General features: G+C 43.2%; 6 protein-coding genes and 1 non-coding gene across 11 annotated transcripts in view; 1 reads left to right on the top strand and 6 right to left on the bottom strand.

The window, feature by feature from the left end:
- Positions 1-5223, bottom strand: part of LOC4340752 (uncharacterized) — a 7506-nt gene extending 2283 nt beyond the window's left edge. The window contains exons 1-10 of the mRNA XM_015788932.3: positions 4538-5223; positions 4282-4367; positions 3420-3499; positions 3035-3090; positions 2830-2878; positions 2075-2224; positions 1828-1923; positions 1361-1474; positions 1131-1261; positions 513-745 (exon numbers count right to left, since the gene is read on the bottom strand). Coding sequence (XP_015644418.1) covers positions 513-745; positions 1131-1261; positions 1361-1474; positions 1828-1923; positions 2075-2224; positions 2830-2878; positions 3035-3090; positions 3420-3499; positions 4282-4367; positions 4538-5019 — 1477 coding nt within the window. The 5' untranslated portion in view covers positions 5020-5223. The remainder of the gene's footprint in view (positions 1-512; positions 746-1130; positions 1262-1360; positions 1475-1827; positions 1924-2074; positions 2225-2829; positions 2879-3034; positions 3091-3419; positions 3500-4281; positions 4368-4537) is intronic.
- Positions 5224-7016: 1793 nt separating this feature from the next.
- Positions 7017-9984, bottom strand: LOC4340751 (amino acid transporter AVT6A). Its single transcript, XM_015788927.3, has 5 exons — positions 9253-9984; positions 8689-8841; positions 8377-8580; positions 7742-8207; positions 7017-7482 (listed from the first exon to the last, which is right to left on the bottom strand). The coding sequence occupies exons 1-5, from the start codon at positions 9632-9634 to the stop codon at positions 7341-7343; spliced, it is 1347 nt and encodes a 448-aa protein (XP_015644413.1). The 5' UTR covers positions 9635-9984; the 3' UTR covers positions 7017-7340.
- A 23091-nt stretch (positions 9985-33075) lies between these two features.
- LOC4340750 (putative U-box domain-containing protein 42) lies at positions 33076-37858 on the top strand. 2 transcript variants are annotated; one of them, XM_066311546.1, is made up of 4 exons: positions 33076-33300; positions 34007-35105; positions 35251-35560; positions 35898-37858. In XM_066311546.1, the coding sequence occupies exons 2-4, from the start codon at positions 34068-34070 to the stop codon at positions 37553-37555; spliced, it is 3006 nt and encodes a 1001-aa protein (XP_066167643.1). In that variant the 5' UTR covers positions 33076-33300; positions 34007-34067; the 3' UTR covers positions 37556-37858. The 2 variants fall into 2 exon arrangements, with proteins under 2 accessions (XP_066167643.1, XP_015643529.1); XM_015788043.3 differs by having other exon boundaries at positions 34002-35105.
- A 235-nt stretch (positions 37859-38093) lies between these two features.
- LOC4340749 (transcription factor bHLH49) lies at positions 38094-41991 on the bottom strand. Of its 4 annotated transcripts, none has more exons than XM_015788047.3 (8): positions 41590-41991; positions 40580-41210; positions 40266-40490; positions 40112-40177; positions 39961-40029; positions 39791-39862; positions 39518-39709; positions 38094-38802 (listed from the first exon to the last, which is right to left on the bottom strand). In XM_015788047.3, the coding sequence occupies exons 2-8, from the start codon at positions 41180-41182 to the stop codon at positions 38716-38718; spliced, it is 1314 nt and encodes a 437-aa protein (XP_015643533.1). In that variant the 5' UTR covers positions 41183-41210; positions 41590-41991; the 3' UTR covers positions 38094-38715. The 4 variants fall into 4 exon arrangements, with proteins under 4 accessions (XP_015643533.1, XP_015643534.1, XP_015643530.1 ...); XM_015788048.3 differs by having other exon boundaries at positions 40580-41196; XM_015788044.3 differs by lacking the exon at positions 38094-38802 and having other exon boundaries at positions 39283-39709.
- Positions 41992-44062: 2071 nt separating this feature from the next.
- LOC4340748 (histone-lysine N-methyltransferase CLF-like) lies at positions 44063-52386 on the bottom strand. The gene is made up of 16 exons (XM_015788748.3): positions 52070-52386; positions 51868-51969; positions 51440-51759; positions 50488-50649; positions 49681-49765; positions 49415-49564; positions 49281-49328; positions 49143-49211; positions 48316-49019; positions 47355-47490; positions 47060-47280; positions 46430-46561; positions 45510-45600; positions 44991-45038; positions 44784-44912; positions 44063-44559 (listed from the first exon to the last, which is right to left on the bottom strand). Exons 1-16 carry the CDS (start codon positions 52091-52093, stop codon positions 44290-44292), a joined length of 2691 nt encoding a protein of 896 aa, XP_015644234.1. The 5' UTR covers positions 52094-52386; the 3' UTR covers positions 44063-44289.
- A 9921-nt stretch (positions 52387-62307) lies between these two features.
- Positions 62308-62379, bottom strand: TRNAM-CAU (transfer RNA methionine (anticodon CAU)). Its single transcript has one exon. It is a non-coding gene; the product is annotated as a tRNA-Met (tRNA).
- Positions 62380-67466: 5087 nt separating this feature from the next.
- LOC4340746 (zinc finger protein HD1-like) lies at positions 67467-69741 on the bottom strand. Its single transcript, NM_001421538.1, has 2 exons — positions 68739-69741; positions 67467-68101 (listed from the first exon to the last, which is right to left on the bottom strand). The coding sequence occupies exons 1-2, from the start codon at positions 69564-69566 to the stop codon at positions 67742-67744; spliced, it is 1188 nt and encodes a 395-aa protein (NP_001408467.1). The 5' UTR covers positions 69567-69741; the 3' UTR covers positions 67467-67741.
- Between the last annotated feature and the right edge of the window lie 41 nt (positions 69742-69782).

The following is a 69782-nucleotide window of genomic DNA, read 5'->3' as shown; positions in this document are numbered from 1 at the left end:
AGGCAAACAACCACCATCAACTCCTCTTTTTAGTAGTAGAGAAAATGACAAGACATATTGCTGAAGGGTAATTGCAACTGTACTCAGATGAACTTGATTGTCCCAAAATAGAGTTGATGATTATCAAATCGTACAGAGAGGTCGAGTCATTTCAGTTGCAAATGTTGCTTTGAGGCCAGTGTCGTTACCAAATAGCAAGTCAAGTTTCCAAAAGAGATCACGGGAACTTTCAAACCAGAACTATATGAAGCTCATTTACCTTATTTTCATTCACCACTACTTCCCCAGATGCAATTACAGACCATGGAAAGAACTACATACAAAACTACCACTCAACAAATTTCAATGACTCAACAATAAACACCGAGGTGAACAGGCAGCAACAGATTCTTAGTGACATGATACCATAGACTACACTCTTAAGGAAAATTTTTTGACCGGAACTCTTAAGGAAAATTGAAGCATGTCAAAATTCTGAGATGATAAACCTTGTAGGCACTACAGCACCATACCTAATTGAGATGATAATCCACTCATGTAAGCATCAAGGTCGTCCCCAACATCCGCATTCTCACTTTTTGCCAACTTATTCTTCTCTTCTTCAACCAATTTCTTTTTACTTTCAATATCGCTGGTTATGGTATCTTTTTTATCAAGAAGACTATCAGCAGTCTCCACTTGCTGCTCACTGGATTTATGACTAGAAGATTTCTTCTTCGTCCGATCATAGAAGTCATCTTCGTCACTAAATTATTTGAGAATCCATTAATCAGTACACGACAATGAGCATATATAAAGATAAATTTCTTAAATCATACTTATGAACAATGTACAGCTATATAAGCGTCTACCAGCAGACAGGACAAAACTTATGCAATTGGATAAAATATAAATAATTTGATAATAGGTTGCAAGGTAGAAGTTCCTAGTACATTTATCCGTGTTCTAGTTTGCAGTAACTATCTAAAGGAAATTTAGTAGCCAAGCTTGATCAACCAAATTCAGCAGTGCAGTTCATATCTAACTAGATTTAAATTAAAAGAAAAGGAATATCATTTCAAATAACAACCAACAAATATCGTAAACAAAAAATGCATAACAGGCTAGGCAAAATTTATTAGAAGACAAACCTAAGAATGTCATCTTCTTCCTCAAGACTTGCTTTATGACTACCACGATTTGAGTTTCCAGTGCGAGCACCAAGACTTTCCCGTATACTGTCATTCAAAGTTTCTTCTAAATTTTCCAGCTCCTCCATAAGCTGAGGAAAAAAGGTTTGTTATGATACCCGTTGGTGGTGGACTGGTAATATGATATGAAAAGGTAGTGCAAGAAGGTATGAAGCATTTGATCCACTAACCTGAGATGTCCTTTGCTCATTCCGTGCAATCTGTGTTTGTTGACCTTGGGTTAACCCACCTTGAGAAATGTCCTTAGCTCTTATTGCATCAATTTCTTTCTTCATGTTGGTAATCTGAAACAAAGACAGAAAGATAAACTTGTAAGACAAGCAGAGGTGCAAACCATATGCATCCATGGGAAGGAAAAAGTCTAGACCACCCCCCAAATTTCAACAACATATCCCCGATTTCCAGCATCCAGATATTATTAATCAATGGTCTTCAGTACTTGTTGAAGTTACTTTTTAAAGAACAATAGAAATCAGAATTGACAGTCCATGTAACAAGAAGCACACATTTCAGATTCACAAATAATAGTTTTCCAGATAAAATGAAGTTATAAATCCACAAGAAAGTTGGTTAAGCTAAGTCACAAAGAACATTGCATAGAGATCAAATCTCAGTAGTCAGCACAAGTAATGTTTACCTTTTCCAATCGCTTTATTATTTTGCTTCGTGTTTTCTCCTGTCTATCAGTGAGTTGACCTTTGTAGGTTTGCCATGTGATCTCATCAGCTTCATCCTAATATAAATGCAACAAATGATGTAATGCTGAAATATAAATATGAACTTTGGAAATTTCAATAAAACACAGTTTACGTGATTACACGCATCACAAATATTTATGTAAATTTATCAATATACAAAATATAATTCTTGCAAAAACAACTAACCTCTGCAGAATCTTCGACTGCATCCTCAGACATACCCCATGAGATACCCTCTGCTAAAGCTGCTTGATTTTTTGCACGTAAAAGGGAAGCTTCACGATCAAGCATATCTTGCTGAACTCTAGCATCCCGAAGCTTCTGCATATCTTTTTCCTGCCAAATACGTAAATTCAAGCAACTTTAAACAACAGGATAGGTTAATTTGATTCACTGGACTATTCACTGGATGTGAAAATGTCCCTCGTAATAACAAAGAACATGATCAAATTATGAGGTTTTTAACAGTTAAAATTATCAAAGTGAAGTTAGAATGAAGAATAACTAGTTCAACTTCATGTATGTTTGCTTGTTACATGATAATATATCTTCGTATTGAAATGAATTTCTCTGAGAACTATTTCTGGAAAAAAATAAGTATTTTAGAAGCTTTTATAGGTGTGACCCATTGCATAAAGGAACCTCTCAAAAAGAAACAGAGCTCCAAAGAAATCCAACATAAGCACAGATCTGATATAGCATGCTATGATTTTACTAGCCACACTCAATTGGCACTACTTCAGAAAGTATTACAAGATCACTGCCAAGAAATCGAACATGCCTAACTGGTAGAAAAAAATCTTCATTTCAATATGACATCCAAAAGCAGAATTTGATAAGAATAAACAGCATACTACATCATCAATAACACTGACAAAATTGTGGATGGTTGAACGATCCAAATAAGGTAACGAAAATATGAAAGAACAGATGAATCTTACAGGGGGCATCAGCTCAGATGGTCCTTGGAATATGTACAAACGTGATGATCTGGCAAATACGACGAGAAGATTAGTCCAATTGTACTAAGTAACAACAGCACCAACTCAATAAAAAAAATAGAAACATTTAAGGAAAGAAGGGCCAGTAAGTTCCATAGAATTAGGCAACAAAAAAATTAAACAATTAATTAACAAGATCACTTACTGCCCAAATCGAATTACATCTCCAACATGAATTTCCACATATATCTTCTTCTTGACCTAGTATTTTCACAAATAACATCAGAGAATATAATATGAACAACAAATTGTAAATATTACTGCAATGTTCCATATAAATAATTAATGTGGCAGGTGACTTCTTAAAATTTACAATGCGATACAATAAGGTTGAGATAAATGATGGAACTAAAACGCAACAGGATAAGAAACTACTGACATAAATCACTGCTTTTTAAATAAAAGAGCACGAGCAACGACAGAATGCACTCATGACAAAAGCTTATAAAGCTTTAAGGTATAAAGATATGTTGAGCTTTGATAAGGGGGAAGCTTTCTCTGAAGTAAGATATATGACAGAAGACTATTACCTGAGTTTTATTGATGAAGGACCCATGTGTGCTTCCAAGATCATAAAGGAAAACCTCCCCATCATTTCTAAACTGCAAAACTAAAATAGCATAAAAGCAGTTCATGAATGTCTTGCTTTAAGCACTAAACAAGAAAATATTCTATATTACAAACTAATAGTACCAATTTTACCTAATCCATTCATTTCCTTCTCTAGCTAGCAAATAATGTCCACTATGATAGTGACACTGGAGTTGAGAGATTATTCGAATATTAAAGACGGATACCTCCCAAGAAAGGCAACAAGTGCTCATACATAAACACTTGAAATAAAATGTTTTTGTAAGTTAAAAATAATAGAGCTCTGCACAAGAAAATCTCATAACCTGGTCTCTCAAATTCTTGAATTTTGTTGTGTTTTTTTTCTGCTATTTAGGGCTGAAGGTATTCACAAGTTGTAGAGTTTGAAGTGAAAGTTTAACCTTTCAAGCCAAATTTACTGGGTAAGTTTCATCGGTTCCTCATGCAATGCTATTTCATATATGTTCACGGAAATCACAGCATCATGAATAGCAATTATGCTTTGTTCTCCTCAATGTGAAAAGAACAAGGACAGGCTGGTTACCAGTTTGTCAACATTTCATATATGATCAATTGGTAAAAAGATGATGCAAAAAGCTATTCCTGAGACTGAATGCCATTTTCCTTTTCTAACATCAGCAACAAAACCCCTCAAGGACAAGACAATTTTTAAGAATGCAAAACCATTCGGAACATGCAAGCTAGCCACTAAGTTAAACACCAGGATTTTGAATCTTGATTCTTCTACAGTTTTACCTATGTCATAATTGAAAAGACAATGATGAAAGCATAGTAACATACCAGCATGAAAGCGAGAAATAGTGGGATGCTCCAATACAAAATCGCAAAGATCAATTCGACCAAACATGTAAGCTCCTTTCCTGGACCTGTCACATGTAACACCAAACATGAATATAAAAGCAGACACATTCATGCCATTTTCAATCCATAACCCCGAGCGCTAACCAAAATATGAGGCTACGAGCAAAGAGGTAGTGGCAATTGTTCTATAGACAATAGACAATCATGCTAAGGGTGAAGAGAGACAGCAACTGACACGTCAAGCTTGTCAACGATGGTGCCGTCCTTGAGAACCTCGAGGAAGAAGGGGTGGCCCGGTGCGGCGCTCCACTCGGGTATGGCGTACGGGGCACGCGGCCTCGGCTGCTGCTGCTGTGATGGCGGCGGCGCCGCCGCCTCCGCCATCTCAATATCCCTGGAGCCCCTACCTAAGTTCCCCGCCGCCTCATCCGCCTCGGAATCGCTAGCGCTAGTGCCCCCTTCGGCCGACGCGTCCGCCCCCTCCACCTCCGGCTGCGGCGGCGCCGCGGGCCGTGGCGGCGGAGGCGGAGGCATAGAGGAGCTAGTGCTCGCACCCTCCACCGGGAGTGGAGGCGGAGGCGGCGGCATGGAGGAGTTAGGGTTAGTGGATTCGGGCTTGGACGCCGGCTCCAACTTGGGCGGTGGCGGGGGGGGCGGCATGGAGGCGGAGGAGGGGTTAGGGTTTCGAGGTGGAGGCGGAGGCATGGAGGGGTCCATGGGAGTGTGAGTGCGAGGTGGAAGCGAAGCGGGGAGACGAGAGAGAGAGAGAGGATTCGACGGCGAGGTTGGGAGAGGTGGTGGTCGGCACGGTGAGGCGGAGGCGGCTCGGCGACGGCGACAAGGGGGAAGAAGGCGGCGAGAGCGCGGCCAAGTCGGCGGGGCGTTGGCTAAGCGGTGCGGGTTGGGCAATCTACGCCGTCCATCTCCCAACCAGCGGTCCGGAATCAAGATTAACGGCTCATCTTTTCGCTTAAAGCTTATGAGTCAAATTTTGTATTTTCAATTTTAAATTCGGAGTTGATTTTGGGATTTTTTTTTATTGTAGTATATTTTTGGTCTTTGCTCTTATATCGTTAAGAATACGTATATAAAAGTTTTATTCGCAAACTATTTTTCATTTGCAAATACGTTATCGAGGGGTGACCCTCTCTAGCGGGTGATCGAGAGATCCCCTTTTATGAGTTCGACCGGGGGAAAGGGCGCGCTGATCAAGATCATGTATCAGCCTAGAGTTTTCTGAGACCACGCGCGAGAGCCGGGATTATACAGGTTCGGGCCGCTATGGAGCGTAATACCCTACTCCTGTGTGTGGGATTTATGGCTGAGTGTTACAAAGGTTCCTACACTCCAGAGAGTACTCTCGCTCTTCTTCCCCTGAGGTTTAGGCTCACCGAGAGTCGTCCCTTTCCTCGGTGGGCAAGGTCCTCCTTTTATAATTCAAGGGGATACCACATACACCACCTCTACCTACTCCTTCACGAAAGGGGGACCCACTCCGCTTAGACCGGACCACGATTCGTGCCTTCGCCCGGAAGCTAAGCAGCCGTCCGTCCTCGAGTGGGGCCCAACGCCGCCCCCCGCCTGACACGGGGGACACCCTTGTCATTCCCTCTTAAATGAATGGAGACTTGTGGCGGTCCATCTCATGTGGAGAGGGCTCTAGATGATGCTTCGATGGGACGGGGCATACCTGCCCCCACTCCACCGGGTACAGGGCGGAACGTGGGGGCACTACCGCCCGTCCGATCAGACGTGACCGGCGACAGGCCGGTCACAGTCTGGTCACGCCCGATTGACGTGGGTCAATCGGGCAGCGCCGCACGTCCGCCCTTACTGCATTAAATGCGGTGAGGGACGGTTGGCGCGCCGCGCATTGATGATGGTTCAGCCTGGGTCTCCGCCCCACTCGCTCCCCTCACCACGTGGCGGTTGGGCGAGGGCCTCGAGGCGAGGCAACGCGAGGGCTCGAGGGGCGTGACGTGGCACCCCGAGGCCCCCTGGCTGCCTCTGCGTTGCCCGAGGTGTTGGGGGAGGGCCAGGCTGTAGGGCCGCGTGGATGGACGGGAAGGTGACTCCCCCATACTTCGCATACCGCCAGGCCCATATCACCGACATACGTCGTTTCGCTTTTTCCTCAAATCAACCAAACGATGGGGCTGCAAAAAAAAATGCAGCTACTATCTTTAGTTTTACTTCATCATCTGTTGCTAACATTTTTCGTTTCCATCATATAATAGTAAGATTTTGTTGAGAAATGAAATTACACTATCCACTTCTGTATCTATTAGGATGCACACGGTCAGTAAAGAAAAGTAATCAAAATAACCGAAACAAATCTAAGGAAAAAAGGTCCACAACTACTCCAAAACAATGTCTCAAGAAGCATACGACGAATGTGTGCAGTTGTCGTATAAAGTCAGCTAGTGTTTCATCTCCATCTCCAAAACAATGTCTCAAGAAAGGAGAAGATTCAAAAGATATCAAATGAGCTATTAGTGTATAATTAATTGAGTACTGATTATTTTAAATACAAAAATAGATAAATATGATTTTTTTTAATCTGCTGCAACGAAACGCAGCATTAGCGGATAAGGCTGTTCTGCTAAGCCAACGGCTACAGCTGGAATGACACCTTCAACAAGAAACAACAAAAAGCACCAATTTTATTGTATCCAAGAAACCAGATTAGTAGCATGTTTATACAGAAGTGCAAATGCATGAACAGAGTTGCCATTTCAGTGATTTACATTCGAAAAAATAATTGTTTATCTTTTGTTACAATAATAACTCCATAATTCACATTTGATTCAAATTGATCTTGAATTGTACATTGGACTAAAACACTTCGGACCAAAGTTTACACACCCATCCTATAGATACATCCAACTCAACATAATTGAGTCAAGGGTTGTTTGCCAAATAAACCGTAAAATAAATCCCGTAAATACTTGCCTAAATAATGATTTTATTTGCTAGCTAATGTACAAGCCATCTTTCAGATAAAGAATCCACTGACTCGCCAATAGGATTTTGGAATATCAGGCTATGGAAGGGGAACTTTTCCTGTGGAACATTGAATATGCATCGCTATACACAGCTACTACGTTTGATACAATTGCAAGAACAATCATGAAGATGGACAGGATTTTGTCCCACTTCTTTGCTATACTGTGTGGATCCCTGCAAAATTAGAAGCAAAATAAATTAGACAGCCATAACATCACAACATTGAAAAGGTGATATCAAAACAAGCAATTACTACAGTGTGGAAATCTGCAAATGTAGAATTCTTCACTTCTCTTCGTGCATGTTAGCAGAAGTACTATAACACTTTTTTTTTTTGAGATAACGGAATAAATATCCCAGCCATTTTTTCATAATATATGTAGAGGTGGAACAAAATAAAAGCATCACAATGAACATTAATCCATTAACTTACCTTAGAGTGATCGCGGCTGGAAAAATGAAGGCGATACACACAGCAGCAGTTGCACCAGTAAATTGGAAGGCATCCCAGATGCTCGGAATGAAATTCGCTGATAGGAAAATAACTAGGAGAAGTACCGCTGTCATTACAGAAAATCTTCGGTTGTCGGAAGACAGAGGACTTGATGAGGAAAAGAGAAGCCCATCCAAATTAAGCCGTAGTGCATGGAATATCATGGGGAACACAAGCATAAGGTGAACAGCATAGCTCACTCTAACAGCATCATTTAGCATCTGACTGTATGGAATACCAAGATTGGAGTCGAAGTTGGCGAGCACATCAGACAGCGTAGATTCACCAAAGAGGAGATATCCAAAGAAACTTGTTGTGATATAGACAGTTGAGCATAGAACCAATGATGTGTGTACTATTGGCTTAATCTGAGAAGGGTCCTTCAGCTCGTTATGAATTGGGTGGACTGCAAAATATCAATCAAATCTCTTTAGAAAACTTAGAAGTAAGCAACCCTATTCGGGCTTTTATAAGACATCAGGACATTATCTAAAAGAAAATTGAAAGAAAGTCTTCCCTACTAAAATAAAATTTTATAATGCACCAACAAGTCAAAACTTCAATTTGTCTCATACCATTATAATGGCAAACATAAGCAGTGACAAGAACTGGCACTGCTGTGAAAAGTTCCCAAATAGATGCCAAGTCGGGAACATCAGGAAACAACTTAGGCATTGGAATTTGTCCCTTTATCAACTTGACAATAGCAATTCCTGCAGTAATAATAACAAAAACAACTGCCAGAGCAACGGATATGGCAGATGTGTAACTCAGTGAATCTGCAAGAAACAAACAAAAACATAGCGATGTCATGAATTGGCAGTACGACAAAATGGTACAAAATAAAATCTCACGAAAGTATAAGGCTAAGTGAAGAGACTACTTACCGACACGCTTCAAACATGCCAGTGGAGTAAATACAACAAGAGTTGTAACCAGGAGGACAAAGAAACGCCCGTTCCACCATTGTGGCCCAAACCATCCTTCTAAAACACCATAATGGTGCTCACCACCAGAGGAGGTTCCAGATAGCACATCACCTAGAGTGAAGTACCCCAATGTGTATGTCAGATACACTGCCATGCCTCAGCACGAAATTATGGCCTCAAATAAACAGTTACGATTATCTACAGCACAATGCAGAACGCAACTTAAATCTCACATGTAAGCAAAACTGCCGAGTTTATTCAGAAGGCATCATATCCTACAGTTCACAATTAGAAGGCCAAACTTCCTCAATCGATTACTCAATTGCATTTGAGTTAGTTCAGAATTTGCAATCTACTCTACATTCCACACGAACCGATACTGATGATATAACTTCTAGAGAAATGGTTATAAGTAAAAAAGAAAATGAAATATTCAGCAATTCTAGAGTCACATGAACAACTAAATAGTGAAGGCAATATTGAAGTCAAAATTCAGGTTGTTGTATCGAATTTTTTTTTTACCGATGATGATCATGTAGACGATCATGACGCCGATGTTGTTGACGACGACGCAGACCTGGAGCAGCCGCCTCCCCCACCACCCGAACGCGTCCCCCATGACGGCGCCGTACGACGGCGCGCCGGCGGCGCGGCTGGACCGGACGAGCAGCTCGATGGAGGCGTCGGTGAGGAGCGCGGCGAGCAAGATCGCGACGAGCCCCGGGGCGAGCCCCAGCACCTTCATCGTGGCCGGCAGCGCCATGATTCCGGCCCCGACGATGGTCGTCGACAGGTTGAACACCGCGCCGGCGAACTCGCCGCCGCCGCCGCCGCCCTCCCGCTTCGTCGGGAGCAGCGGCTCGCTGCTGCCCTCCGGGAGCCGCTCCGTGACGCCTCCACCCATCGCAGAAAAAAAAAACAATACAATACAATCTTTGCACCAACGCTAACAAAAAGGCTTCAATCTTTGTATCAAAACCCCATTCCTAGAACTCCAAGAAAGAGATTCCGAAGCCGAACACTTCAAACAGCTCGTGGTTTCGCTCCAAAAAATCTGACAAAATTGGGGGTAAAACACCAAACAGGGATTGGCTTCCGGTGGCGTCCAACCGACGGAAGTTGAAGGGATTAAGAGCTGACCCAGAGTAGGAGGAGGATTACACACAACTCTTTGCTCCTCGTGTATTGCAGGACAATGACATGAGAGGAGGGGAGGAGGAAGCAGATCAATTAATTTGTGGGGAGGGTTTCTGCGATATTTTAGCTAGAGTAGTTAGGAATTTGTTTAGGTCCTGTTTAGGCTGTGTTTAGATGGATTCAAACTTTAGTCCTTTTCTATCACATCAACCTGTCATACACACATAACTTTTCGGTCACATCATCTCCAATTTTAACCAAAATCCAAACTTTGCGCTGAACTAAACATAGCCTTAGTTCCAAAGTTTTTTTCCAAACTTCCAATTTTCCATCACATCAAACATTTCATACACACACAACTTTTCTATCACATCGTACCAATTTCAACCAAAATTTCAGTGTGATCTAAAGACAGCCTTACTCTGCCAGTCTTTCTTTGATTTGCGAGTGGATATCTTTTTTGTTATTTTTTCTCCGTGTTTTTGTGCACTTATTATTTGTTAAGGACTTAAGGTTATTTGTTATTATTTGGTAGGTGTATGATGTAGTGCTAATAATATATTGATGTGACTGTCATGATGGCCATTTGTTCCAAGTCATGGGACGATTATCATCTCGTTAACCCAGTCCAAGTGTATTCAGGGTTTCACCATGTTTTCACTCTAACTTGATGGCAAAAATTGATTAACTGAACATGGTTTGCTGAGCTCAGAGAAATTAACCTCTGTGAGCACATGATCAGGAGGAGGATCACAGGTTAACTTCGGGTTGGTTTGGTTTGAGGCCTATATTGGCCTTACCAATATTTGGCAATTTCAATAGTGTTTATTGTCTATTTGGTTTGGAGCCAAATTTTGACATACCTAAAAAAATATGCCATTTTAACAGTTAATTTAGGCTATTTTGGCTTCAATCCAAACATAATTTTACTTTTGCCAAAATTAGCCATGCTAAAAGTTACCAAAATTTGACATTGACGAATTGGTAAGACCAATTTAGGCCACAAACCAAATCAACCCTTCATTTCATTTGAGAACAAAATTTATAGATTTTCCTTTAATTTTCATCCCAAGCAATAGCCAACAGATTCCCAATCCCAACACCAACAACTTCTCGTGGGGGCCAGCTCATGGCTCCTGCCTGTTGATGGCCACTCTCCTTGATTTTCGCACATTAACCAGGACGCCAATGACCGGTGGGCCAAGGTGAAGCGTGGGCCCACATGTCAGTAATGACGAGATGACAGAGGAGGGTAGCAAAACCTCATCAGGTCACATCTGGCGTAGTACGTTCCAGGGCCCCACTGGTGACGTGGACGCTGCCACGCGCTCTCTCCAACTGCAGGTGGGGCCGGGCCGGATTGATGGATAGAGATTGAGATGCCCTCGAGGGATGGCCCCACAGGGCAGCGACGTGGCGCGCGGATCTCCTGGCGTTGAAGCGGTCCACGTGGCTGGCTCCTCCTTCGTGGTCACCACGATGTGTGTACCGATCGCTTTTCTCGCTTGGCAAGTTTGGCATGATGCCAGAGGGGTGCCACGGGGATCAGGCTCCACTACCTTCAAAATGTGTTTGTCATTGGCATGTGAAACCGATAAACTATATGGGATCACGTGTCAGTAATAAAAGGCATGATGTATTTAAAGGCAGAGGATCTCAATTCGTGCCACAGAGGCTCATACTCTCTCATATTACATATAACGTAGATTAGGATTATCCCTAATAAAAACCACATTTAATTGAACAGCGTAACTTTACCCTACCAATCTTTATGACCCTATAAGTATGTTGTCATAATTGTATCGTTCATCGCTCTCTACTGGAAAAATAATTAATCGACAAATACGACCACACATGTCAAGTTTAGAACTTAAACTTTGGTGGGCAAGTTTTATTGAAAGAGAACTGTTTGACCTGCCCTACTTTGTAAATTTTGAGTTTTACTTCCATTCGATTTTAAAGATAATGTCGCATTAGCCTGCCTCCCCTCACGCGTGATGGTAAAGAAAATACTCCCTCTGTATTTTAATGTATGACGTCGTTGATTTTTTGACCAATGACTTTTTGACCAATGTTTGATTATTCGTTTTATTAAAAATATGTTATTATCGTTTATTTTATTGTGACTTGATTTATCATCAAATATTCATTAAGTATGTCATAAATATTATTATATTTGCAAAAAAATAAATAATACAGATAGTCAAACATTATTAAAAAGTCAATGGAGTCATATGTTAAAACACGGAGGGAGTAATCATATTTGTGCACCTATTCACAATGATATAGTCATATGAATCCGTTGCAGTCGAGTATATACCTAATAGAATTTAAATTTTAGGTCTTCTAAAGAAATTCAAATTTTACGGTTGTTTTTTTACTACGAGCACGCCTTATAACTGATAACCCCTAGTAGAGAAAATTGGATGGAGTAGCAGCATTTATTTATTTATTCTATATCAGATTCTACGTTCTAAATGAGCACGATATTAAGAGGTCAGTTTTTTAGTACATATCCACCTCCTCTCCAAGATTCCAACACACAGCACCGCTTCAGAAAGCAACAGCCTAATTTGCCAGTGATACCACGTGCTGCATAAGAATATGTTTAATTTTGCGTAAAAAAAGAATATGTTTAATTTTGACGCTGACAGACAGTTGCGTGTCAGTATGCAGAAACGTGCCGAGTCAATTTCTGCCCTCTTAATCCTGCGTTAATTTGATCTATATCATTATAAAATATTATAACTTTTGAGGTTTTAAAATCTATTACTATTTATATAACTGAAACCATACCATCATAAGAAGCACAAAATTTGATCCATACCACACTGTACGCCTGAAACAAGTTTCAAATAATTTTTAGGCAATATTTTTGTATGTACTAAAATGTCCCTGCCCTCATGCCGTAGCTGTCCTTGCCATCACCAATGTCCAAGCAAATCATGTGAGTTGTCAGCCTTGGGACGAGGACATCACGAGGATGACGGCAGCCAAATGCGATGCGAGAATGAAGACTGAGGCTGTGTTCTTTCCTGGGTGATCTGGGTGATTGTGAGTGAGTTTTGCTTCGTTTTCCGCGCGCACGCTTTCCGAACTACTAAACGGTGCGTTTTTTTGTAAAAAAATTATATAGGAAAGTTGCTTTAAAAAATCATATTAATCCATTTTTAAAGTTTAAAATACTTAATAGTCAATTAATCATGTGTTAATGGCTCACCTCGTTTTGCGTATCTTCCCAATCTCCTATATCTCCTCCCCTCAAACACAGCCTGATTCTAGCGGCGCAGGGAGAATGAGCAGAGGATGTCGGTACGCGGGGGCAAGTGGAGGATGGTAAGACGCTAATGATGCAAGGACGACGGCCAAACAACGGCAATGCCGCTAGGGCTCGAATCTTGTTCTGGCGCTAGGGTTCGGCCCTAGCAAATCCGGCGGCCCCCTCTCTCGCTCTCTCCAAATCTGGGCGAAGCCACTTGTGGCGGTGCTCGAGCCAAGAGGCACCACCACTCCAGTAGAAACGGCCCTGGTGTATCCCTGGCGGGCAGGTTTAGGCATAGTTGTGTACAACCGGTGGTAGAGCTCTATTACGGTTGCCTCGACACAGTTCTACGCTGATGGTTGAGGCAACAACTAGTCTTCGTTTGTTACGGCGCCGAAACTAGCGAAGCAGGAGGATCCGTGGGTGGTGATCGATGCAGCTATCCTGAAGGTGGTAGCGGTGACCGAGAAGGAAAGGGCCACCATCCCTGCCAATTCTACGTTCTACCTTACCTTCGTCAATCCTTGGTGTGACTCCCTCCTCACCATGTGCATGTCTTGGTCCCCAGTCGCTGTCATCTTTCCACCATCGCCGCTGGTCAGTGTTTCCACTAGCGCTATCCATGTCGGTCATCCATTAAAGCAAAGAGATAGGGGCATTAGATTTGTTGTGATGGCATGATTTTAATTACATGAATAATAATAGTAGAATTTAAAATTGTAAAATTTATAGTGACATGAATTCAATTAACCCTTAATTCTTCCCATAGCAGCAACATTTGTTGTAGCCGTCAAAGGAATAAGTTCACTTTAGGTCCCTCGTCTTGGTGGCGAGTTTGAATTACATCCTCGAACAACAATACTAGATATAACGCATCTCTCAACTTATAAAACCGATGTACTCGAGGTCCCAGTCAATATAGTGCCTGATTTTGAAATCCCCGCCCTGCCCCGCAATTTGAGCATCTCCTTCCCATCCCCCAACATCCTCTTATCGGCGGTGAGGAAAGCCAAATCAAGATAGGGAGAACTATCACACCCTAAAAATCTCCAAATTATAAATTGTTGTTAAATTGGAATTATTAGAATTTATTTTAAAAAGCCTAGAAGAGAAGATCTAATTTTAATAAATAAATTCCAATATAAAATGGGGCCAGATAAAATTTTATTAAATACTTTGCTTAATTCTATAATTCCTAGATTTTTCTGGGATTTATTTGAGCTAAAGAAGTATTTTTAATAAATGGAATTGCAGTTAATGAATAATTTAAATTGAAAAAAGTTCTTAAAATCCTCTTTAGGCTTTGGGCCGAAAGTCGGCCCAAACCGTTCTCTCTCTCCCTCGGCCCAATCGGCCCAGTCAGCCGCCCGCGCGCGCGCGTTCGCCCGCTGACAGGTGGGGCCGGCCCGTCGTCTTCCTCCCGGCGAAACCCTAGCCGCGCCCCGCCGCCGCCATTCCAATCCGGCCGATCCTTTCCGTTTCCGATGAAATCAATAGAGGGGAAATGATCTTCTCGATCTCCTCTATCTTTTCTCTTTTGGAATCATCGGCTAAAATCGTTTGGAAATTCGTGGATTCAAGGTTGAATCGGATCGGTCTCTCTCCTCCGAACCCTAGACTTTCCTTCTCGTCGCCGGTCGCCGTGGGCCTCCGTCGCCGCCTCCTAGCCGCTATAAATTGACCCCCAAGCCCGCCGCTACCCGCCGCCACCCTCGCCTTCGTCCCTCGCCGCCCGTAGCGCCCTAGCCCCGTGCAGTCTAGCGCCGCCGTCGCCGCCGCCGCTCCAGCCGTGCGCCGCCGTCGCTCCAGTCGTCACCGTCGCTCGGGGAGGTCGCCGTCGTGGTCGCCGTCTCGTCGCCGTTCTCGTTCGCCCCTTCGTCGTCGCTGTCGACCGCCGGAGCACCGTCGCCGTCGTCAAGCCGAAGGTTGCCGCCGCTTCTTCCTTGTCGCCGACGTCGTCCGGTCATCGTCCGCCGTCGCTTTGGTCGCCGGTGAGTTCGCCGTGCCGCCCGCAACCCGTAGGTGCTTTCCGTTCGCGCTGTCGTGCTGTCACGCCCAGAAATTTAACCCAAATTTCCAGACTATTTTGCGTATTAAATCCCTGTCCAGGACCAGCCAGGGTACACAAAACGACAAGTAATATACAGTTCCAAACGTAAATAAAGCGTAAAATACTTACGGAAGAGGCACTTAGTCCTCACACTGAAACAGAACGACAGCAGCGGAAAAAGGCGATCCTAGCGGGGCTTCAGCTCCACTCCACAGGCAAAACTCAACTGGGGTCTGAGCCTTGGTCTTCTAACTTCGTCTTCAACTCAGAAGCACTACACTTCTGAAAAGGGGGAATAATAGCAAGGCTGAGTACAACCACCATGCTCAGCAAGCCACACCAACGATGCAGACGTGCAAGGGTAACACAAGGACGGTTTGTGGCTATTTGCATAAAGGCGGTTGTAAAACATTTTATTGAGCAAAACAGTAAAACTGTTGAGTAATTAAAGTAACATTAAATCTCCACTGATCAACGCTACACCACGTTGAACAGGCCCAACCAACCCACCTGGACTACAGTGTATTGGGTCGATTTATTAAGATGGGACTAATCACGGTGAATCTGGTCGACCGCCCATAACCGCGGGCACGGCTATTCGAATAGTTTTACTCTGATCAGAGGTGTACAACTGTACCCACAAGACACAGCCCCACGACACGTTTCCGTGCGCCGACATGCCACCACGACATACCGGAAAGAGGCCGTGACAGGACCCTTCGCATAACCCCCTCTAATCAAGCACACCACACCTCAGGTTTCACCCCCACTCCTCGCAAGGCAGCGGGCAGTCCCCTCTCGTGCCTAGGTGAATCCGGAAGCGACAGAGGCCGTCGCAGGGCCCGCCCCGCTCCATCACGCCCACCCTTGCCTGGATGCGTCGACTAGAGGAAAGCTACACTACAAGCCTAGCCGTTGCCCACGCTGGCTTGTGGTAAGTACGATAAGTTCTTCCAGGGCATCCCGCGAACCGGTCCTTAACTGCCATGGGTGCGACCAGCAAAACCATGCACCCACAGCCCACCATTCAGTTGTATTTTAGTTGGATAATTACGACCATGAAGCATGGCCAGATGTCTCGAGCACGCAGCTCACTCTGATACTAAAAAGGTCTAATACTGTAATTATCCTATCAACTGAGCTAGTGGTAATTAAGCATGGCTAAGCATATAGTTCTAGCTAAGTCACATAAGTAACATGAGCTAGTCGATTTATTACCCAATGTTGACAAAGGATAGATATCAAGTAAACATGGCACAAGCGAGCAGATAGGTAAACCCTGATCCCGTGTAATTAGCAAAACATGCATATTTATTTGCAAACAGTAAAACATTTGTAAATTAGGATCAACATGCTCAAGGGGAATGTGTGACTTGCCTTGCTTCTTCACTTTGATCTTCCGAACTCTTTTCCTCGCGACCGCGGACTTCCGAAACGACGGAAACTACACGCTGGCACGCAAAACGAGGAAAAACTCTAATAAAAACCAAGGAAATAGTACATAAAAAGTAAACAAACATGTAGAGCTCAATTTTAGATGAATTTTGCAAGTTGAACGGCTCAATTCGGAGTTCGAATGAATTAGATATGGATTTTAGAAGTTTTGAGCCATTTAAATGAATTTCTAGAATTAAACTCGATTTATTGCGCAATTATTAATTATTTTTTCAAAGGAAAAGCTTAAGTACTGACGTCATCAAAAAGGCCGGCGCCGATAGGCGGGCCCCACACGTCAGCGGGTCAAGGGAATCGGTCCACCGTGGACCGGGACCACGGGGTGGTCCACCGCCGGTCCACGGGAACCGATGGCCCAGATCAGCTCGAGCCGATCGGGCGGCCACGAGGCAGGGCGCCCAGAGCACGGGCACGGCTCAGAGCCGGCCCGGTCGAGACACGACGCACGGCGGCGCACGGCCACCGGCGGCGAGCGGCGGCGCGAGAGGGCGCGCGAAGGGCGGCGGAAAGAAGAGGAGGAAAGGGGATGCTCACCAAGCGGCACGGCACCGGACGGAGGCGAGGTAGCGGCGGAGCTCCCCGGGCGAGGACGACGGCGGCGCCCCAACGGCGGCCGACGGGCGACGAGTGACGGCCGGGGGCCTCCGGGACCTTGAACGGGGAAAAGCGGGCTCCCGTGGAATTTCGGCGGCGAGGGGCGGCAACCGAGGTGCGGCACGACGCGGCGACGCTGAGGATGGCCACGGGTGCGGCTCGGGACGGCCGGGAGCGGCGGTAAACGGTGGCCGGGGCGGCGAAAGCGGCGGCGGCCTCGGGTTGGCAGTGGAGGTGACAGCTTGGCGGTCGATTGGGGGAGGGGAGCGGCCGACAGGCTTGTCCTCGCGGCGGCGAAGCCGGCTGCGGTGGTGGCAGGGTGCGGGAGCGGCGACGGCGGAGGGAGGTGGTGCACGTGGTGGCGGTGTTTCGGAGTTGGGGAGGGGAAAAGGACTAGGGGTCGGGGTAGAGCTCGGCACCGCGATGCCGACGACACAAACGGCGCGGCGCTGCAGCCCCTAGGGCGGCAGTAGCGGGCGGCTGGGGCGGCGAACGGCGGTGGAAGCTCGGCCTCGCGGTGGGAATGGTGCTGCGGGGGTGGAAGGAGAGAACGGAGTGGATGCCGGGGTGCGCACGGCGGCTGCGGTGCCGGGGAGGGCGACGGCGCAGTGCGGGGTGGACGGGAGTGGCGGCGCGGCGCTGCTGGAGTTCGCCGGAGAGCGGCGGTGCAAGGGCTCGGCGCGGGGAGAGCGAGGGAGGGCGTGGCGGCTTGGGGAAAATGGGGGAAATGGATGAGGGGAGCCCGGGGATCGTTTTTATAGCCTCGAGAGTCGACGGGGAGGCCGGTTGGCGACGGATTTGAAGGGGGAAAGGGGCGCCGGCGACATGGGTGAGTGGGGGCAGTTTGGCGCCGGTTTTGGAGGGGAGAAGTGGGGGAAATGGTGGAGGAAGGGGATGACGTGGGGTGGACCGCGCCCACACGCGCGCGGGAATCGGAAGACGCGCGGGGAGGGGCGGCGACGTGGGCGGCTCGGGCGGCCATGGCAGTTGCCGGCCCGGGCTGGAGGTTGGGGATGACAGGTGGGGCCCACGGGTCCCACCTGTCGGCCTGAGTGAGAGGAGAGGCCGGGAGGGATGAAAAGCAGACTTGCGCCAAAAGGGGAGGCAAGCCGGGCCGCGGGAGGGGAAGGAGAGAGGATTTTGGGCCGAGCCCGAAAGGGAGGAAGGGGAAGTTTATTTTGTTTTCTTTTTATTTAAATTAGTTTAATGAACTTTGTGACTTTAAAATTATTTCTTGAACTCCGAAAATTCACGGAAAAATCCGGAGAGTATTTTAAGGCACAAAGAATATTACAAAATATTCCCGGCCAATGATTTTTAAGGGAAAATTTTAATTCTCCCATTATTTCACTTGATTAAATTGATTTAACTTTTATTTAATTTCTAGAAAATGCATTATTTAATGATTTTTAAACCCGAACGAAAATCGGGGCGTTACACGTGCCGTGGTTCGCCGACAAGCTCGCACGGTTCGGTCGCCGCTGGTGGTGACGTCGTCGCTGACGTCATCGTCGTCGTCCATCCGTGAGCCGCGGTGGATCCAATCGATCTCGGCCGTCCGTTGTAGATAGGATAGATCTCAGCCGTCCAATCTCGTGAACCGTCGCTGTGCACCCGGTCCACCGTGAGCCGAGCCCGCTGACGCAATAAACCCCTTTTTCCTTTTCAAAAATAATTCATTATTGCGTCATAATTCAATTAAAATCCATATAAATGATTTAAATCGATTTAATCTTTGAAAATTCATAACTAATTCATCTTAGCTCGGATTTAGTTGGTTCAAGTCTCTAAATTTTTCTAAAATTGAGATCTACATGTTAAAAATATCCACATGTACTGTTCATGCTTGTTTATGTGCTGTTTTGGTGATTTTGCTCTTTTTTCTTTAGATTCCGACGTTCCCGGAGAGTCCGATTTTGCAGGAGAAGACTTTGAGGATTTTCAAGGCCAGCAAGGCAAGTCACACAGATCCCAAACAACCCTTTGAGCATGTTGATCCTATTTAAAGCTATTGTTTCTATTCAACTATTGCATCTATTTTCGAATGTCATTGGGTGGAAGTAACCTATTCTTTGTTATGGCCCTTTTGTACATATTTACTTTATTCTTTGATACCTTGGGCTATTATAATTTGACTAGTTGAGCTTCATATAATGGTTCAGCTAGATGTTAGGTATAATTGCTTAGCCATGCTTAGAAACATTAGTTCACTAATGGGATAATTTAAGATTCACTATTATTTAATGATGGCTTAATGATAGCTCATGATGGTTAATCATGATTGGTTAATTAATTAATTTGACAATTAAAATATGATAATGGTGGGTTGTGAGCATATGGTTTTGATGGTTGTGCTCATGACAATTAAGGATCGGTTCACGATTTTCGGTTGTGAAACATTTACCGTGCCAACCACAAGCCAGCGTGGGCAACGGCTTTACTTTCTGTATAGTATGGTTCATAGTAGAGCACCAGACTGTGAAGTGGCGGAGATAAGCCCACGGGGGTCACTGGGGAGTCCATACCTTGTTTATAAGGGGGTGATTATGATCCGGGAACGGTGCACTGCTTTGAATTGTATTATATAGAGGGTATTGTCACAATCTCTCTATTCGGGTACTTGTCAAGTATCGCGACGCATGGTTGACATGATGTTGAGGTTGTGTCTTGTGGGTACAGTGGTACACTTCTGATCAGAGTTTAAACTATTCGAATAGCCGTGTCCGCGGTTATGGGCGGGTCTAACAATGTCTTTCGTGATTAGTCTCACCCCCACACTATATTAAATGATGATGTTATTAACTTGTTTAGCTCCTGATTTGGAATGGTTAATTCCTGGTTTGGAGATAGACTTGTGCAGCCGGGATTGGTTGTGCATGATGGTTGGGCCTATACAACAGGGTATGTTGTATAGCGTTGGTTTAATACTGTTTATTTAATACTCTACTGTTTTATGAAATTCTGAAATATTTATTAAATGTTGTTTATGCAAATGAGACTATACTATGCCATCCTTTGTTATCCTGTGCACTTGCATATTTGCTGTGTGGCTTGCTGAGTATGTCATATACTCACCTTGCAATCATTAATCAGAGGAGGAGTTCTACAGTGATGTTGATGGAGTTGATGATTAGGCGTAGCCCTGGTCAAGCTGCCTGTGGAGAGGAGTCGTCTGCGCTGTTTCTTTTATTTTTTCCGCTGCTTAGGACTTTATTGATTGAGAGGAACTATCTACCTCTGTAATGACATTTTGTTCGCTTATTGATTAGAGTAATAATTTGTACTCTATTATCAATTTGTTATTGTGTGCCTCGGCTGATTCCTGGACGAGGATTTATACACATGTAAGCGTTTGGAATTTTGGATAGAAATTTCGGGCGTGAAAGAACCAAGCAAATATTAGGGTTTTTTATCTCGTACGCCCAAATCTCGTACCACAAGAATTGAACCTGCATAGGAGCAAGAAATCAAGAGAGGAAGATGGATCGGGGCAAGTAGGCAGCCCTATATAGCTCAAAGACATAGGGTTTTATTTGTGCTCGCTTAGCGGTGAAGGATGTAGGTGGGAAGCACATGCAAGAAGAGGTGGTGTCAACGACGAGGTAGGGAAGGAGAAGGGTCAGCTCTGCGGTGGGCAGCGCAAGTCATCCGAAACCACAGTCCAAATCATTTTGGAATCTTATTAGCACTGGTTCGAAGAGTTGAGGGACACGCCATATCTGACGCTGCGGTTCAGGGAGCGTATATCAGATTCGGCAACAAATCAAGGGACCTAAAGTGAACTTAATTCATGGCTTAACTCCATCGTGTGCAGTCACGCACGCGTGTGCGGCACCAAGAAAGCCCATGCCGCCGCCTGCCTCTATGAAAACTCTTCAAAAGCGCGGCGTTTTAGGCCCTCCTCCACGACTGCTGCGCTCGGCGAGAAACGAGCACTACCGGTGGTCGGTCGGTCGGTGGCGTTGCCTGCGCCGTTGACCGGTTGCTTCTGCCTGGAGGCTGGCTGGAGCAGCGGCCGCGACCGGACGAGACAAGGCGAAGCACGCCTTTTTTCCCCCGGCGCCGATGTTTATCGAACGCAGAGGGTCTCCACGCACTCAACGGTTGCGAAAGCTGATCTTGTGTTTGTGTGATTGTGCTGTGCGCCTGTGCGGCTGAGAGAGAGAGAAATGAACACCCCGGTTTGGTAGTGTACACAAAACAAAAGGCCACCGCTAGTACTCCCTAATATAACACATTTTAGCTGTACTGTTTAACCATTTATCTTATTTAGAAAAATTTAGAATTATTATTTGTTTATCCAAAGTATTTTAAACATAACTTTTCGTATTTTATATTTGCATAAATTTTTTAATAAGATAAGTAGTCAAACAATACAAATAAAATATAAAAATCTCTTATATTAGGGAACGGAGAGAGAGAGAGAGAGTACGTCTGTAGCCGAAGGAGTTAGTTGTGTGTGGCCCAACGCACACGCGTGGCCTACGCCGAACGGAACGCGGCTGATTAATTTCCTTCATTTCGTCGTCTTCTTGTCTCATGTGCTGCTGTATTGCTGTACGTATGCGCGGTACAGTACGTGCTTGTCTTGTATCGTGTTTGTCTCACTGTTTCTGACGGTGTCATGGTAGGCGCTAGGCAGACAGGACGACACCCAAGATAAGACGCACGAAACCGACTACTCCTTCATTTTCGAAATGTTTGACGGCGTTGACTTTTTATCACATGTTTGACCGTTCGTCTTATTCAAAAAATTTAAGTAATTATTAGTTCTTTTCCTATCATTTGATTCATTGTTAAATATATTTTTATGTAGGCATATAATTTTACATATCTCACAAAAGTTTTTGAATAAGACGAACGATCAAACATGTGCTAAAAAGTCAACGGTGTCAAACATTTTGAAACGGAGGGAGTACTATGTAATACATGCAGGATCCCTCCCTCGTGTTCATGCTACTGAAATCTGTTTGTCACAATTATAGCTTCAGCTTCAGACTCTGGTTTCAGGTGGTGTTTGAATGTAGGGACTTAACTTTAGTCTCTGTATCTAGACACTAATTTAGAGTATTAAATATAGACTATTTACAAAACGAATTACATAAATGAAAACTAATTTGCGAGACAAAATTTTTAAGCCTAATTAATCCATAATTAGATAATGTTTACTGTAGCATCACATAGGCTAATCATGGATTAATTAGGCTCAATAGATTCGTCTCGCGAATTAGTCCAAGATTATGGATGTGTTTTATTAATAGTCTACGTTTAATATTTATAATTAGTGTTCGAACATCTGATGTGATAGGGATTTAAAAGTTTTAGTCCCATCTAAACCGGGTCTCAGAGTCTATCTAAAAATAAAACAGAGGAGAGTAAAGTGCTATTAAAATAAACTGAATCAAAGTGAGTGGGCTTGAGGCTGCTCCGCCACGCCCGTACCAGACATAAATCTTCAAGTTAAATTTAGAGTGTGAAGGGCCGGCCCTAGGGCAGTGCGGGTAGTGCGACCGTACTGGGCCTCCAAAAATTAGAGGCCTCCAAAATATATATACCCTGATAGGCTACTTTGTGCATTGAGAAGATATAGATGAGATTATTATTGACACTATCATAACTAATTTTGCATGTAGAACTGTTAGAAGAAATTATTTTAAATGAGCTAGAGAAATTTCTTTTTGGTATTTTAAACTTATTAGTGTGAAATTCGTTAATGACAATGAGTTTTTAAATATTATCTTGTATTTTTATGGTGAATGGGGGCCTTCATTTTTTGATCCACAATGGGCCACCAAAAAGTCAGGGCCAGCCCTGAGAGTGTGTTTAGTTCACGCTAAAATAGGAAGTTTGGTTGAAATTGAAACGATGTGACGGAAAAATTGGAAGTTTGTGTAGAAAAGTTTTGATGTGATGGAAAAGTTGGAAGTTTGAAGAAAAAGTTTGAAACTAAACTCGGCCTTAGAAGTTAGGTTGTGTTCTGCAGCCTGTATTGGGAAGACATTTTCTGCGCACGGAAAACGGAGCGATTCATTAGCGTGTGATTAATTAAGTATTAGCTATTTTTTTAAAAATAGATCAATATGATTTTTTAAGCAACTTTCGTATAGCAACCTTTAAAAAACACACCGTTTAGCAGATTAAAACGCGTGCGCACGGAACACGAGGAATGTGAGTTGGGAAAGTTGAAGAAATAACTCAGGTCATGTTTGTTCCATAAGTCCTAGAGCTAAAAATTAGTTCCAGGGCTAAAACATAAGTCCTCATTAGTTCTATCCTGTTTGTTTGGAGGGACTAAAAGTGACTAAAACCTCGTTAAATGACCTATCTAGTAGCACTTTATCCAGCACCTACATGCTTCATCCATTTAATGGTAGGTGCGCTATAGGCCTTTAGTCCGAATTAGCACCTCCCGCAGGGACTTATGACCTAGGTAGTTTTAGCCTCTTTTAGTCCCTCTTGTTTGGTATTTTAGGGGCTAAAAGGGACTAGAGTGGAGGGACTTATGGATTAGCCCCTCCAAACAAACAGCCCCTCAGCCTTAGAACTCTACCGAACATACCCTAAGCTATAGTCTAATGTCTATCATAGTGTTTTATCCAGATGTCATGTAGTATTGAATGCCCATGTGGAGGAGAGAGAGTGGGCAACTAAGGCTCCGTTCGTTTCCTCACTTTCCCAACCTCCCTTCCTCGTTTTCCGCGCGCACCCTTTTCAAACTACTAAACGGTACGGTTTTTGTAAAAAAAATTCTATACAAAAGTTGCTTAAAAATTATATTAATTTATTTTTTTAAAAAATAGTAAATACTTAATTAATCACACAATAATAGATGTTTTGTTTTGCGTGCCAAGAGGAAGGGTTCCAACCCCTCCTCCCGAACACAAACACAGCCTAAAACTAGTAGCCAACTACACACGAGCTCTAAGAAAGTGAGATCCAATAGTAACACATATAGTAAGTCATGGGATTGAGTATTGTGTATGGAAAGAGAGATTTTGTTTAAAATGTATTAGTAAAATATGTGTATTGCTTAGGTGGTGTTTGGTTGGAGGGATTAAAGTGGGGCTAAACTTTAATCCCTCTCACATAGGGACTTATGCTTTTGTGAGAGGGACTAAATTTAGTCCCTAGTTCCCAAACACCCCCTTATTGTGTTAATAGTTAACTATTATATGCTCTATTTTTGTGTACATTTTTAAAATGATATGACACACAATTTATTGTCGACAGTTGCTGAATTAAATTTGAAAATATACTGTTTATTCAATTTTTTCTTACAAATATTCGGGATGTAAAATTTCTTGCGTAAATATAGTCGATCTCGCGCAATCGTTGCGCGAGAATGACGTGGAAATGACGTTGTGGGCGGTGTCGCACGGCGAAGGCGCGAGACCGCGCAGTCTCGCGGGACGACGGCGCGGTCTCGTGGAATGGTACAGCCAGACAGAACGGTCTCGCACAAGCACTGAGCGAGACCGGTGCCATGCTGATTCGATTAGCGACTAATTATCTTGATTAACTATTAATTAATAATTAATTAGTCGCTAATTAGGATAATTAGTTACTAATCATTATTAGTTAATTGCTAATTAAGTAATTAAGCACTAATTAAATGGAACCGGTGAACAGTTTCGCTGTTTGATTCCGCGAGACCGAACGGTCTCGCTCTTCCATTGCGCGAAACCGCGTGCTCTCGTGCCTTCGCCGCGCGAGACCGTGCGCTCTCGCACTTTCAACGCGCGATACCGCCCATGACGTCACACCCATCTCGGTTTCGCGCAACGGTTGTGCGAGATCGACGGTATATTTATAAAAAAAATTTGCATCCCGAATATTCATGAGAAAAAATTGAATGAACAATATATTTTTAAATTTAATTCAACAGTTGCTATGCTATTAAACTTTGACGGAGCTGCTCCAAATCTTAAGAGAATCCGGGACGAGTTCCCAAACAAAAAAGGTACGCCGTCGTTCGCTGTGCTCGTCGCCTCGCGCTGGTCCAGTACATTGCGGCGCTGTGCTGGCCGGCGGCGGTAGCTCGTCCTTTGTATTTTTCCCGGTGTCTCCACTCTCCGGCCATCTTCTTCTCCGTCTACTTCCTGTTCTTGTCTCGACTTAATTTGGGTAAGCCTGATAATAAAGTACCCTTCCCTCTGTTTCTAGCTACTCAAATTCGAATGAACGCTTTCAGATAGAGAATTTGCAACGGTCAGCTCCGATCCATGACAAACGAATTTCAGCTTCAATATATATATTTCGCTTCCAATGATCCGATTTATTAGTCAAACTTTTTATAGCTTTAACCATCAATTTTATATTGAAACGAGTTTACAAAATCTACTCCCTTTGTTAAAAATATAACCATTTCTATGATTTTTAGCAAAAAACTAAGATAGAGAAAAAATGTTATCTTTTAATCGACTTAGTGGTCAAATTGAATTGTTTAAATTACCTACCTAAGCATATCATTTTAGCTGAAAATATATAGATTCTCGTGTATTAGAATCTGTGCCTAAAAATACTTATGTACTAATATATTTTTTAATTTATATTTTGAAACGAATGAAACAATAAATTTATGTCATTATGTTAGTATTTTTTTAAGGCAAATCCATACATACATCTTTTTTTATGAATTAAACTAAGCATTTGGGAAATTGTTAATGGGCCAAAGCTTCAAAAGTTTTACCAAATCTTATCGTAATGTCAAATATTTATGAGCGTATAGAGCTTGACACAATGCTGATTTGATTTAACACCAAAACATAAGTTGCTAAAAATATACTCCATCATTTTATATTATAAGATGTTTTTTAATTTTAAGTCAAACTTCTTTGACTAAATTCATAAAAAGTATATATAGCAATATCTATAACACTAAATTAGTTTTATTAAATCCACCATTTAATATATTTTATAGTATATTTGTTTTTGTTTACAAATGCTGCTAAAAGAATTATAAGCCTGATCAAACTTAAAATTTCTGACTTGAGACCAACCCAAAACATCTAGTAATAAAATATGGAACAGTGAACACTTGGTAATTTCAATAGTATCTCTAGTATTGACTTAATATAGTTGAGGAAACTTTAAAAAAATGGCAGTACCAAAATTTATTATAGCATAAATCGACTTGTCAGTAATATTTTAAAATTACTACCATATTGCACATGTGTTACAATAGGTCATTAATCCGTTATTAGTATCATTTTATCATTTTCTGTATATGTATATATCATCTCTTAGTTTCGACATTTATTTGTTACTGATATGTGAGCCATCTAATTTCAGACAATCATTTTTCCTTTCCACAAAAGTAAAGAATTTGTCGTGCAATGACATGTGAGCCCTCTAGCTTCATTTTTCGATGAGAGTGGTGATAGATTCGCCACTCATCACCACGATTATTTACTTTTAAAAGAGTATAGACAACATATGAGATCAATTTTCAACTGGATTGTTGAACTTGCACACACAAATTTTGGAGAAATCGACAAGATTTTACATGGAAATTAAATCTCCTATTCCGCCATAATTAACAAGAGTTCCAGTCCTGCAAAAATCCTTGTATTGGGTTTTGAAATGTTAACAATATATACTCCGGGCCCTTGGACAGAAAATTTGCTCGATGAGTTAATAAACCACCGACCATTAAATTGCATTAGTTTCAGATGAAATGGTACGGTTTGAGTCATTTTTGGCGACAAGGCCATTACTTGTACTACTATTCATTCATTCATATTCATGTGTTCCAAACATGCATGCTTTCCGTGCTCCCCAAACATCATTTTAAGATCACATACAGGCACAGTACTCCATTTCTTCGTGACCCCATTGATTCATTAAATATATGTCTTGCCAGGGTCCAGAGATTAGATGACCACATTGCTAATTTGATTTATTTTAAATTCTGTACCGGCCTGCGGTTGATTAAACCCCTGTTAGCTAGATATCTACACGGTTATATGGATTGCTATCAGATCATCAATTGCATGTGGTGCCCATGTTCCAACAACGAACAATCATGCCAATGATTTTAATTTGCCCCCAATCAGATTAATTAACTCCTCCGTACGTATCTAGGAGTAGCTAGCTATCTCCATCGATATATGATGTTTAAGTTTATATATAGTACGTGTACACTGCATTTCGAGTTGAGAACTTACACATTAATTTGTGCTTACAGAAATCTGAATGATTCTACCATGCAATTATGCTTTAATTTGTTTATTTTATGGACATATTAGAATGATTCTACGGTTTTATTTTGAATATTCTACCAGCGCTGCTAAGAATGATCTGTGCTGAGTTGTATCAATCAGAGCAAGGTTTAGTGCATTCTAGCTAGCATGGTAATGGATGAGCTTGCTAGACAGGGTCAAGATCAAGCTTGCCAATTGTATTTCGGAGGCCGGTTTTGCTCTTGAAACAGCTCTATTAGGCTTGGAGATATACATTAAGATTTGAGAAATCCAATCCCAAGCGAGAAAACACACACACAAACAAAAGGCAATTAGGCTGTGTTTAGTTCCACGCCAAAATTGAAAGTTTGAAGAAATTAGAACGATGTGACGGAAAAGTTAGAAGTTTGTGTACGTAAGAAAGTTCGATGTGACGGAAAAGTTTGAAGTTTGAAGAAAAAAGTTGGAATCTAAGCAAGGCCTTAGCCTAAAACTCGGGGCTGCTGGTTAAACCATATTGGGCTGTGTTTAGTTCCACGCCAAAAATAAAAGTTTAAAAAAATTAAAACGATGTGACAGAAAAATCGAGAGTTTGTGTGTATAGGAAAGTTTGATGTGACGGAAAAATTAAAAATTTGAAGAAAAAAGTTGGAAACTAAACAAACCCTTGGTCAACTGCAGTAGGCAACTGGTCAGATCCCCACAAAAAAAAATCACAAGGCATCCAGTCAGACCGTGGTATGAATTGTTGTCCGACCGACCTTTGCGAAAAGGCTCTGACTCCTTTCTAAGGCAGAGTTTAGTTTTAAAATTTTTCTTCAAACTTTCAATTTTTTTCATCACATTAAAACTTTCCTACACACACAAACTTCACTTTTTCATCCCATCGTTCTAATTTCAACTAAACTTTTAATTTTAGCGTGAACTAAACACACCCTAAATTTGTACCAAATCTAACTGTCAACAGTAGTTATATTTTTAAAGAACATAGTAGTCATTTGTAATGGTAAGGAGCGAATATGTCATTTTTATTTGTAATTTGCTCATATTCTAGTTAAAATAAAAATAGACGCGTTAATCTTTATATATTATACTATCTCTATCTTTTAATATATAACGATGGTTAGTTCAATACAAGAAAAGAACAGAGGAAGTATTCTTTAATTTATAACGTGTTAAAGAATCATGATAGCATGCAAATAATCTATTGTTTTTTTTTTTTGGATTTTTCAAGTACACATCTGGATGTAGAGGCCTGAATGTTTCTATTATACAAAAAGTGTTGATTTATTTTATTGCAAGTCAAAAAATATATATATTGAGACACTATAGATATAATTAACAAGTTGATACTATCATATTTAACGTGCTCTGCGTTAACCGGGAGAGCTAGGGTACATGCTTAGTATTGTACTTCTAACACTACCAAGAAGTACAGCTAATGAAGTACTGTTAGTTAAGAATTAATGGCGTAGAATTCTAACACAATGCAAAAGAAATCTCAGCAACATTTTGTTGCCCTAACAAACTGGTACTACCAAGGTGCCCTTGATCACTGGCTTTCTTAATTAGGAGTAGTAGTACCACCTAACAAAATTCAGACCGAGATCAGAAAACTTATTAATGAGCTTCCACTGGACCAGTTCTTGATGGTGGCCGTGTTTATTTCGTATGCCAATTTTTTTTAAATATACGGACATATATTTGAAGTGTTAAACATAGACTAATAACAAAACAAATTACAGATTCCGTATGTAAACTGCGAGATGAATTTATTAAGCCTAATTAATCCGTTATTAGCAAATGTTTACTGTAGCATCACATTGTCAAATCATGGCGTAATTAGACACAAAAGATTCGTCTCGCAATTTACATATAAACTGTGCAATTGATTTTTTTCATCCATATTTAATGCTCTATGCACGTGTGTCCAAATATTTAATGTAATGGAATTTTTAGAAGTTTGAAGGGAACATACCTGGCTTTTTTTTTTTCCCAAAGTGATTTAGCAGCAGCCTGAGGCCATCAATGCCTAGACGCCTTCATGATGAGGGAAATGGAGCAGAATTAAAAGACCGAGACGTGATATTGAAGAACTCATGAACAATCAGGGTGAGTGACAACTCAAAAAATACTACTGCTATAATTTTGTCTCTACTCGATCTCTAGTAGTAGTAGCTAGCCTTTTCCTTCAACCTCCATCATATTTTGATCAGGTCAAGGGTAGAGCTAATGATGAATAATGTTTTCCTTCAACCTCCATCATATTTTGATCAGGCCAAGGGTAGAGCTAATGATGAATAATGTGCAAACAGTTATCATGCTGTTTTGGTGCATGACATCTTGCATAAATTTCATAGAAAGGGAAGTGTCGGCTCTCAATTTCAAAGAAAACGTGGACCATTTCCTGCATGGAGTTACAAAATTTCAATAAATCGTTTGTTATTCAATCATTTCCCACTTTTTGAGAGACCATGTAGGTACTATGACCATGGCCCCGTTTAGTTCCAACGTTTTTTTTTCCAAACTTCCAACTTTCCATCACATCAAATCTTTCATACACACACAACTTTTCAGTCACATCGTTCCAATTTCATCCAAACTTCCAAACTTCAGTATGAACTAAACACAGCCCATATATGATTCTTAAAATTCTCTCCCAAATATAGGCCCGGTTTAGTTCCAAACTTTGAACCCTAAAATGTCACATCTAACTTTTCTACACATACAAACTTTCAATTTTTCCATCACATCGTTCCAATTTCAATCAAATTTCCAATTTTGACGTGGAACTAAACATACCCATAGTTGCATCAAACCAACTGTCTTATGCAACCACCCCTGCAGCATTACCTTGACCGACTCTAGGCCCAACAGAAGCAAGACCTACGACCGATCAGTAGCCATAACGGTCACAAATAAATAACGATTTAAAATGTATGTAGCAAACACAACTATATAGTTCACGCGTACTCCATCTGTCCTAAAAATAAAACAAATCAATTCAAGAATTGTTTCTTTGACAGAGAAAGTATGTAACTTCTTAAACAGTAAGAAGCTTGACGTTGAAAAGATTTAGTTGCCTTGGGTAGGGGCGGGCAGCATTAGACCGAATTGAAAAGACCAAGACTGAGAAATTTAGTTAGTAGTTCAGTCCCAGCCATCAAAAGACCAAATTTAATCGAGAAAACCGAATTGTGGCCCAATAGATCTAGGAGGACCAATAAGCCCAGTAAAACGCTAAACCCTGTAAATTAGCCACCCTATCTCCCGCATCCTTATCTCATCTTCAGCGCCGCATCCATCCATCGTGCATTCGCGCTCAGCCTCCGTCTCCATCTCGCCGCTTCCAGGCTCCACCGTGTCGGCACCGCCTCCGCCCTCCGCCTCCTCACGATGCAACGGCGCCACTAGCGACGACCTTCATTGCGCCGAGCCGCCCTTTCGCCTGGTGTGGCGGAAGAGATCGTGCTCCTTCCGGCGACCCTGCTGTAACCTGACGCTCATGGCTATCCGCACCACGATGGCGAAAGAGGCTGTGCCGGAGACCTCGATGATGGAGGCCGGTCGGGGATGAAAGCGACAGGATCCAAGTCATGGCAATATCGATTTGCTTTGATATTCTTCCTTTTTTTTTCTGAATCGTGCTCTATTTTCTAGTGGCATCATGTACTTTTTCATGCGAGTTGCTTTGATTCATTGATCTTGTATGGAGTATTTATTTTTTTTTGCTTTTAAAACTTTTGTTATAGTTAGTTCGGTCTATGACCGAGAACGAACCGAACTAACCGAAGACCAAAGTGCTCGTTCTTGAGTTTTCATGAAAACCGATCGGTATTGTGATTCTGAAGACCGAATTTTCCAAAAGATTGAGGAACTGAACCGAATTTCTCGGTTATTCTGAATGCCCACCCCTACCCTTGGACTCGTGGTAAGAACGCATTGACCAGCTCAATGGTGATTGCAACGAAGGGCGATGGAAATGATGAGGGTGACCTTGTGATATTTAGGCTTTCCCCCTCCGGTCACAAATAAGTGACGATTTGGAATGTGTGCGGTAAACATGGTTAAATTTGAATCATTATTCTCTTTAAATATTTCGATCTAACTTTTGAAAGTGATATGGTTAGATTTATCTTAAAAATAGTTTCAAAATATTATAACTTTCCCATAGTAGCTCTTATAAAATACTACTCCGTATATTGGTAACCATATCATGATCCACACTGTCTCATACATTTGTGACTGGAAGGAGTACTTGTTCAGTGCAAATAGACCACACTATCTCACATTATATTTCGAGTGTTGTGGATATATATATTTATATCTATTGGAGGTGTAGGAGTAACCGCACCATTCAAATAAAGAGATAAATAAACTCAAAATTTATATAACCAATTAATCAAACAAAATCTTCTACCAGAAATATCTTGTAAGGCTGAGCTCTTTTCTCCACCTTTTCAACTCATTTATCTAATTTTCTACGCACGCTTTTCAAGCTGCTAAACAGTGTATTTTTTAAAAAAATATACAAAAATTATTTTAAACAATCATATTAGTCCTATTTTTTTACAAAATAAATAATATTTAATTAATTACTCCCTCCATATACTTTTGATAGTCATATTTCCAAATCTGAAAAATTTATTTTTGATAGGCATATTTCAATCCAACAACCTATCCTCTTAATATCTTTCTCGGATTTAATACGTGACTCTCCATTCTTCCACACAAGATTGGCTATATGGGCATCGAGAAATGTAAATATTAATGAATCGCTTGTTTACGAGGAATGACTAGCATGTTTAAATGGATGATAAGTATAATTACTTATCGTTGGTCTGTGTGCCAAGATAAAATATAAGTATCAAAAGTAGATGGAGAAAGTAGTTAATGCATACACTGTTTTGCGTGTGGGAGAGAGGCCTCCCAAACACTCAGCCTAACCTTCGCATGGGAGTCCCCTAACCCTAAACAGTAGCCCAGGCTCAAAATCTAATACAGCAACCAAAAATATATTTTACATCCTCCAGTCTAACCAAACTCAGCCGAATTTTGACCGAATATTGCATACCAGCTAGAAACTGTTTGGAAATAGGGAAGAAACCATCAGTTTATACTTTAAAAAAATTTATGACAGTTGGCACATAGCTAACCACCTTCTTTAAACAAAACATCTGCTTAAGCTTGCCGTAAAAAACAATCTTTGGGCCAAGTTTAAAAAAATTTAAACGCCTAGTCTGTGGTTTGACACATACATTGGTGTGCACTGCAAGTCTTGACTCCTGCAGCTAAGCTAAGCACCATCACTGTAAAAACAAAAAAGAAAAAAAAGAAAAAGAAAAAGTCAACATCTCCCAAGGTAAAACGCCATTAGAAAGGTGGTTGTTAAAAGAAAGGTCGCTTTATCGGTTTATCCATCCAAAAAGAAAACGTCGCTTTATTACCGATCTCTAAAGTCTAAAACAGGAGGTTTACATTTTTCAAGAAAAAAAAAACAAAAAAAGATTAGGGAGAGGTTGCTTATAACGATTAACAAACTGACCTTCACTTGACTGAGTCTCCGTGCTGCGCTGCCACTGCGCGTTCTTCCGTAATTCCTCCGTATTTTTTTTCCCTCTCCCTCTCTCCCTCTTTTGTTCTCGTCTCTTCCTCCCTACGCGAGCGAGGTGGTATTATTCCTCGGCTCGAGCGGTGGTGGGGTGGTGGTGGCGCTGTAAGTTTGAGGAGTGGGGAGGCCATGGCGGGGGCGGTGGTGGAGGAGGGGAGAATGCTACCCCAGTCGTAGCGTCTCCGTCCTCTCAGTCTCGGGAGGAGGAGGAGGAGCTTGGAGCGGAAGGTGAGGAGGAGAAGCAGCGGCGCGGTCAAGTTCTTGGAGTTCTTGGATGCAGGTAAGCGTGGGGGAGTTGAGCTTGCTGTTTGCTGCATCTCTCTTTTGGGGGGACGAAGCTGGCTTGTTCGCTTGCTGCTAATTCGTAGTGCTGCCATAAATTTCGGTAGATTTCATGGATTTTTTTTTTGTAAAGGTGGGTAGTGAGGCTGTGATTCGCAAATTCCTCGGTTCTTGTGCCATTTCTGTTTGTATTTCGTGATTTGGTAAGGCGAGGAATCATGGATTCATGGGGGGTCTTTGCGCTAGAGATGGCGAACCCTGCTTGAAGTGAGCAAATTTATGGTGGTGGTAGTACGTTTTGCCACTTTGGTTAGATGGAACGGAGAAACGATGTTGATTTCCAGGTAGAATGTGCATCAAGCTGTTCTTGATGTACTCCCCCCCCCCCCCTTGTGTTATTTGTGTCCTCTATTCAATTTTCCTGGTGATTTTTTCACTGTACAGTAGATAAGATGCTAGTAGTTCTTGGAACAAACTGTTAAAAATTTGGAATTGGGGGAAGTCAATTTGCTTGTGTAGAACTCAACCCCTTGGGTCAACCTCAGATTGATTGCAGCCAAGGGAGCCTGTATTATTGCTTTATAATTGGACTGTATGAATTTTGGACTGTAGTTGTCATCACAACAGAACAGTCTGTGTGTTATCTGTGTTTTTGGATGCTTTTGCTTGGGTGCCTGATTGACATGTACTCTTGTTCAGCGAAGCGGAGCGCAGGCGAGGAAGGCGTCACTCGTTGAGTCCATAGAGGCCGCGATCTCTGAGCTCATGCCGCCAGAGGCGGCAGCCGATGCCGAGCATGAGAACTTCATGGATGTAGGCAGCCACCTCTACCATGCACCCCTGGTCACGATGGAGCTGCAGAGAGTGCAGAATTCGACGGTTAATGTGATGCACGTCATGGAGTATCTGGCTGCCAATGTCGACCTCGCCAAGGACCTCGTCATGAGGTGCAGCGCCGTTGCGCGGGAGCTCAAGAACGATGACCTCCTGGGCATGACCGAGGACCTTGACAGTGTCATAAAGAACATTGGGCATGAGCTCAGCAGGATACCTGCTTCAACATTTGGTAGCAGCAGGTTTCCAGATGGCAGAGCAGATGCAAACCTTCAGATTGCAGGACATCGGCCGCGTTATTGTGACCAGAATTCCTGCGATGGTTACTCTGAGGCCGATATGTCGATAATCCCGGCAAACAGCAGGCCCCGGAGAAGAACATTGCACAATAGTGACATGCCAAGGCTGGTGGACTTCCTGCAGGGAATGTACCATGAATCACATGATATCGGTGCACATTCATTCAATTCGCTCCCTGAAGTTGCAGAATATGTCGAGCCATTATATGATTCGTTCTTCTGTCCATTGACAAACAAGGTCATGGTTGATCCAGTGACAACAGAAAGTGGTGTGACATATGATAGGAAAGCCATTGAGGAGTACTTTGAGAAATTTGCTGATGGTTCTGAACCTGTGGTATGCCCTGTGACAAAGATGTCGATGCAAAGCAAGGCACTGAGGAGCAATGTTCCACTGAAGAGCACAATTGCAGAATGGATTATGAGAAATGAAGCCACAAGGGTCAGGATTGCACGAACCGCGCTCTCCATGGCTTCCACAGAGGCAATGTTGCTTGAGGCCATACAAGAGCTGAAGCTGCTGGCCAAGATAAGGAGAAAGAACAGGGAACAGATGCACAAAATCGGGATAACTAAGTTCCTCCCTCGTTTGTTGGAGCACAAGGATGGTCTGATACGCTGTGATTCGCTGGATCTCCTTTGCTTATTGGCTGAGGATGAAACAGGAAAGGTAAGGAAGCCTGAAACGTTTTGACCCTTATCATGTTCAATGTTTTCGCTGGCCTGGTTGTGTGAAACTTATTTAAATGCTGAAACAATTACCCTGCGTGTTTGTTCAAAACTGAAATTCTTCTTCATGCCTTCATGACGTACAGGAAGTCATAGCAAATACCAGAGCCATTACAAGAACAATAAAGCTGCTTTCTAGTAATAGTCCTGATGAAAGACATGCAGCCATCTCTTTCTTGCTAGAGCTTTCGAAATCGGAGCTATTGTTGGAAAACATCGGATCAACTTCTGGAAGCATATTGATGCTTACCACAATGAAATTCAATGATTCAGATGATCCGGTTGCTGCAGAGAAGGCTGGGGAGGTTCTCAAGAACCTGGAGAACTGCCCAAAGAACATTAAGTACATGGCTGAAAGTGGTTACCTGGATCCTCTCCAAAGACATTTAGTGGAAGGTAAAAATTTTGCCTATGCAGAAAGATACACGACTTTCTTTGATGTGTTAATTATCATATATAATATCAAATAAGGAAGTTTATATTGCCAAAAGTCAACATCGTGGACTATTAATAGAGAACTTATTTATTTGTGTAAATAGTGTGCTTAACATTAGATCAATCAATTTCTGAATACATGTACTTCAGTACAGGGTGAACATTAACAAAGAACAAGCAGTTATAACTAGATATAGTAATATTGCTCTGATGACTAATATGAAATTCGCTAGCGTGAACTTAACACCATGACACTACCATTAGTCCATTACCTGACATGAAACACCATATAAAACAGGGTCTGAAGATGTTCAAATGGAGATGGTGAGCTACCTCGGCGAGCTGGTCCAGAAGCAGGAAATGACCATCAACATTGCTGGGAGTGCTTCAGAGATCCTCATCAAGATGGTGCATAGCGGCAACACTGTGATCCGCAAGGCGGCCCTTGATGTCCTTGTCCAGATCTCCTCAGATGGCCCCAACAGCAAGACTCTCGTCGACGCCGGTGCTGTTCCGGTCATGGTGGAGGAGCTCTTCATCCGCAAGATCGACGACGAGCCTATGGGGTCCAAGACAGAGGCTGCTGCAGTGCTCGCCAACATCGTCGAGTCCGGTCTCGATCCCGACACCATCGTCGTCAACAAGGAAGGCCATGTCATCACTTCAAAGTATTCGGTGTACAACTTCACCCACATGCTCAAGTGCTCCATGCCTGATGATCTCAACCTGAGCATCATACGTGTGCTGCTCGCGCTCACTGCGCTCCCAAAGCCGCTCATGACGGTGGTGTCCGTCATGAAGGAGCAGGACAGCAGCCTGACCGTGATCGAGTTCATGGGCTCGAAGACGGAGGCGTTAGGCATCAGCGCGACGAGGCTGCTCATTGCATTGTCTCCTCAGATGGGGCACACCATTGCCGAGAAGCTCTGCAAGGCGCCAGGGCAGCCGGGAAGGCTGGTGAAGAGCATCGGCCAGCCCGGGCGTGTCACCGAACGGCACGCCGTGGCGGCGACGCTGCTGGCGAGGCTGCCGTACCAGAACATCACGCTCAACCTGGCGCTGCTGGAGCAGGGAGCAGTGCCGACGTTGCTGGCCAAGATAGAGGAGATGCAGCGCGGCGAAATGCGAGTGAGCCGCCATGCCAAGACGTACATGGAGGGCCTCGTCGGCGCGCTCGTCCGGATGACGATGACGCTGTACGACCCCGACGTGCTCCTGGCGGCCATGGATCACAACTTCACGGCGGTGCTCACCGATCTGCTCGTGCGGTCAGCGGGCAGCGACGAGGTGCAGCGGCTCGCGGCGGTCGGCCTCGAGAACCTTAGCCACCAGTCGGTGAACCTCTCGCAGCCGCCATCAGAGGAGCAACGGCGCCCCAAGAAGAAGAACATCCTCCGGCGCCTGCGCGACGCGCACACCGGGCGGGTGCACGACAACAACCGGAAGCCGCCACCGCCGCCGGCGCAGGGACGCCTCTGCCCGGTGCACCGCGGCGTGTGCTCCCCGGCCACCACGTTCTGCCTGGCGGAGGCCGGCGCGGTGGAGGCCCTCGTCGGCGTCCTCGAGAGCAACGAGAACGGCCGCGTGGTCGACGCCGTGCTGGGCGCGCTCTGCACGCTCATGGACGACGCCGTCGACGTGGAACGCGGCGTGGCCGTGCTCGCCGAGCACGACGCCGCGCGGCACGTCCTGCGCGCGCTGCGGCAGCACCGTGACGTCGGCGGCGACACCGCCGGCGCGGTGTCGCGGCGCTGCTTCTGGGCCGTGGAGAGGTTCCTGGCGCACGGCGGCGAGCGGTGCGTGCGCGACGTGACGGCGGACCGCGCGCTGCCGAGCGCGCTGGTGAGCGCGTTCCACAAGGGCGACGCCGCGACGAAGCAGGTCGCCGAGAGCGTGCTCCGGAGCCTGCACCGGATGCCGGACTACTCCGCCACCTACGTCTCCGTCGAGTTGTAGCATATCATCTTCATCTTCATCTCCATAGTTTCTTGCCATGTTCTTGGCTGTAACTACTAGAACTACATCATATGGGCTTGGTGTATTTGGTTTGGTCTTGTAACTATACTGAACAAGTTCACAGGGAAAAGAGAAGAAGAAAAGAAAGAACACTGCAGATGCAATGTAGCTAGTACATGTTGTTATAGCAGGGGAAGATTATATGCTCTTTGACATAGGTAGTAGTTTCTTTTTCTTCATGTATGTATAATTTGTTTCAGAAATTGTCTTTTGTGGATTGGTGTTTTTGCTTGGAGAAAGAAATATTTGCATATAGATGCAGCAAAAATGTAGTGTTCAGACCTCAGATTGCTTCAGAAACGTGCCATGTCATGTTTTATCAGATTCAGTGAAACAATGAGCAAGAGTTTCATGAGATTAATTTCCTTGGCTGCTTTTGCCATGACCATCAGCTTCAGATCAGATGATTATCGCTTCACAAGGTCACCAATACCAGTGTGTAGTGAATTATGTCTTAACAAGGACACAAGGTCACCAGTAACACTAGATCACAGTTCTCTTTTCTTCTCTTTCAGAATTCACAGCTTTGCTGGAATAAAAACATCTGTGCCAATATGCACCCGTTGCAAAATTCAAATGCTTGCTACATCAGGCCAAGCCCATTTATTTTTTTTTTCAACAAATACAAAATCAGTGACTGCATTTCTGCCTATGTTGCTTGTCAGATGGAACATGGGCTAAGCAAGTACAACAAAGAACAATTTCTGTAGCCTCACAATGCTAGCTAGTGTATGTAATAATCCTGGGGTTGACGAGACCACAGAAAAATCACCTTCTTGCAAAATGAAGCTTCTCGCCATTTCAAGACTGTAGACTACTTCAGTGGAGAACAAATTGCTTGAGATCTCCATGTGAACATCCTTTTTTTTTTATCTCCCAACTTTCTATAACAGCAAATGGAACATCCAAAGAGAGGCTTCCACAGGAGGTCAATTGCTGCTATGAACATGAGAAAAATAGCACTAACTAAGCATTTTGGATGCTTATACTTCAGTGATCAGCTGTGAGCTAGTACCATGATATCAACATGCTCATATATCACAGTTTTGCTGAAAGCCCATGGCACATATTGATCTCTTGCTTCAGTTGTGGAATCAATCTCAGGGTTGATCATTTGATCCATGATGGTCATGAGTAAAAGGCATCTCAATGACGTCCTGGAACTCTCCATTCAAATTGTTGGGCATCTGTCCAATGCACAAGTAATAAGAGGATTGCAAAATACTAAAACAGTGCTTTGGTACTCCGCTTTCCAAAAAAATGTTTATGAATATGAAAGCATATGTTTTAGATAACTGTGAAGGCAAATATGTAGTGATGAAGATACAATTAGATATATAACAAGCTGCATTTGTACATTTTTAGTTGGTTTACTAGTGAAATGGTTAGTGCTACTGAGGTTACAATGTCGGTTAACATCAACAATGCTCTTCCCACTAAAATCAGGTTGAAGAGGGTTAATGAGTCAGAAGCTAAAGAGACTGATTGATGGACTAGGTTCAAACAGCTTGCATGGCCAAAAGAATCAGGCACAATCTGGCTAGTTATGAAAAACAGATAGTAGGAATTTTGTTTGTTGTCTAAAATGTCTCAGTTTAGTTATGTTATCTAGTTTGCTTTGCTTTTAAGACCCACGAACTTTTTGGAAAGATGGGTAGTGAAGCAAGACCCAGCAAAAGGATATAAAGGGGACTAGCTTTTCTTGGTTTAAAATATTATGTGGACATTCTTTTCAACGACTATCTGTGGAGCAGTATTCTCGAAACACCAAGCCATATAACACTAAATTAGGTCTTGGAACATCTTGCAGAAACTTGTCCTATTTTTCATGAACACAGTATTTGGTATAAAGAGCATGAAATGAAAATGGCCATTTAGCCAAATGCAAGTGATGGTACAAACCTGATGTTTAGGTTCTTTGAATGCACTGTTAGTTCCTAATGGAGCATGGATTACTCTTCCAAATGCATCAGTGGGGTTCACAATGCTGGGCATCCCAACTTGTGTATATTTTGGTGGGTGTAATCGGGGATGAACAATGTCTGGGAAGAAGCCAAAGGCAGATGATGCAGTAGTGCCTCGACATTGAAAAATCTGTGTGGATGAAACAATCATCATGAGAAAGACAAATCTAAAGGGTCAAAATCTATAAAGACCAGGTGAGAACTATCTTACATCTTTAGATAAAATGCGTTCTATGTTGAAGTCCAGTGTTGGATTGACACTTGCTAGCTTCATCGACAAAAACTGCCCAACATGCACACATTGGGTATACCAGATTACATCGCAGCAGGACTATGCAAGTAAAACTGAAAATGGCCCTACAAGTTTTACAAACATCATACCTCAACCTGCCTCTGTAATGATTGAACATAGTTAATTATCTCATCCAGCATAACAGCCTTACCAGTTACCTAGATTACATTTCACAATTGATGTCATAACAGATTAACAGTCATTCAGTATGGAGGCAGGGGACAGTTAGGAAGCACTTACTTTACTACAACCAGGAACAAGATCCTGAAGATATTTCATCCTTTCACTGATCTTCTCCCTCCTAACCTGCATCCCGAACAATAACAGTCAAACCAGATGGCTAGATACACCATTTTATGAAGAGATCATTAGAGAGAAGAAAAAAAGGACCTACCCTTTCGGCAAGACTATGGCTGTTTGTAGCCTGACCGCGCCGTGCTCTTACATGTATATAGTCTTCCTTTGGTGAACCTGCATTATCCTTTATTTGCTTCCCACTGGATTTCCCGGACGCCACAGAAGACCTCTTTGGTTCACCCTTTTCATCATCCTCATTCTTCTGCGCTGAACCGACAGTTGCTAATTGCTCACCACCTTCTGCATGCTTCACCCCACCATCCTTCAAGAATCAAGAAAATTTCATATTCTTAGCTCCACCTAAATATGCGGAGATTCAGCTCTGTAAATATGTGTACATCAAGCAAATACCTGTCCTGATCTTTTCCTCTTCTTGGAACAAGACACCCTAGTCCCCTCATCATGGCCAGCGCCACCATTGCGCCCTGGCATGCTTAGCTCCTTGGAGGAGGAATCGACGGCATGCGTTGTCTCACCATCCCCTTGCTGCTTCTCACCAGTTTGTGACACATTCTTGGATCCTTCAATCTCAATATCCTCAATCTCCCTACATGGCTCGACGCCGTTTTGGAAATCACCCAAAGGCTGGTGGATACCAGGGAAAGGGTGATTGATCATGGCTCCAAGATTGCCTCCATTGTAGCAAGGAAACCCCGCCGTGGAATCTACAAACCCGGGAGTAGCCACAAACGGTGGCGGCGCGCCGGCCGACAGCATCCCCAACAAGGATGAAAAACTGGTTTCGCCTAAACCCATGTTGTGTGAAGGTGGATTCCACAACCCAGGAGGGATAGGGAAAGGATTCGCCATGGAGGTCAATGCATTATTTGCAGCTGCAGGAGAAGCAATCTGAGCCTCTTGCAAGAACATGGCACCACCATGGAAACTCAGAGCTTGGCCGTGCTCACTGGCCTCACTCCTCTCCTCCAAATCAGTGGCGTCCTTCTCATTCATCTCCTTTTCACTCCCTGAAGACCAAAATCTGGGTGGTGAACAAAAGCTTCTAGGGTGAGAAAGTAGCACGGATGAGCACCAAATCCACCTAACTCCACAAAAGATGGTTCTTTTGAGGGAATCCTACTAATTTATTCGACCTAATCTCACTTAAACAAATGTAAGTACAGTCAGTCAGTGAAAGCAACAAGGCTGAGCTGAGCTGAGCTGAGATGACTAACACAGATACACATAAACCTAATCCACTGACACCATTAAATAACAAAGGGAAGGAAAATAAAAATCCTCGGAAGGCGCACACAAAGAACAAGAAGATGACGGACACGCGTACTAGCATCCAAGAACCAAGAACTACTAGGCTAGAAAAACACAAGAAGGATTGTAAACCTTTTTTCTGGGAACCTCACCTCCGATCACACGGCGAAATCAACGGCCTCCCGCAAGAACAACCTCCCCCCAAAACCCGCACCTTTTCTTTCCCCCTCAATGGCCTGATCCAGAGACCAACCTAGAAGAAAAATGGCGAGAGAGAGAGAGAGATGCAATAAAGGAAAAAAAAGGATCAGAGAGGACGCCGCTCTCCAATTCGTCGTCGTGTCCTTCCCCTTGCACAGTAGCAGTAGTAGGAGGAGGAGTATTAGTATTTCTCTTGTCGCTGCAAGAAACGGAGGAAAAGAAAGGGGAAATTTTTTGAGGGTAGGAGGGGGTCTCTGAAGTTGAAGACACAAGCAAAGCAAGCAAGGGCTCTGTTTGACTGTAGTCTGAAGTGTGTGATCTGATCAGTTTGGCACCGCACCGTTACTCTGATCGAAGTATTCAGAGGTCCCCCAGGGAGGGTATAGGGTGTACCCCCACTGCTACTGTTCTGTAACTTCTGTTCATATATCATGGGGGGCCAAGAGAGATATGATGGGGGGTTGCTTTGGCTGCATTAATGTTTTGTTAGTGTCCATACGCCGCTATATCACACAACTAGTGAGATTTATTATGGGGGATTATCCATTTTACTCTCTTGAAATCGTATGGTGGTCTAAAATATACTTAGAAATTATAAAACCAGATATGATACGCCAACTATTAGTATAAGATGATTTACCACCTTCGAGCTATTTTACGGTGATTGTACTACACGTGGATGCCACCTATTGACCTATACAATAGATCCACATTGGTTGCATAAGAGAGAGGGTCCACCTGTCATTGCTACTTACATCTTCTTTCTGCTTTGTGTCCCCTCTTTCCCTCTTCCCCATGGTGTGGCCTCCGTCGCTGAGCCGAAGCCGATAGAGGTGAAGCTTTAGATCGGCGTTGGTAAGAGAGCTCGATGAGGCTTCAATGGCGGTGTTGGTGAGAGGCAGGCCTTGGCAAGGCTTCAAGGACGGCGCCAACAAGAGGCAAAGCTCCATAAGGCTTCAAGGGTAACGGATCTCACCAGAACTCAACGGGTTCGCTCTCCATGGGATCTCGTCAGACTGCCACCAAGCTCCGCCTTCCTCGCGAGCCCCGAGCTTTGTTGCCTCGACATCTAGGAGCTCTGCCTAGGCTATGTCGAAGCCAATGAGATCTAAATAAGATGGAGGTTGGTGGCAGAAGAGGTGGTCTATTCGGAAGCAAAGGAGGCGGTCAACGTCGACTGAGCGGTAGTGAGAAGGGTTGGGGGCAAGGAGGAGCTGAGCATCGATAAAGTGAGAGAGGTTTCACCTACCGAGGCTAGTTGCACGTGGAGGAGCTTGAGCCCTGCGTCCGCTGCGAGCACCTTGCTCCTTCTCCAATCCATGTCAAGGGAGCGGAGGGAGGGAGGGAGCTGGGGATGGAGGGACAGAAAGTAGTAGTGGTCGGGGAAGGAGGGATATAACTCACAGGCTGCAACTTCGGCTCCTTTGTTCATCGAGAAGGGAAGGGCAGAGAGAGGAGGAGGAGGAGGAAGAAGAAGAGGAGGAGGAAGAGGAAAAGGAGCTCCTTCACCGGCGTACGGTGTGGCTGCTCACCCTTGCACCTTCCCGCACCATCACAGGGGGTCGATCTATGGAGAGTCCATCTGCCATCACTCGGAGCTCCTCGCCACCCTGACCATGTCGAGTTCGTGTATTACAGCGAATGTTTCATAATAAGTTCATATATAGAATTATACCCACCTAAATAAATTTGTGTACAACAAATGTAATATACTCTTTATTCCTTCCATTTTATATTATAAGACGATTTAACTTTAATTTAAGTCACTTCGTGAAGTTTGACAAAGTTTATAAAAAACATTATAATATTTTAAACATAAAATAATCATACTATCAAAATCTATTTAATGTTAAATTTAATTAAACTAATTTGATATTAAGATGTTAATTTTTTACAAAGATCAAACTTAAAAAGGTTTGAAAAAAATCAAAGCGTTTTATAATACAAAACGGAGTGTTAGTTTTGTTGTATAGATCTTTTGAAACAACGCCTCAGGATAGGCCGGACGCAGATTAGCCCATTGACCCTACCCATGCCTGCTACTGCTAGACGAGATAAACAAGCCTCGCATCAAGCTTTGCCGCGGCGTTCGCACGGTGTATGGTATGTGGGCCCTTGGCAACAACGCCACCACGCCATTCCCAGCCATCGCTGGCTTCCAGCTCTCGCCGACTTTTCACGAAGGAAACAACTCGGTAATCTCCTCCGTTAACCTTATTCAAAACATTTGATCATTTATTTTATTAAAAAATATAAATATCATTTATTTTGTTATGATTTGTTTTATCAATAAAAAACTATTTATACTTTTATATATTTATATAAGATGAATGGGCCAAAGTTATCCGAAAAGTCAACAGTGTCATGCATGCATTTTAGATGGTGATTGTATTTTCGAAAAGTAACACATAAGAACACAACAACTGATCCAGAATCAGAAAAATCTTTTGAAGTTGAACTGGCGACAGGTGCAGCAGTTACAGAATTCAGGGAAAATCAACGAATCGAATCGAGGGGGCCAACGAATGGCAGGAAAGTTTTCCTTACGGCGCTAATCACCGTCAGAGTTCTCGGTCCCCCTCACCAATAACGAAAGAATCAACCAAGACAACAAAAGAATCAACGGCTGATCTTCTTCTTCTTCTTCTTCTTCAGTGGGCGAGCTTCTTTGCTCTCCCGGTGGAAGGCTGGGCGTCGTCCTTGGCACCGGGCCCCTCGGGCTTGCGAGCCCACGCCGGGGCCCGGTCGGGCTCGTAGCGGTAGTCGTAGAACAGCTCCTCGCCCGCGCTGATCCGCTCTTTGGCGAAGATCCCCACCCTGTGATCGCCTGCTACCATGATGACCTTGGCGTAGCAGTTTGGATCAGGGGAATGGTTGGCGAACTTCAGCTTGTCGCCCATTCTGTAGGCATCAAGAACGTACTGCATTCATCGAGAGGGTAAAGTGAGTGAGTGAGCATCCGGTACTGGCGAAAACAGCGAAAACACTGCAGCGGATCATAAATCGCGCGATATTGAACAACAGTGGGTTGGGGATGTAAACAACTCGGTTCACGCAAAAGGATGACATTAGGCTAGTCAAATCAGTACAGTATGCAATCCTGAATGCTTGCAGACCGTAATTTGCGGGGTGTCTTTGCACTCACCTCATTGTTCAAGTTGAAAAGGAACGATGAATTCTCACGGTCATATATCTTTCCACGCTTGTCAGCTTCTTTATGGGAGATAAGCTCCCCAGTGTACTCGCCAAGATACTCGTGCTTCCCAACACTATTCTGAAGATTTAGGAAAAGGACTAGTTAGATGAGGGTACGTCCTATGAGGGAGGAAAAGGGTCAATAGAGAAATCTTACCTTGAGGAAAGCTCCCCAGCCAGAAACATCAGATCTCCCAAGTAAGACCTGAAGAGTGCACATAGCAAGTCAATACTATTTACAGATATTTAGAGATGGAATAGGACCTGTAATAGAAAATGAAGTAACACCCCCTGGTGTTTCATAAATTCACCAACATAATCGATAGATACTTTATGCAATTATTTTCCTGCTAATGGGAAGTTTTTTGGTTCATAGTTCATTGCCTGTTTTGGAATATAGTTACTCTAACTAGTTTCTTTGGTATTAAACTTAAGATCTTTTGTATTTAGACAACTGGAATTTGAACTCACGTGAAAAATATTAAAAAAAAAGAATAAAACTATTGAGAAGTACTGCTGGGTAATTAACTTAGACCTCAAGCCTCCTCACACAAAAATATCAAAGCATCGAATAAAGGCAAATGGAAGGGCCAAGCAGGCATAAAAAATCGATAGGCTTGACGAAATTATAACCAAGGTGCAATAGCATGAATAAATCAAAGTGCAAAAGGTTTACCCTTTGTTGCTGTTTAAGCAGCAGTTTCATGTTCCGGCATTCATAATTATCACCTCTTTGGTTAGGGACTCCCAATGTACCATCACCGCACCTGCACAATAGAAAGTACAGGTAGAAAAATAGAAGTTCAATGTACTGGCGCTTTGTTCTAGAAAAATTAGGGATGAAGAAACAGTAATTGAAATTGAATAACAGACTATTTCAACAATGAATAACAGAAAGCATATTTAAGGTTCCATGGAGTGAAAAAGGATCATGATTGGATTTACACACTGGCCGGATAATATACTCATCTTTGGTGTTTGCCTAACAACTTACAGTATCTAAAATTTCATTTCCTACCATTAGAAGCTCGTTCATAACAAATTCAAATTAAACTCCCCCATCATTGATACATTTTTCATGGATTAACTCCTGGTAAACACTCCTATAAAACTCAGATATTGTTATAAATAATTTAGATATAGAATATCAATTGTCAATGTGCTGGCACACACTATCAAGTATGCTAGCAAATGGTATGAGAAGGAAATGTCAAATTATTATTATTGCACCATTTTTTTAATTGTGGAATGTAGCTATTGCCTATTGGGACTGTTGGGCAAGCAATTGATATGATTATATTAATTAAATTCAATTCTACCATTAAGATATTTTACTGCAGAACTCCGTATCTTCAGATACTGGAATATACATATGCAAGATTCTTCCTGCACTTAAGGATAAATCCATCATCCATCAAAATTCCATCCTTCAAGTGCAGGCATAGGTGGTAATTTCTCAACTTTCAAGGTAGATGTAAGGTTGGAGAAGTGCAAAGAATGAAAAGCACATTATAGTTGGTGCCTTTCTCTAAGATATACAAATGTGCATTAACTAGCAAAATCATTCAAAGGGTCATCAGAATTTAAAATACATACCCTACCCAGCAGTTTCTACACACATCAGGATCACATTCCCTGTCAGCAGCAAAGCATGGACACTGCCGGCTGCGACACTGACTCTTTGCGCAATGGCAACCTCGGAAGCGATTCTTGCACATTTTCGGGCACCTGCAACGCAGAAAGGATTACTTCAACTTGCATCAGCAGGATGCGGACAGCAAACATTTGCACTCCATGTGTTTGCATCATTTATTCCAATTAAAATTATAAATTATCAAAATAAGTAATAGCTAATAGCCAAAAGAGCACACAGAACAAAAGAGAAGCATGTGTTTGATTCACCATTTGGGTGAGAAATGCGGAGTTTACACCCTCACTCTCCCACCATCAAGGTTCAAGTCCTCTTCAACTAGAAATTTGGTGCCTGTTTTCCTCTTAATTGAAAGGGTGCCTAGTTCCTCCTAGGTTTTATTTTCCTTTCCTTTTCAGTAAGCAGCAATGATTGCAAAACTAAGATGTGATCATACGACATAATTGGTCGGCACTAACCAAACAATATTGAAATTGTATACATCTACACAGTTTTGTTTTCATAAGCAACATTATTAATATCTAGAAGAAAAAATGTTCTCGGAGTCTGCAATATGAATAATTGAAGTAGCTCACCCACAGTATTTCTCACAGCAGGTACCATTTGTGAGACATGGACATTGCTTCCCACATGCAGACTGGCAACCACAAGGAGTGTATTGTCGACAAGGCTGATCCTTCCTTTCTGTAATCCTTTTCCTTATAAAATGGTAGCCTGCAGTTTTCCAGGTGTACTTCAAACGGCGGACCCTTCCTCGCCTTCTCACAAATCTTGATCTTGTCCGTAATTCATTACCCTGGGAGTTCAAGCATTAAAGTAAGATGAAACCTTGGGAAAATACAAGTAAATGAGCTTTATGATGAATCCTACCTTCATATATCCTTTAACAAGAGAATCAACACCACTAAGAGCTCCAGATGCACTGCTGTTTTCAATGTAATTCATATACTGAAAAACATCTGTGCATGTTTTCATCCCACCCAGAAGGTTCCGAGCAATTAAACAACTTCAACATAGGAAAAACAAGGGCTCAGTATGACTATTCAAATTAGGGAAAACAAGGTATTCTACTCATTATAGAAAGGATAAAGAACATTTCCAATATGCTTGCAAGACATCCAAAGAAAACAGGAATGAGTTTTTAAGGCATTTGAAATGAACATACATCAGAATTTCTTGTACATGAAACGCTATAACTAACACAACTAGATACTAAATGATGCAAACATTAGAAATTCCAGTTAATTCCGCATTCCAATACGTTATGCATGACAAATTGTAGATTGTATCTTCATGTTACAGCTTTTACTTGAAATGTAGTAGTATAAGAATATAGTTTCGGGGATGTCTAATTATGATGCAAGAGCATTTGCTTTAAATATAGACATTTGTGTTGAATACTTTTAGTAATACAGATATATTAAAAGAAAGCATAGTCAGTTTCTTGTGCTGAACTGAAAGGTTAATCCCTCCACCCCAAAATATAAGGTGTGCACGCATTTTAAAATTCAAATTTTACAAATCTTGACTCACAACTAGTCTGACAATATATAGGTTTAGTGATATAAAAATGGTATTGTCAGATTCATATTTGAATGTACTTTCATATGATGTTGGTTCCACTATAGAGTATAGACAGTATACTTGTGAGAAATTGACAATTAAAAGTCAAAGCACGCCTTATATTTTGGGACGGAGGGATTAGACACATTAACGTTTACTCTGTCCTGAACAGATACAGCAGTTAGTTGTGCAATAGTATACAAATATTAAGATGAAGTAGAAGGTAGTGAAATAATTCATATGAAGCTGATCATTTCAAGGGACCAACCTGTTCTTTCCAAAAATCTCTAATCCTTTCAATAGAAGCCCTTGCTCAATCACTTTCCAGGACCTGCCATGAGCTTCTTGCCTGCATATACTCTCATCAACACATTCCTCTTTCCTTGAACTATCACAACCATCTGTTGCTGAATGTTCATTATTTGTATCCTCCATTGAATCACTCTGAGCATCCACAAAAGATGAGTTATTCTCCATTTGAAGTGTGCCCTTCTTTCTAAAACTCCTTGTGCTTGGAGAATTACACTGTGAGGATACAACAGAATCCTTAATTCCACTCCTAGTATCAGATCTAAGCTTCATATCCCTAGGCCAATGGCATCCATTAACAATAGAATTAGAGTCCGGTGACATTTCCTGTTGCCCCTTTTTCACACTCATTAGAATTCTCTCAGCAATTCTTCTGTTAGTACTTTTCTTGATTCCACCTTTTGCGCCAAGCTTATTTTTTGAGAGGCCAGGAGAGTGTTGCGGGGATTTATTGCTTAACAGTTGTACTTCAGACTCACTGCTTTCTGAGGAAACCCTTGCAGTTGAAGAACTTTCACTTTGTTGAGATTTTGTTTTCTGCCCACTAGAACCAAGCTTTTTCTTATTTGACCCTATCTGATCCTTTAGATTGTCCGATGTTGGCTCCTCAACATCAACAAGCAAATGAGAATCAATCTCCATGATAGCATCTGGTTTAGAGACCTGACAAAAAGATTATAAATGAGGTAAAGATCAGCAAAACGGCATATGCTTATGTTTCGGATATCTAAATCATCATAAAAGAAGAGCTGCTTTTCCACAGTCATATGCCTATAAAATACAGACCAGTTTGTAACAGTGAATACCACATGGTGTACCCTCATCCGAGCTGCACAATGGTGCCTGCTTTTCAGTCTATACGAAAAGGACACTAATTAGAACAACACACAAGTTTAGGAAATAACTCATTGGTTTGAAAATTACCGGAAATACTAAATCTTGAGAACACCCATGTAGCTTGCAATCAAAAACCTTCCAACATCAAAATGAGCAGAATGTTTCATCAGTAAACCAGAGATATTATGTAAAACACACATGACAATTAACAGAAAACGTACCAAACATCGGCGACAAAAGAGATTGTCAAAGGAATCCAATGCTGCATCCAGATCTTTATCACCGTACACGTCTTCCATTTTGACATTAAGTTCAGACACTTTCTTGGAAGAACCCTCAGGTTTCTCCCCTTGTAGGATCTCATACCTGGCCTGGAAAATAGACACGTAATTTAATTTTTCAGAAATGAAACAATAAGTTGGAAGAGGAAAATCCCAAATGGATCAAATGCAAATGTGACGTGAGATTGAATAAATGTTGTATGAACCTTTATATCATCAGGAGCCCTTTCGATATCTCGAGCTAGAGTTTCAAGCACAGCATCAGACATGCCACATTCTTGAATGGTCATCCTGGCAATCATTGCACAAAATCACCCTTAAGTGGAAGAATTCCATACAGGAGAAACCAAATTATTGTGATCTATGATGTTTAAGGTCTAAATTAATCCACAAACAACTCAGATTAATGCTGTAACCATACTTTTCTTGCTTGTGCAAGGGTTGCACAAAACAAAACCAGGTCAAATATGCAGTGTGACCAGCTCAAGGTTTTCCCCTGGAACAATGTAGATAAAACTGGTAATGACCATTTCATTTAATGATATAAGACATATGCCCCAAAACCAAACCCTTTTTCTTACAAGTTTTTAATAATGTAGTTTTACTAAATAATCTCTTGGGAATATTTCATACCAAATGTTACTTGACCAGTATATTTAATATCATTTCTCTATTGCTTCTGTACTATGTTATATTGTGACTTCAAAAAGAGAATATTACTATTTTTTATTCTTTAATGAAATTACACTACTAGGCAAAGTCCTGGTAGTTTTCCCAGTCAAAAGAAAAACAGAGAATATGACAAAATGCTTACAGAAGAAAGCATTTCTCCATGAAACTATTACTACAGAGTCATCAGATCTGTTATTCTATGGACTGAGCCCAAGCTCCAGGTGCTATGGTAACTGCACCTGTATCTTGGTCCCATGAGCCTGTAACGGTCAAACAAGTTGAGCATCCTTAGTGAATGTTCAAGGCAAAAGAAAACAAATGCATGTCCAAAGCATATTTACCGAATTATGCAATCTTCAGAATCCTTGAACTCCTTTTTCTCTTCCTCGTCCTCAACAGCTTCATCTTCACTATCACTGCAAATTAAAGCTTCGCCACAGTTTGTATCATAGTAAATCCTTCGACGACCAAGTACAGATTGGTCTTCTTGCATCCGCTGGTTCCTGCACGAAAGATTGTAAAATCTTATATTTCAACAAACCTTAAGATGCCCTACCTCTCCAAACTAAAAGTATGCTGGATTGTAACTGTGACCATGCATGTTTTGCATTACTTATTTAGAAAAATAGAAGTTTGTCATATGAGATATACTGTTAAATTCATATCAACAAACAATTCATCAAAAACATGTTTCAGTCTGATTTTTTGCTTGCTGCTCCACAAAATCACGCAATAGCAAAGAGAACACTAAGAAGCATAAAGCGGATGAAACAGCAAAAGCAAAAGAAACACTGCAGCAGGCAAAGCCAATGGTTCTGGCACAATAGCTTTGCTACCAAAGCCAAGAAGATGAATTCAAGGCAGTCAATGTGGCATTTGCTGCTCTTGTTTTAACACACACTCCCAGCCTGCAAGTCTGCAACTGCATGTGATTAAGAGAGAGGTGGGGCACGTAGCAAGGGGCCGCATAAGGACTTGTTCCATTTTTATACTATACCATTTCCCAAGCTTATAGTAAGAACGAAAGGCAATATCTCCATTACACATTTACACATGAAGAGAAAAAAAATCACCAGAGACATAAAGCATTAGGTCGGAAAAACTATGTTTGACTGAATAGATTGTTGCACAAAAAACTAAAGACCACAAATGAGCGTGTGTTTACTGTTTAGCAAGAGAAATGAAATAGTATTGCTATGTTGTTGCTAATGGATAATAAAGTGTATACGCTATAACTTTCCATGATAACTATGTAATTTAAGCAGGGATCTTAGGGATGTCAAGAAAATGCACCTGTCCAAAAATATCCAAGTTGTATATGGAGGGAGTGTTGCCACTTCTGGTAGTCTAATCGGACGGACAGAATTCCTCGCGGATAGATTTCCACCCACAATAACAGTCGATGAACACTCATCTTGGCAATTGGCACCTTCACTTTCATCAGGAGATGACTCACGACTATTCACAGCACACAGGGCATCTTCTTTCCTCTTTGTGAGCAAATTCGAGACTAAATCTGTACTGTTGGATGTACTAGTTTGCCTATTTTTTGACAAATTGTGAGAGTGCAGTGTAATCGGGCTAAGCTTAATGCTATTCTCCTCTACCCTTTTCTGGAAAAAAAGATCACGGGGAACAAAACTAATCAGCTGGTAAATAAAGAAAATACAAGAAAATGACCGAGATTTGCAGCTCCAAACAATCAAATCAAATCAAATCACCTGGATGTAAACAAAGCGGTCCGATGTGATTTTCTTCTTCAGCGAATCAATAACACATAGAACATAGCCCGATTCACTGCTCCCTTCCTCGCAAAACATCGGCTGCGGGGACAGAACAAGCTAAATTTCATCACAACCACAAGCATACACAGATTCAAATTTCATCCGAGCAGTAAAAAAAGGCAAAGGAGAAAGAACCCGCCTCATTTCGGGAATCGCCAGCCATCAGGGGCGGGAGAAGGCGGCGGCCGCCGCGGCCGCGACGCCGCTTCGGGAGGCGGTCGGCGTGCTCTCGGAGGAGAGACGCGCCGCGGAGAAAGAGTCAGAAATGGCGGCGGCGGCGGCCGGGGGAGAGTCGGGGGAATGCAGGAGTCGGGGAGCCGAGATAGCGGGCGGTGCGGGGAGGAGGGCGGAAGGCCGGAGCCCCGTCACGGCGGGCGGCGGGGCCGCCGGAGACCTGGTCGCCGGCGAGGCCGCGGCGGCGACTCGTCGTCGCGGCGTGGGTGGAGGAAAGGGAAGGGGGGGATGGGGACTGGAGACGAAGGGGTTATATATGGCTGGAACGTGTTCACACTGTACCCGGCCCATTCCCGAGGTACCAAAATATGGGCCTAAGTTTGGGTTTTCTGCGCCAAAATATGAGACATACCAATTGATTGGAATAAGTTCATTTGACGTCCTTAACTTTACACCGAATCCGATTTTTGTCCTTAACCCAAAAAGATACAACCGATCCCTGAACTGTCAAAACCGGTGCAAACAAGTTCCCTCGGCGGGTTAGAAGGTAATTTTGATTGACGTGGCGCCACGTGGTAGGTTGGTCGTCATCCCACGTGGCGTTTACGTGACAATTTGATCCCGGAAAAATAATAAAAATCATAGCCCCACATGTCAGTTAAAAAATAATTAAAAATGATGAGGCACACATGGACCCCACATGTCAACCTCACCTCCCTTCTTCCCTCTCCCTTCTCTCTCTGCTTCTTCATCCTCACTTCTCTCTTCTACCCTCCCGCCTCTCTTCATCTTCTCTTCCCGCAGGTGAGCGAGGTGGGCAGTAGGAGGCGACCTTGCGCGCCACCACCGCACTCCACCTTCGAGCCGCTGCCTTCCTCTCCCCGCCCTCACCGCCACCGCTACCTCACCTTCCAGGCTCCTCCCTCGCTGGCCCACCTCCTGCATCCTCGTCCCCCTGCGCCGCCTCTGCTCCTCCTCCGTCCCACCCCAACGGCGGTGGGGACGACATGATGCGCGGCGCGGCGACAATCCACCGTGAGGTCCAGCAGCGGCGGCTCGTTCGGGTTCCACACGGCGGTGGACGCGGCGCAGCATGCCATCGCCACCGGGCACGTGGAGACCGAGGGCGCAGTGAACGGCGTCGGCCTCACCAAGCTCATGGGCCGGAGAGCCGGCCGCATTGCGCTCCACGCCACGCTCATCAGCCGCGACGTCGACTGTTGGTGGCGGATGCAGCGCCTGGCCACCATGGGCAATTGCCCGGGCTCCATGCGTACAACACCACAATGCTCCAATGCATATGCAGCATATTACTCGTTAATCATATAGTTAATCACTTTGTCTCGTAGGTTATAATGGAGATTAATTAGATGAATAAATAGAAAACGAGGAAGCAACGACCAAACCATCAAACTGTAGCTATAAAGACCAAACAATACAACTTACTCGCACCTATGTTCAAGATAATCTAACGAAAGTCAAAAGACCTCTAGCTCATAATTCGATTGGACATGTAGGTTATATTCGTACTGGTTTCTCATGTGGAACCATAGAAGGAATTCAATATAAGGAAATGAGACGACTCTTTCTTGAACAATTTCATAAGCAGATCTTCCCCTCCACACCAATCACGAGTTTTTTTTTATTCCTCTCGTATATCGTCGTCACGCCCTTAATGATAGGTTTTGAAAAAGTGGTTATTTTGGCCGATTAATCTTCCAATATGCTAGTTTTAAAAACTCTCGTTCTTTACACTTCTTCTTGGCTGCTTGGCCTGTAGTAGGGATTTGGTTCACTGCTTTAGGTATTAGTACTATGGCTTTCAATCTAAAATATCTGAGAAAGCAAAGAAAAAAAAAGAGAGACAGGTGGTTTATTTATCACCAAATAGAGATGAGTATTATATGATAGCAGCAGGAAATTCTTTGATGGATCAATTTCTGTAGGTGGGTCTCAACTCGGATCGAGACATTCGGATTTGCCGATGAAGAGTACTGCCTTGGAGGGGTAGGGGTTGTAGGGGAAGAACCAACCTTTTCGGGTTACGGGAAGTCCTATCGAGCGACTGGATTAAAGCAAGAAGAAAAAAGTCAAAACAGCATCCGTTCCTCGCGTATAGAGCTAGAAATTCTTGAATTAGATCCATCCTAACATTGGATGTCCTTTCTTCCATTAGGAAGAGCCTCAGCCGCTTCAAGCAAGTCATCTCAAGTTTGAAATTCTAGAGAATAGCTCCGATCAACCCATTTTAGTTTGGTTCTGCAATTCATTCGCATAAATGAAAAAAAAAGCGAGATGTGCACGAAAGAAGATCATAGTTCAGCTTTAAAATGGTGGTGTCCCTGTGTTAGTAAGTGGTTGAAATAGCTCATGGGAGTGTCTGCCCCATTCGATAATGGAGTCAACTGAGCATCTCAGCGGCGGGATTGAATACCCGGATCGAATCAGAGTTCACGCCGTTCGTGCGGGAACGTCCACTTTGCATTTTAAAGAAAGGGGGCTATGGATGGCGAGAGAAGCCCTCATACCCACTCTTCTCTCCCCTCCCCATACCCTGTTGTTAGGGAGAGTTAGCGGTGTTTACACCGGTGTCACGTGTACGGGGATACGTGTATTGAGAAAAAAGACCCAGAAGGCCTGTTTTCGAAGCTAGAGCATAGGTTTAGTGAGGTTTAGGTACTTTGACCGAAGTACCAGTACCGAAGAAAGCAAAAGCTTTCGAGCGAGCAGCAACTCCAATGTTTGGTAAAGGGAATGACCCTAGATACTCAGTGGTCGCAACAACAACAAGGCCTTTGGTCATATCATATCTCGGCGCCTCCCTTGACATGTTATAATGCATCTATAATTTAAAGATTAGTGTCCCAAACCCTGGTCCACCTGAATTCCATTGTGTGATCAGAATATGCAAACTTGAGAAGTGGAACCGCTACCAATCCCAGCTCTGGTTTCTGAAGTGCCAGCAGCATAAAACTGTGAACAGGTTGGATGTGCCATCTAGCCGATTGCCTATTGCATTTCGCGGTAACAAGAAGGTGCTGTTATGAGGTATATCAAGATTCAGTCTTCGATTCATATTTCGTCGACCAATCCTTCCTAATTCACATTTTTGTTGAAAAAATTTTTCATGGCTCGATAGAGAATTTGATAAGCCAATGATTTTTTTCCGTCTTTCATAATACGGTTAACCACCATGTTAACTAATCGATTAAAAATCTACGAATAACCAACTTAGTATGTAGCAGTCTATTCTCTTCGCTTTCCGTATCATATAAAAGATCGTTATTCCCATTCTCCCGATGCAGACCAGGGCCGTACAAGAAGAAAAGAGGACATCCATTCGTTGCCGGAATTTGCTCCCAATTCTAGTCCGGCTTCAACTCCAAACAGCCGTTCCGTGCCACGGGGCACGACCATGGAAGTAATGAAAAAGAAGAAGTTCTGTAGTTGGACCATCCGTCGTATCTGCTCGCCCTCTTCTTCATTCATCCAATTAGGTCAGAATGGATCCAGGGTGCGGCGGTTAGGCATCCTTAGACGAAAGAGTGGTCTTTCAGGATTGGTCGTTGTGTGTCACCACCTCCCACCTATCCTACACATTCGATCAAGGTTGTCACTGCGAAGCCTCTACTTGTGGTGGTATAGTGCTGCTTTTAGTGATTTGGAGGGTGCCTCCCGTGGGCATGCCTGCTACGCTGAAGAAGTAACTAAGCTATACAAAAAGAATTCGAAAAGGTATGCAAGAAAGCCTCCAAATGCAAAATCCGCCTTCCCACTGACATCTGGCTTATCCCTTTGATCCAAGACTGTGATCTATTGATTCAACCTTGACCCCAGGGGTCTCCTCTCCCCAACTACACTAGGCTCAAGGTGGAATAACGAAAGGAGGGTGCGTGCAAAACCGAGCCCCCCCCCCCATGTAAAAAACCCATGGAAGAATGTCTTTGGTGACGATTCTTCGGGGGAAGCTTCGAAAACATGCCTTCTGGGCCTTTTTTCTTAATACACGTATCCCCGTACACATGACACCGGTGTAAACACCGCTAACTCTTCCTAACAACAGGACTAACCCTTTTAACAACCCGATCAACGGGGGAAAGAAGAGTGGGAACGTGGGCTTCTTTCACAGTGCGTACCTCTCTTTCTCTTCTTTCTCGCTCTGTTCTGGAAACTAACTACTTGGATAAGCTGCTCTTTCGAAAAGAGCTCTAACATCAGCAGCTGGGTCCCAAACTCATAACACATAACATAGCAGATTTCTTTGATTTCTAGTGCCCCAATGCGCCGCCATAAGGGAGGAAAGAAAGCTCAAGAGCAGAGCGGTTTGGTAAGGCCATCAGCCTATTGATCATGTTGGGGTGGCCCCTCTCTGATAAGGTTTTAAAGTTTTCAAAACGAAAATCAAATGATCCGAAAATCGTATAAAAATGTGTGGTTCCGAATGCGCTAACACGCGCCGACTGATTCACGGAAGGCCCCCCAGAAGAAGTACTCGTCGTGTCCATCAGTACATCCACCAGTGTATTTGTGGTGTATTCCGAAGGAACGCTTCAACTGCAGAGCCCTGAATGCGTCAGTGAGGTTCCCTCTATGAGAGAAAGAGAGGTTGCTAATCTTGGATCAGACGGCGTGTTGGTATTATTGATAAGGCTTGGATTAGCAAATTAGCACCGCTTGAGTTTAGGTATTCGAAATAGCGAAATACATAAATTATCTATCTCAAGTACGTCTCCAACTTATCTTGAGCCATCTGATTACCTCACAACTACTTCCATACTTTGTTTATCCCTATTGGCCCGCTCTGGCTAACCCAAAACCCGCTCATAATAGCGGAAAGAGGGCCGCGCCCGGTTCCAAGGACAAGCATAAGCTGTCACCACTAGGATAAATCAAATTGAATCCTAGGCTGTTTCGATAGACAAAAGAAAATAGAAAAAAGTAGTGAGTGAGAAAGAAATAAGTAGCGGCGCACCTACCCTGCATAGATTAGGCATACAGGCTTTCCAACCCACTTTAGTAGAGGGGCGTACTATTTGTTTACACCCATTAGTATGTAAAGGGGTATCATCCCAGTAAGCTCGGGTCTTTCATAGGAAGGGAGCTGGCCCCCGCTCCCTTCCGTCCATCAGTGATTTATTCAAAACCTGAGGCAGTTGCTTGTTTGGTCGTTAGATCAGAGGGCGCTCATCCCTTGCTCGGTCCCTGAAAATGAGATAACATAGGCTTTTGATATCTGCTCTGTCAACAAGCCCTGGTTCAATCCCTGCTTCTTCCGGGCTCAACCCGTTGCTTGTTGGGGAGGAAGATCTAAAAGTATGGGGCAAAGGATCAAGCGCTTTGACTTTGCTTTGTCCCCCGGGAGGCAGCAATCCAAGCTCTTTTTGAATCGGATATTGGATAGGCTAAGCTAGGTGTAACCTGCTTTCTCTACGGTTTTGCTGAACTTGTCAAGCCCGGGGGGCCTTTAGGGATTTTTGGAGAATGATAGATTCTAGGATAACACTTTCCAAGGTTGAAAGGGATGGCATGGGTTAAGTATCCCTTGCCAACTCTTGACCAGAGATACAAAGCACCTGCAGCTGAGGCATATCTCAGTAGATTGCAGGAAGAGAAAGATGGACTTAAACACTATAGATCTTCGTGTGATCCGCTTTCCCCAGACCAGCCAATAGAAGAAATAGAAAAGAAAGGAGTTCGATCCTCAACTATTTCTCGCGATATCTTCTTATGAAGTTTTGTTAGGGCATCTATAACCGCCTCCGGTTTAGGTGGGCAGCCCGGCAAGTAGACATCCACAGGAATTAACTTATCGACATTTCTCTCTTTTTCTCTTCCTCTGGTCAGAAAAAAAAGATTTATAGGACCGGATGCATAACAAGAAAAGAAAGAATAGTAGTGGTGCCTGCGCGCAAACAATCTTAGAACTGAGCTCTTGACATTGTCATCGCTAGCTATAAAAATATATCGAATGAAGTATTACGATCAAAATGCAACTCCAGCTCCAGCTACAGGAGGGGTGGAGCTGGAGCTCAGCCAAACAGTTTCAGCTCCACCAAAACTGGGAGTGGAGTTGGGTGGAGCTCTCTCACAAAATGTACTAGAGTTGTGGAGCTGGGATTTGGCAACTCCACAACTCCACTCTAGACTCAACTTCTGGAGTTATATTTAGGAGTTGGAGCTGTACCAAACAGGCCCTAGCTTTAAAATCAAAATTATTAGCGATAATATTATTCTTGCTCAGACTCAAAAAAAAAATCTAGATCCGCCGCCTCATCCCGGTGGAGGACTTCTACCTCCACGTCGCTGGCGGCCTATTCGACTTCCTCTACCACCACATCAAGAAGAACGGCCACGCCCGTCTGCCATCGGGAAGAAGATGAAGAGAGGGGAGAGAGAAAAAGAGAGTGAGGATGAGGAAGGAGAGAGAGGGGGGAGAGGGAAGAGGGGAGGTGAGGCTGATATGTGGGGCCCATGTGGGCCCCACTATTTTTAATTATTTTTTTGTGTGTAGCTGACATGTGGGGCCATGGTTTTTATTATTTTTTTGGGATCGAATTGCCATGTAAGCGCCACTTCAAATGTCACATGGGACGACGACCAAGTCAAACCAGCCACGTTGGCACCACGTCAACCAAAACCGTCATTCAAACCACCGAGGGACCTCTTTTGCACCAATTTTGACAGCTCAAGGACCGGTTGTATCTGGTTTTTGGGTTCAAAGACGAAAATGGGATTCGGTGTAAAGTTAAGCTCAAATGAACTTTTTCCCGATTGATTCACAACTTTAATGGTAGTAGAGCTTGGATTAAGCTAACTTGTGGTCAAACCAATGGTACCTAACCAAATGTGTTGATAGTGCTAATACTTTAGATTGAAAATAAAGTACTTGGTAGTGGTGGAGCCAGGATTTTGATATGAAAGGGGCCTAAGAGTTTTAGAGGTTATTTGCCTAATTAATTTAGTGGTTATGGGTGAAAAAAGTTGTGGGAGGGGGCTAGGCCACTCGCCACCCGCCCCTGTATCTATTGTTGGTGCTTGGTTCAATGCCAGATGATTTCTGAGCTGGATGGATTGGTGTTACCAAAATATTGATAAGAATCTTGAAAGGGTGTTTACTTTTGCTACCTTATGAATGTCTTGGCATTACCATTTTGGTATGTTAGCAATCTGAACCAACCATTCATACTGTAAGGGTTCTTGCGAAATGAATTTATGAATTTTGTAAAATATATGGTATGAAAAGGTTTATGTGTAAAGTACCATGGTCGCAAAGTTTCACCTCGTTATCGCCTCCTCCAAGGAGTATAGTATCCTTCCCTAACTCTTCATGTGTAAAGAAGTTTTGCCCGCTAACCAGGGACGGATCCAGAATAAGATTTAAGGGGGGATTCATCTCCTTCTTCCTTCTGTAGTTCCCATACTCTTCATTTTCTTCTTATTCTTCCCCTTTCATCTCCTCTTCTATCAATGGTGATCTAGCGGGGTAGGGGGACTCGAGTCCACTTTGACTCCCTTAACTAGTGACCGAAACTGATTTGTATTCCTGAACCACAATTTTCAGATATCTCGATCCTCGAACTATTGAAACCGGTGCAATTTAACTCCCTTGGTGGTTTTGGACGGTGGTTTTGCTGACGTAATTTTTTTGTGTGTGAATGACAAATGGGTCCTGTCACATCAACACCACATGGGATGAAGACCAGGTCAACATAAAAAAATTGTGTCCCATAATTCTAATTCTAATGCTACATAAGTGCCACGTGGGATGAAAACTAGGTCAACACCGCCACATCCTCCACACAATTTTTTTTTGTAGGAATGACAAATGGGTCCCATAATTCTAATGCCACATAAGCGTTACGTCAATGCCACGTGGGATGAAGACATGGTCAACACCGACACATCAGCAAAACCGTCATGAGAGTCAAATTGCACTGGTTTTAATAGTTCGGGGATCGAGATATCCGGTATTATGGTTGAGAGATACGAATAAGATTCGGCCACTGGTTAAGGGAGTCAAAGTGGACTTACTAAAGAAAGACTGGCCACGTGCAACCAAAACCAAACCAAAAGGAATAAGTTTATTTTATCTCCATCATCTTTTCCCTTGGTCGAATCGCATCCCTCAACCGAAAAACTAGTATAATGTATCCGCCAGCTAGTTCGCTTGAGGACATATTATGAAGACTCCCGTGTCGCTTGGGAGGTGACCGTTGCTGAGGCCCGCTCCCCCTACGCGCACACCACCTCGCCACCGCTGGCGGTGCCGCCGGCGGCGCCTCCCTCCCATCACGACCTCCCTCCATCCTCACCTTCTTCCTTTCTCTCTTTTCCTTTTCCAGTTCCAAAACTCTTTTTCTCGGCAACTCGTCTCTCGACCCTGTTGCAGCCAACGGCAATGACAATCGGCCGTGGTGGTGGGCGGCCGATAGATCTGCCTCCTACCACGCCCCTCCTCCCCTTTGGTCCCGTCGAAGTTGGAGCCTGTCAATAGTTTGTTGCTTTCGCCCTATATCAAATACAATAGGTTCCTCAACTGACAAAATCGGTGCTAATAAGGTCCCAAGGTGGTTTCGGTCGATATGACATCTACATGGCTAGTTTGACTTGATCCTTGTCATACGTGGCGACGACATGGCACTGGAAGCAAAATGTAAAAATTAAAATTAAAACAAAAATTGTGGAACCCACATGTCATCGAGTGTTTGGTTAAAAATAAAAGAATGACAGTGGGACCCATGGCCACCCCTCTCTTTCCCCTCTTCTCTCCCCTCTTTCTCTCTCCCCCTTTCCTTGTCTTCGTCACCGTAGAGCTAGGACAGCGCCTGCGGCTGCCACTGCGAGCGAGGAGAGAACGTTGACGGCGAGAAGTAAGCTCGCGGCGCCGGAGACTCGGTCGCGGGGCTGGTCGAAGGGAGCGGCGAGGAAGGTGACACTAAGGCCCGCTCGTCATGGTCGGCAAGCCGCAAGCACGGCATGCGGGCGACAGACCAAGGAAGGCAATGATGAGAGGAGGTGGACCACGAACTGGCACAACGAGCGGCGGTGGTGGAGCCGGTCAAGGTGAGCGGTGATGGTGTTGCAGGCGTCGAGCAGCGTGACCCCTCTTCCCCTCCGCCGTAGCAACCTTCCCTGCCGCCGCTGTAGCTAGGGCTGGATCCGCTAGAGAGTGCACTGCCGCTAGGCATGGTGACGTCAATGCCCTTTGTGTGGCCATCGTTGCTAGATCCGATAGAGAACTCGACAACCCTCCTTCTTCGCACGTACTCACTGGCCTCCTAACCTCCTCCCTCTCTGCGCACTCGTCGGCCTCATCACCGCCTCCCTCTCCGTGCGCGCTTGCTGGCCTGCCCGCCTGCTCGTCGGCCTCCCCGCGTCCTCCCTCTCCTCTCGCTCGGACCAGCCGCTCCACCCCCGACGGTCGCCGCACCCCGCTCCTTTTCCCGCCCTGTCACTAAAGAAGGAGATGAAGCAGGCTCAGCGGGTGATTGGCAATACAACATGCAAAGAGGTCGCTCCTCCTTGAAGCAGCGGTCGTCGACATTGGAGCCCCTTCCTCGCCAGTCGCCAACAGCAGCCACCGACGGCCACCACCAGTCCACCACAGCCGTGCGCGGGGGCGAGAGAGGTTGGGGACATGCGCATCTAGCGTTCATCCGCTGCTTGGGTTAGCTCCTCCAATCTATCCTCCATTGCTGTGGGGAAGGAGGAGGGGAAGAGGGGAGAAGGAGAAGGGAGGAGATAGAGAAGAGGGAGGATGAGGTGGAGGAAGTGGACCCATTGACATGGATCCCACTATTTTTTAATCTTATTGTTTCATTGATATATGGGCCCACATATTTTGTTTTAATTTTTTAATTGTTAAAATTTGCTTCATGTGCCACGTCAATGGCTCGTTAGATGGACTGAGTCAAATTAGCCACGTAGGTGTTATGTTAGCTAAAACCACTGTCCAAATCGCTTTGATACCTATATTGCACTAGTTTTGTAAGTTGGGGGATTGGTTGTGACATATTTTTCAGTTCAAGGATGAAGAGAAGGACCGACAATAAACTTATTCCAATAGAAAATGGAAAAAGACGACCCATCTGCATCCAAAACAAAAGTAAGGAATAAAGGGACCCAAAATGATCTTATTGCTATAGAAAAAAATGGAAAAAGACGACCCATCTGCATCCAAAACGAAAGTAGGAAAAATAAAAATATCAGAGCCAGGTTTCGATCCTGGGACCTGTGGGTTATGGGCCCACCACGCTTCCGCTGCGCCACTCTGATGGCTGTGATGTTATTTCAATTCTTAGTATTAAGTATATGACCAGCACGCGTCCAGTAAAAGAAGTTGCTTCAACCTATCAAATAAATACATTTTTAAAATTTACAATAATTAAATTTAATAAATTATGTGCTAATAGCATTTTTTTTGTTTTCCATATTCTACCTTTATGTTCAATTCATTGGAAAAGAACGTCACCATTTTTTCTCCAGGATAAACACTCCAACAGAACTAGGAAATTTTTAGTAAACTTATGCAATACACTTTCATAATATGAAATTAGTGTTTATAAGTATTTTTGTAAAATATATACTCCCTCCCTGATAAGTTCTAAATAAAAAAATCATACACATAAAACACACACACACAAATCACAAATCGACTATATAGGACTTCCTCCGTTTCATACTATAAGACGTTTTGACTTTTTTTCCTAGTCAAACTTATTTAAGTTTGACTAAATTTATAGAAAAATCTAGTAGCATTTTTAACACAAAACAAACTTATTATCAAACTATATTCAATGCTAGATTTAGTTTAACTAATTTGATAATTGAGATGTTGCTAATTTTTTAGTAAATTGCATCGCCGATACACGAACTTGGTAGGTGGGTGCAATCTAGTACACGAACTTGTAAAATGCTCGTTTTGGTGCATAAACTTGTCTGGTGCGTGCGGAGGAAGGCGAAAAGGAAATAACATGGCTAATCTTACTGACTTAGGGGCTCATCAGAATACTATGTAAACATATATCTAATAAGGTTGCTATTAGATAAACACATCTTCAATAAAAATAGAATGGGATATGGTGATCGTAGAAAATGATAAAAAAAAACCGAGCAATGATATAAGGGTTATAAATATATGAAATTCATCACTTCCGTGATGAAGGATAAAGTATAGATCAAATTTATAAATATTACATGTCTTATGCATACTCATTACACGTATGCACATCATATCCTAATCAACACCAGCTTTGCAAAATTAACATTGTGAAGCTATTTTAGTCCTCATTCGCACAAACTAGACAAGTTCGTGTACCAAAACGAGTATTTTACAAGTTTATGTATTAAATTGTACCCACCTATTAAGTTTGTGTACTACCAATGCAATTTACTCCTAATTTTTTCTATAAACTTAGTCAAACTTTACTATAGTTGCAATAAAAGAATTATCTCCTTTATTATATTGTGTTCGTAGTTTATATACTAGTTCACTAGTTATGTGTTCCAGAAATAGATTATACTTCATTAATACAAATTCACTTGATTAGACTAGTCGATTTACGTTACGATAACGATCTAATGATCTTAATGGGCTGCACTAGTTCTAACTTGTTCATCCGAAGGGTTTCAAAGGGGAATTAGTGATATTATTTATTAACATAAGTATGATGCTTAGGTTAGTTAAATGTAGTTGGATGCGGGTATGTCCCACAGAAAATGAGATAGGCGGTAGGTGGTGACAGCCCTGTCTGTCCTTTATACTCCTCCAAGTCTGGTATGATGAAAGAGTTCGTAAAATGTCATAACCATACTGGCGGACCAACAGGGAGTGGTCTCTCGGTAGTATCTGGGTATATAGAACTAAGTCCTAGCATTGTAAACATGTATGTGCTAAGTGTACAGTAAACATTAGCAATATAGAAGAATATATGAATCTTAGCTTTCTATAATTCTTCTCCACTGCCTAGTGTACCATTATTAGATGAATCTTCGTCGTCTTCCCTATAGAAATATAAATACGATACATTTGGAATACTCCTGGATGAAATGTTACAGCAGTATTCATGCGCTTACGAATTTATATGTGATTGTAAGAAATACCAACATTAAGTTTGCGAAAGGAAAGGGCAATGAGATTGGAGCAGTGATAGGAAGGGCCCCCACTCCACCACTGCCACCATTGTGGGTCCTGAGCTCCACCTCTGTCGGCACCGAGCTATGCTGTCGTCCAACTTATCTTTCTCTAGGAGAGAGGGGAGAGAGAAGAAGGTGATCGGACGGGCAAAAGAGATATTTCAAATTGTTACAGTGGAAAAAAAATTAAATACGTCTAGAAGAATGACATTTGAAGAGTGGCTATCCGTAAGAGTGGCAAACTGTTAAATTTGAGGCTCATGGAATTAGGTTTAGGGGTTAGAGCTCTAGGAAACAGGTCAAAAAGAACATAAAATTTCCCTAGTACTTTGCATTTCAGGACGTAGCCGCATTCCTCGTAAGGGTGAAAATGGTCACGGAATTTCCCCGTGGATCGAGAGCCATTTCTATATAAAAGTTATCATTTCCATCTCTCATCATTTTTATATAAAGTGGTCACGGAGTATAAATTTAATTTTTTTTATTTTTCTTTCTGCTTAGTATTGGTACCTTTTGATACCGATGAGAACTCCCTCCGTCCTATAAAATTATAAAATTAGATATACCTCCATCTAAATTCATTGTATTAGAATATATCGTATCCAGTTCTAAATATTTTTTAATGACGGAGGGAGTAGTTTAAATGATCGTCGTTTCATGCTACTGATCCCGACGTTTTCGACCGTTTTTCACCCCTAGCGGGCGGCGTCCATAACGATGTGAAATATCGCCGCCGATCCGACGTGTGGTGCGGCAATGCGGTCAAATTGCGGCCGGCGGACAGTCCGCTCGCCGGCGGCTTGGTGTTCGAGGTGGCTCACGCGCGTCTCCGCTCTCCGCCGCGCCGCTCCTCGATCGCTTCTTCGTCCGCGCCGGAGAAGAGGTACGCCGCAGCGCCCCCCCCCCCCCCCCCCCCCCCCGCCCCCAACCCGGCCCGCGCCTTTTACATCGTTGGTTCCGACCGAGGAAAAGAACGAACATCTCGCCATCTCGCGTTTCCGCTCTCCCTAGGTATTAGGTTTCCGCCGCTACATTTTTGTTGCGTAAGGGTTAGGTTCAAATTCAAGGTGGAGTGGAGAATTTCTTTTTTTAATCTTTATTATGTACAGTAAGGGCGCCCCAATTTAGAACATCGTGGAAAATTTGGTTAGGAAACCCGTATGGAAAGAGCGAGTAGTATTTCTTTTGCTGAAAAATTCACGCGTTTCGAACAAGTGTAAGGAGAACACCTGAAATTAGTGTGTGTTCTAGTATTTGAATATGGGGGGACTGGATTGGGATTTAGACATTTAGTTACTACTCTGTTCCTTGCTGAATCCAATCCCCTTTACCAAACAAACAAGTGTCTCCACCGGTCGAATCCTCATTTCTCATCCTCGCAAAAGAAAAGAAAACCTTCATTTTCTTATCCAAATATCTACCGAGATACTGTGTCCTTGTTCGTTTGATCCTATCAATTTGGGCATGTTGTGGTACGGATAGCAATGGACAACTGGGCATGGGCAAAGGTTAAGTACAAACGCCGTGACTTGATTCTTTCCCCTCCCCCAGAAAATGCAATGGTATTATGGGTTGTAGATTGTAGAATTGAAGAGGAAATTATCCGATTCACCTCTAGGACAATGGTGTTTACTGTTTTACCATTTCCCTCCTTTATCTAGTATTGCTCAAGATTTACCCCTAAAGCCTTTATGTGATCTTTTATGGATAATATAAGCCTAAATTTATTAATTCTTCGATTCCTCGAAAAAAAAACTATTATTCTTCTAAATCATTTCATCTGCCTAATTAAAAGGATGTAGCTATATTATTTTGTTACATTCAGTAAGTACAAAAATGGATTCTGATGCTTGATTAATTCCACGTTAATCAGGTATTCTGATGCATCAAACAAGAACTGTTGCCAGAAAAATACCTTCATCATACTTCCATGATTATTAAATATTACTTCATAATATGATGATGTGCTAGGAGCTCCCTCCATCACAATCAAACTGCTTGCTTGCTGTTCTGTTCTCAGTGCTGATGTGGATGAAATATCACCACGAGTTTTATCTATTTGCTTGATAGTTTCAGTGAGAAAGTTCAGGAATCTCTTCTGTTACTAGTCAACTATGTCTAGTTTTATCTTCTGCAGAACTTTGATTTGTTCTCTCTATCCATACTAGAGTGGTATATGTCGTCAGTTTCGGTCAAAATATGGATCTGTATCTCCCGTGTGCTTTATTTCACTTTACTTTTTTGACCTCTCTTTGTTGATATTTGAAATGAAAAGTTCACTTTCCAGTTTCCAATTACCATCTCTTAGGGCTTAATTCCTAACTCTGTTTTTTGTGCAATATCTAACCGATACAGTCAAGCTTAGCCAAAAACGATTAGATGTATCCTGTATTCCTGTATATGCGGTTGGTGCCCTGAGATGCCTTAGATATTTGGTGAATGCTCCATCTCAAAACAAAAGGCAATAAGATCCATGCCACTAGTTGCTAGTGAAAGGGAAGAGGAATGCACTGAGAATGAGAAAGAGCTTCCTTATTTATGCTCTCTTGATTCACAAAATAATAGGGAAACTTTTCTGTGAGTTTGTTGTACTTATATCACCCAACCACAATGGTGTACCTATCAGTATCAGGCAATGTTCCTATATTCCCTACAACTATCATTCGAGTTACTGATCACCGATAGCTCATGGTTTAGTGAGAAGATAGGCCGTGCTGGAAAGATATGATTCTCATGGTTAAAGCAACAGTAAATTCTTTGTCACTGCTTTTCTTTTCATCCAGAATGATCTGGAGGGCTGTAAGAATAATGGATATTTAAAAGCTGAGTGAACACCATCACCTTCACCTCTGCTGAAATTCCAACCGGATACAATGATAGCCCATCACTAAGATACATCATTAAGAAAATGGCACCGAGATCCAAGTGGAATATAAAAGACTTGAACTCCAGTTCATTATTATACTACTATGATACTATCTGGCCAGTGGACACACTTAATCAGGGTTCCATCTTTTATTTTGTAATGAAACGAGCTTTGTTTTCAGTCAACATAGGCTGGTTAGACAGCAGTTATATGTCATGATGGAACGAAAATAGGAATATATATGTTCCACCATTTTGGTGCTACTTCATAGTAAACAACTAAACCCCCAATTCGTCACCTAAACCCCTAAAGCATTGTTGCTACTGTGATTGTTGGCCAAGGTACCCTAGAATTATCTATATACAGTTATACACATACTCATTTCATCTCATCACTGCTCTTTGCTTACTTCAAAAACTTAAAGCTACTGAGCAAGTACCAACAATATATATCTGCTATCCGGAAATTACAAAGCAAAACTTTAAAAAGCTAAGGTACTTGATCAATTTTAAGTCGCAAACAACACACTATTATTCATAACACAGATTGTCTAGAACTACTCCCACTGGATCGATGTTATTGCTACTCAGTAAGTCCCCATATATATGCCTATAAGATAGCGTCTCATGAGTCCCATCAGAACCATGGAACAGTACCATAGCTACCGTCAGATAGAGCTGCAGTGGAGAACATCTGGTCCACTTCGATCTGCACATCTGATCTCTTGGCGAAACGGCCCTTGATCCGGGGTCGTGCCTCTGCATACGCCTTTCTTGTTTCATAACGTATTGTCTTCTCAAACTTCCTGGCCTTCTTCTTCTCCCTGTACCTGAGCACCCTGGCCTCCCTGTCCATGGAGCTGAAGTGAAGGGACATCTGAAGCGAGGGACCTGAGAAGAGATTGATTGCTCCAGCAGGTGTCAGGATTCTGGAATTTGGCATATCTATCACCGTGCTGTCTGGTACTATACCCGCCTCCATTGATGAGAAAGATATCTGAGATGGAATCGGCAAATGGTCACTGAAATATGCGAATCATAAGGAGATTGCAGGTGTCAGAGACCCTGCAATGATATATAGATGGGCTTAATTTAATTTTACATACATAAGAAAAACTTCCAATATCTTTTTTACTGTCGCAAAAGTAAGATATTTTAAATTTATGCACTGGGATAAAATATGAATTACACTTACACTTATCCTACTTTTCATGAGGTCTTTCGTGTGGTGATTGCTGTGTACATAAAAGGTTAACAAACTCACTTCTTTTCAATTAGTGAGTTAGCATGGATCGTATATGCTTAGAAATACAGGAAGTAGTCAACTGGTCTGCCTAAAGATCAATTGTGTACTTTTCTTTAAAGTATTTTTTTTATCGGTTCCATTTAATCAGCCTAAAGATCGCAGCTTGGAAGTAGAAAAGTATCTTTGTTTTCTTGTTGAGATCTGTTTATTTATCCCTTCATTTTGTTAGACAGTAGCTTTTGTTTGGAGAATGTTTTTCCACTCAAAAGTACTAGTATGAACTCTAAAACATTGACAACGTGGCATGTAGTAACAACTAACTAACAACAGTAATAGATGTTCATTCTCTGAAAAAAAAATAGTTGCAGCTAGTAATAGATGAACTCACGCTGTTGCTGATGGAATCTGTGTAAGCACTGACGCCGGCGGTCATGGAGGCGGCCTGGTCTGCTCCCACAACTCCATAACCACTATGCTGCTGCTCACTCAGCATTGTGATCTGTGAAGGTACCACACACTCGCTCCCTTCCTTCTCTGCAAACTCCTTTTGCATCTCCTGCTGCTGCTGCTGCTGCTCTTGCTGTTCATGCATCCCATACTGCCGATCTTGGTTGTTTTCGATGCGGTTGTCGTAGTACGAATTGTACCCGACAAGATCAAAGTACTCATCGACTTCACCAAAATACATGCCGTTGTTGCTGCTGTTGCTGTTGTTGTTGTCGTTATTGTCGTTGTCGTTGTTGTTGTTATTGTTGTTGTTGTTGTCGGAATCTTTGGAGAGGAGAAGCCAAGAGTCCACCTCCTCGTCCTTGTCGCCGAGGACGGTGGCGGTGGCCACCACCGCCTCAGCGAGGACGGAGGTGGCCGGGATGGTGATGGCCGGGAGCGGGTTCGCGGAGTGCACCTGCACGTCGCACGCCACGCACAGCGCGGCGGCGTCGGCGCGGCACGCGAGCGCGGCCGGGGCGCGCTCGCAGGCCTCGCACACCCGCACGCGCTCGTGGCGGGACGCCACGCGGTTGGCCGCGTGCACCCGCGCGTCGCACGACGCGCACAGGTACGCCGCGTCCGCGCGGCAGTACACCACGCTCGGCGCCGCGCGGCACCCGTCGCACGGCCGCGCCCATGGGCAGCCGCTCCCCTCTCCTCCTCCTCCTCCTTCGCCTCCAACTCCAACCTCCTGGTCGAACACGTTGCCACCAAAATTATAATTCATGAACGAAGTAGCCTTGCTTGTGGTAGTAGTAGCTTTAGCTTGCACCACATGGACAAGTCTATCGATCCAAGCTATTGTGTTTGTCCTCTCTCTCTATGTGTCGTGTGTGTATGCGTCTTCTCCTGTTCCTCTACCTCGCATGGCTCTTGTGGAATTTTGTGAGTGTTTTTTGGAAGGAGCTAGGGAGGGGAAAGTCACGGTGTTTTTGTCCTGGGG

The sequence above is a fragment of the Oryza sativa genome, chromosome 6, assembly GCF_034140825.1.
Source record: "Oryza sativa Japonica Group chromosome 6, ASM3414082v1".
NCBI classification, from domain to species: domain Eukaryota; kingdom Viridiplantae; phylum Streptophyta; class Magnoliopsida; order Poales; family Poaceae; genus Oryza; species Oryza sativa.
This window is presented reverse-complemented; position numbering and strand designations above follow the sequence as displayed.

What these genes read in the sequence shown, in the direction of transcription:
- LOC4340749 (XM_015788044.3), bottom strand. Translation starts at nt 41,182, where the DNA reads ATGAATGAGAAGGACGCCACTGATTTGGAGGAGAGGAGTGAGGCCAGT. An exon ending in AGAGGAAAAGATCAGGACAG is followed by an intron (nt 40,491 to 40,579) that starts GTATTTGCTTGA and finishes TGATTCTTGAAG; the next exon opens with GATGGTGGGGTGAAGCATGC. An exon ending in TTGTTCCTGGTTGTAGTAAA is followed by an intron (nt 40,030 to 40,111) that starts GTAAGTGCTTCC and finishes AATGTAATCTAG; the next exon opens with GTAACTGGTAAGGCTGTTAT.
- LOC4340751 (XM_015788927.3), bottom strand. Translation starts at nt 9,634, where the DNA reads ATGGGTGGAGGCGTCACGGAGCGGCTCCCGGAGGGCAGCAGCGAGCCG. An exon ending in GGCATGTTTGAAGCGTGTCG is followed by an intron (nt 8,581 to 8,688) that starts GTAAGTAGTCTC and finishes TGTTTCTTGCAG; the next exon opens with ATTCACTGAGTTACACATCT. An exon ending in CCAGCCGCGATCACTCTAAG is followed by an intron (nt 7,483 to 7,741) that starts GTAAGTTAATGG and finishes CTAATTTTGCAG; the next exon opens with GGATCCACACAGTATAGCAA.
- LOC4340748 (XM_015788748.3), bottom strand. Translation starts at nt 52,093, where the DNA reads ATGGCTGGCGATTCCCGAAATGAG. An exon ending in TCTGAAGATTGCATAATTCG is followed by an intron (nt 49,766 to 50,487) that starts GTAAATATGCTT and finishes AATGATTGCCAG; the next exon opens with GATGACCATTCAAGAATGTG. An exon ending in GTATTCACTGTTACAAACTG is followed by an intron (nt 49,020 to 49,142) that starts GTCTGTATTTTA and finishes TCTTTTTGTCAG; the next exon opens with GTCTCTAAACCAGATGCTAT.
- LOC4340746 (NM_001421538.1), bottom strand. Translation starts at nt 69,566, where the DNA reads ATGAATTATAATTTTGGTGGCAACGTGTTCGACCAGGAGGTTGGAGTT. An exon ending in CAGATTCCATCAGCAACAGC is followed by an intron (nt 68,102 to 68,738) that starts GTGAGTTCATCT and finishes ATTCCATCTCAG; the next exon opens with ATATCTTTCTCATCAATGGA.
- LOC4340750 (XM_015788043.3), top strand. An exon ending in CTGAGGATGAAACAGGAAAG is followed by an intron (nt 35,106 to 35,250) that starts GTAAGGAAGCCT and finishes CATGACGTACAG; the next exon opens with GAAGTCATAGCAAATACCAG. An exon ending in CCAAAGACATTTAGTGGAAG is followed by an intron (nt 35,561 to 35,897) that starts GTAAAAATTTTG and finishes CATATAAAACAG; the next exon opens with GGTCTGAAGATGTTCAAATG.